Raw genomic sequence first — 72,089 nt, 5'->3', positions numbered from 1 at the left:
AATTTGTCATACATTTTTAAATGGTTTGATTGGTGTGAACGTTCGTCCGTCCTTTCGTTCGTTCGACCAGTCAAAATTTGTATCCGCAATTCGTACTGTGTTCAATTAAACTTTAACAAATCTGAAAATCTGATGGCATTGTTTTTCTCCTATTTTATTTCTTATCCGATAATGTTTTGGGTTTCGCTTATAAAAACAAGGACATATAATGACATTGTGCATTTATTATTCTATTTTGCTATCCAAATAATTATGAATGTTTTATGCTGCAAATAATGAACTTACCAGAACAAATGAGAAGCGGAGAAAAAATGTGAGTTCAGCCAAGGATTTGCATGTTTAGTCTTACTATACAAATCCTTGGTATGTGTTTTTTTAGTAAGCGGAAGGATGTTGATTATGTATTTAGAATAATCTCTTACCTTCTTAGGTCGTGTTTTTATTACCAGAGAACCAGATACGGTTTCATAATCCGGTTTTTCAAAAAACTTACAAATGAAATCAAACGCTAAAACTAAATACGGGTTTTGTTAAAGTAAACCGGTTCTTGTTTCAGTGTTTGATTCCATTTGGAGACCAAAGAATATGATATTACAAGTTATCTTGTGCTTGATATTCTTTTTGATGTTGATTTAAATTTTATACCAATGATTAATTTTATTGCTGCTGGAGGAACAAAGAGGGAAAACAATCCACGTATTGAAGGTTATGTTGAAAATGTGCTACCTTCCTATAATATAGATGACTTAAGATCTGTGTTCCGAGTAAGCAGATCACTGTTTGGAGAACTTGTGTGCATGATTGGTGACAATGTTGTAAAAAACACCGTCGTGGCGGAGGTAAAAAGCCTGTGTCCGCTGAAAAAAACATTCTTGTTAGATTGTATTATATGGGATGTCAGGAAACAATTAGACGGATTGCGGACAAATTTAATATTTCAGAATATTTAGTAGTAAAGAGCCGAAACAATTTCCTAAGTGCACTACATGATTAGTTACAGGACGTTATCAAGTGACCGAAGGTACGTTATCAAATTAATAAAACCGCTGCTTCATTCTGCACATTTTCTGTCGAATAATGTTATAAACAGCGAATACACACTAACAGCAACTGTCGGTAGTTTTTTTCCATAAATGAATATGCCCTCCATACTATAGGACAAGACAGGATTGAATTAAAAAATCAACAAAACCAAAGCCGTTCTGTATTGAAACAAATCTAACGAAACAATAATGTATCAAAACCGTACACACAAATATTACATTATATACTTTACTATAGTAACCACTAATAAAATAACCAGCACAAATAACCCCTCTTTCCAGCGGGTTACTGCGCGTAGGCAGAATAACTGTAAGGGAAAATGCACGTCGTAAAAATGACCCCTTATTTTCCTCGGGTGTAGGCAAAATAAAGACAAAATGCGAAAGAGCGCGTAAATAAAATAACTCCTTTGGCGGCAAATTGCATGCCTTTTCAAATAACAACTTGCCGTCTACTAAAGGCGCAGGTTCTAGGTCTGGTGAAAAAGTCGTGATATAACTAAGTTCAACGCTGTTGATGCAATTCACTTGTTCAACACCAAAATTGATATCGCTCTAGAAAAAAACGCGTTCGCTTCACGATCGCATTTAATATAACATGCTTAAAGGGGCTTTAGCTACGATATATAAAAAAAATAGAATATGATTTTTTTTTGTTCAATCATTAATGAAAGTGAAATAGTGAAATAATAATTCGCTTTTAGCAGCGAGTTTGGTTCAATTTTGTCAAAATAAGCTAAGAAACATCGCTGATGAATTATTCACTTGCAAGTGAATATTTTGACCTCATTGAATCAGTATTCATGTGACCGTCAATTTAACCTCTTAGCTAGAGATGGGTTACGCATGAATTAGGCGTGTTCATTTATTAAAAGGAAACGAATGTCAACATTGAAAATGAAACAAGTGTAAACCATTTGATTGACTGATTCGATCAACAAAAACTCATTTGTATACAGGTAAAAACTATGATTAACATATATTTTAACCTATAATATGAAATCAAACAGCCATAGAAAAATCCAATCGCACGAGTTCGCTATCTATTTATATGTATATTTACATTTATATCGGATTATATGACCGTTGGCAGTCTTAGGAGGTCACCTCGATGGTTAATTAGATGGCGTCTAGACTAAAATATACACGAAATGCTGATACATATTACCGAGCCCATGCATTGTAAATTGTTTATTTTAGACTTTTTATAATTAAGATATACGTTTTAGTATGTTATAAATCAAATATGAGAATTTGAGTCAAATCGGTGAACATGAATTTGACAGCTAATGCCCTTTTAACATATCTATATACAATCAGCCATATATAAATGCATCAAAATTCATCACACAAAAGTAGATATGAAATGAGAAAGTAACATATAAGATGGTTATATGGGGTCGGTAGGTAAGGAATAGTATACCAAACTAACTACTTTATTCTTACTATCTTGTAACGAACGTCGCATTGGTTAAGCGCGCCTTAAATTTTCTTTATATTACCCTATCTGATTTAAATATTGAAAACCGTTATGTAAAACATTGGACCGACAAAGAAATGTAATTATTTTCTCCCTCGTTTCACTCCTCCGAAAATAAAGTTTTTCTTAACTAGAAACCGGAACAGAGGACCATTAAAATGCGCCCGTATATGCAATAGAATTATGTAAAGTTCTTTTTAGGAATAACATATCTTTAAGAAAGACATTTATCCTGAATAAAATCAGTCTGTACTAACGATTCAGTTTCTTGGCTGGTGGAGGGAGAGTTCGTCGCCATCTTGAAGCCGATAAATCTTGTTTCAGGGCAGGTTTCACCGTTTCTTAAGTCCGAGAAATTATCCGAGTTTATCATTTGAAAGTACGAAATGATCCGCTTACATTTTCTCATAATTACTATTTATAACGATTCCGTCATGTATTGAGTATGTTTCAAGACACGGTCTTTGTCAGTGGAATAAATGGAGTTCCTGTTTCGTATGCATTTTGTTATTATTTCCCAATTAATTTATTTGCATGTCGTTTCGTATTTAATATCAGATTTCAAACGTAGTCTTACATCTTATAATTTCACGATCTTGCATGTAAATATTCCATAGCAATTCAGATACAATGTATATAAACCATAGTAATACAAAATTTAAATCACCATAGCAATTCCTGTTTAACAAATTTTTTGTTATCCATTTATCGGTAGACCTCATTAAAAATAATCACATTTTTAGGTTTATACCCCAATTGAGCGGCGGGAGACATTGGGCTACATCGGTGGTGGAATCTGTTTCCCTACTGATTTTATACTACATTTAGACAAATGTATCTGTCCTTTTCAATGATCCGGTAAAAGATGTGTACGTTATATGTGACATCATCAGGCATGGTCTCCTTTTCTCCTGACGTTACAATAGGAAATTCAGTGGAAAGCAAGAAAATATGATGTCATAATTTAATTTTGACCGATGAAGAAATGAGTTCAAAGGAACCACAAGTTGATTATAAAATAAAATTCAACCGGTCGAGAAAACTATCAAACGGGTAAAAAATAGAGAAATCAATTTTAATCATATATAAAGTAGCTGTTTCAAGTTATAGCACTCACCAAAAACGCCATCAAATGACAGGAATTCAACGATCTATAAAAACTACGGGAAGCAATATTATCGAAAGGACCTTAATGCATCAGTATAGAATAGAACTGTGATAGTAGTCTATTCAAAGCAGTGAATATGTATATTAGCCATTACTGCATAATAACCAAATGACGTGCATTTACTGACGAGTACACAATGTAAAAGTACCTTAATCTCTAAATAAATTTTCTTTCTTCTTTTCGAATTCATTTTATTTACATACGTATAGTCTTCTATTGTCATTGTGTTATCTGTTATACGACAGACTTTAAGAAGTGATGTGATTTTGTTTTGCGCTTTGACTACTGTATAAACTATTATTATGAACTGAAGCCATCCATTATTACATAAAAAGGATAACAAGAATGACAAACAAACACATTTGAGAGTACATACAATCTAAGACTATTTCATCTTGCAATAGTATTAAAACATTTGACTTTTCTACACTTTACACAAGTATTCCCCATTCCAAACTAAAAGACAAATTGAAAGAGTTGGTCCTGCTTTGTTTAATAAAAAAAATGGTCAATGTAGATACAAGTATCTTGTCTTAAGGTGGGATAAATCATACTTTGTAAAAAAAATCACTCTGATTCTAACAAAAAATTCTATGAAACTGACATCATCAAGATGCTTGATTTCTTGATTGACAACATATTTGTTACGTTTGGAGGACTTGTTTTTCAACAAACAATCGGCATTCCCATGGGAACAAACAGTTTTCCCTCTTCTTGCCGACTTGTTCCTTTATTCATATGAGGCTGACTTCATACAGGAACTTCTTAGGACGAAAGAAAAGAAATTAGCAGTATCATTTACATTTACTTTGCGCTATATAGACGATGTTCTCTCACTAAATAATTCAAAATTTTGGTGACTATGTTGAACGCATCTATCCCATCGAACTTGAGATAAAGGATACAACAGATACAGTTAAGTCTGCCTCATATTTTGACTTACATCTAGAAATTGACAATGAGGGTCGGTTGAAAACAAAACTTTACGACAAAAGAGATGATTTCAGCTTCCCAATTGTGAACTATATGTAGCAACATTCTAGCAGCGCCTGTATACGGAGTATATATCTCCCAGTTGATACGATATTCCAGGGCTTGTATTTCCTATCATGATTTCCTAGATAAAGGATTGCTGCCTACAAGGAAGCTATTAAACCAAGAGTTCCAAGTGGTGAAGTTGAAATCATCCCTTTGTAAGTTTTTACGGACGCCATCACGAGTTGGTTGACCGTTATGTAATATCCGTATCACAGATAATAGAGGATATGTCCCTATTATCGTAACTACAATCCCGTCCCCTTTTCCCGAATGTGACCTACCGAATTACACTTATGACTGGGTTTGCACAAACATGAGCAACACGACGGGTGCCACATGTGGAGCAGGATCAGCTTACCCTTTTGGAGCACCTGAGATCACCCCCAGTTGTTGGTGGGGTTCGTGTTCCCCAGTCTTTATTTTTCTATGTTGTGTTTTGTGTACTATTAATTGTCTGTTGGTCTTTTTCTTTTTTAGCTATAGCGTTAAGTTGTCAATTTATATTCGACTTATGAGTTTGAATGACACTCTGGTATCTTCCACCTCTATTTGACGGTACAGCAATCCTCACCAACCACCTTCAATCGACTACACCGAGAAAATAGACATACAAACAATAAAAAAAAAACAATATCACGTGATTCAGAAAGCCTGAATTGAAACAGGCATAAACTGAGTATGGGTTAAACCAGTTAAAAGTGCGTACAAACCCTCTCTGTGTCTATCTATAAAAATAAGAAGATGTGGCATGATTGCCAGCGAGACAAATCTCCAAAAGAGACCAAATGACACAGAAATTAACAACTATAGGTCACCGTACGTCCTTCAGCAATGAGTAAAACCCCTACCGCATAGTCAGCTATAAAAGGCCCCTAAATGACAAAATGTAAAACAATTCAAACGAATGAACTAACGGCCTGGTTTATGTACAAAATATTGAACGAAAAAACAAATATGATATACAGCAACAAACGACAAACACTGAATTACAGGCTCCTGACTTGGGACAGACACATACAGAATGTGGCGGGGTTAAACTTGTTTGAAGGCGCGCCAACCCTCCCTCTAACCTAGGACAGTGGTGCAACAGTACAACATAAGAACAAACGATAAAAATTAGTTGAAAAGGGCTTAACTCATCAGATCGATACAAAGCAGAAATACATCTAACAAAAACACAGAGTGGACTTGGCAGGGTACTTATACATCCCCACAACAAAAAGACCTGAGAGTACTCGCAGTTACTGACAGCTAGTTCAAAGCCAATAACAACTAATAAAAAACAAATCATGTATCTAAGACTAAAATATAAATCAGTACACATCCAACATCCAATGGACTAAGTGTAAAGACGACATTAACAATCAGAGAAAAACATGACTTTGTGCAAAGTCAAGACCATATGTCATAAAATTAAAAACACATAATCAAATAAATATGGACAGTCAAGCTAGCAACAGGATGACCACTAACTTGAACAAGGAAATAAAAGACGGCAAATAACTTCGACAGGATTTGGTAAACATGTACTCGCTACTACAAGACGCCAGCTAGGATAGTAACAGCTGTTACTTAAATACTGTCACTAAAAAACCACAACATTCCAACAGGTTTCATGAATTCTCCTCATAAAATTTAGTTGAAATCGTTTTTGGAAAGTCAGTATATAAATAATTTAAAATCGTCAGACCATCGGTGGAAATTAAAAAAATAAACAAAATAAGTAAGTATATCATGTCTTTAGCGCATGTCTTTAAAAGATGTAGGATGTAAACTTTACAGCCTTTTTTGGTGACTTTTTCTTGGATTGCTGTCTCAATTATAATGATGGACTTTTCTGATTTGCGGATATATTTATAAAGAGAATATCTGAATGAAAAACCTAAATATACTCCTAAAGTTAAGCAGAAAAACGTTCTTCTTATTAAAACTAATACTGAGACTAATCAATTATGCATACATGCCAACCGGACTTTGAGTTAACCTACCGCCTACCGATTAAGACTTTTTCTAACGAAATTAAATGCCAAAAACCTGTACAATCTAGTTTTTACTGGTCCATAAATATATCGCTGTTTGGTTTGGGAAGAGTTAAAGGAACGATCACTATAAAAGGAATATGATTTCATCACTCTATAGAACGTTGACTATCATTTTATTTTGTTCATGAATTCAAAGTTACATTAGCTAATCGGCAAATGCTTGAACTTATCAAAACTTATTTTCAATGATAAAAAAAAACGTTAACTTGTAACCATCTCTTGTTGAGATGTCTGCCAAAAAGGTCCGAAAACGCAACAGAACAGACTTTGCGTTCTTATAATGTTTTCAAGCAAGCATTAAAGTGCTGTTTATTATTGCTTTCTTATGTATATCATGTAAACCAGTATTGCTAACTAGTATTTTTAGGTTAAATACATACATGCATAATGGACAGAGATATTGCACACACAGTTGTTTATATTTAAAAAAAGATAACTACCAGATTTTTTCATGTTGTCTCTGTTTTGCTTCTGCATATCTGGATATTAATTTTATAACTAGTGCAATTGTTTTCACTATTAAAATAACAAAAGTGCCTTCATATATAAATATAAGTTGTACGCTGCACAACACTTTTGAATATTTTGCATTTTATCTGTATTGTATTGACATATGATAAATAAAATTTGCCATATTTACCATTAACTTCTATGTTATCAAACATTCAATGTGCTTCTAGAAATTATAAAGATATGTCTCTGATTCTCTGAATCTTTTATTATCATTAATAATTTTTAATATAGTAAATATTTCAATCAATACAGACTAACCAGACGTGCATTACCATAATTACTCTTAATGTACAATATATTGTGTTGATACATTGAAGATTAGATGACAATTTTACCGGGCTAATTGATCATCATAGATCTTGGAGGAAATATCCTGTCAAGAGATTTGACTTGTGAAATATTTCATTGACCGATAATTAGATAATAGTACGAAGAAGGACAGTTAACAACGATAGCCATTGAACAATGATGATGATTGATGACTGCTTAACGTCCAGCGGCAAATTAAATGCATATTCGGGACGAGAACATGTTTATGTAATATGAATATTAACTCTGCTTTGTACAAGCTGAACAGGATTTTAAACGTGATAGTTAACAAGGTAACATTCCTCTAGAAGACTAGTAACCCTACCCGTGACACATTATTCTGACTTCGAGCCGACCAGTATTTGCTCTTACTCCTTAATGCCGTGTGATAAGCGGAGAAACAGCAATTACCAATTTTTAAATCTTTGGTTTGACACGGCCGGGGTTTAAACCCACGACCTCTGGCATTCGAAACGAACACACTACCACGAGACAATCGACTAACCAGAAGTGTAATACCATATTTACTCTTGATGTACAGTTTATCGTGTTGATACATAATAATTGATGAGTTATATACAGTTGAACATTTTACCGGAAATATCATGTCAGGAGATTTGAATTGTTGATTATTTCATTGACCAATAATAAGATAATAATACAGTGAATGGCAGTTTATAGCCGTTAAAAATAAGGTCGACAATTCGGACGCATGCAATTTATAACGCGTTGTTTTCATTTTTTCCAGAAAGTATGTTTTAATTACAACAATGGTTTGTTACCTGCTAGGCTATACTTTTCATACGGTACTTGCATGCTTTAAATTTTTATCCTATAATGTTATAAGTGAACTTAATTTGCCCCAAGTAGAGCAGACGCTTGCAGGATTTAGCTGTTCTGTTTTGGTACTTTTATATTTTATATTTTATGTTGGTGCACTCAAATATGCTTTTTATTTTCGACTTTCAAAACTTTTGGTTTATATTCAAATTAATAAAAAATACTTGTCTTTTAACAATTATTTGGATAATTGATTGTCATATAAAGGATTATTCTAGTTTTAGTCATAAGCTAGGGTTCACCCTTATGTACCTCTTTTATCATGTTAGCCTCATTTTCAACTTAGTTTGGGATATACGTCATCTATTTTGCTGCTTTCAGATCAATAGCAGTGCACTTTTTGTCAGATATTTTCATTACGTTATTGATTGGATTTTCATACTTTTAAATGAATATAAATACACGAATAACAATATCATACGGGTATTTTGCAATATACTTTTTTCATGTTACCGGGTTTTAACTCCGAAGTACATTAATGTACGACAGATAACCTCCATGTCGTAGGACATTTTGTTACTTGGTTAAGTAAGAGTAACTAAAAAAAGTAAAATTAAGCTTACAGTCGGTGAAATTTGGGGTACAAAACAACTGTTTTCTGGTGATTTTGTTGAGTGTATACAACATATCAGTTAATTTTAATAGTTTAGTTTTATTCTTTTACAGATTCAAATAAAAGTCTTCCTTTTCTCGAAATTAAATGTTTATTAAAATTTTGAATTATCCGAAACACTAACATTTTATTACCCCCAAGGCAAAGATTACCTTATTCGTATTTATCACAAGTCAACTTTTCCGAACTTCCGGTTTTGAGGCTTTTTAATTTTGTAATTGATTCCTCTTCCAGCTGTTTAAATTCGAGCGCCACTTATGAGTCTTATGTAGATGATACGCGTTTCTGGCGTACCAAACTATAAAACCTGGTACTTTCGGTATTTTTTTTTTATGTAACACGCAATACCACATCCACATCAACTTCATATACAAATATAAAACTGATATAAACACTAGTTTAAATCTACTAATGATAATTGCTATGTCAATTTTAATTCTGCATATGAAAATATTATTGTGTCAAGTTTTTTCTGGATTGACTTTCATCAGGAACGCTCAGAGCCGAATATTTGAAAGCCAAGGATGTATAAGAACCGAAACATTTGAAGACCTATATGGCCAAACAGGACCCTGAAAATAATAGTCAAATCCATCTAAGGTCAACTTTGTGTGAGAGAGTTGAAACCTTAGTTTCTTAATAATTTCTAAATTTCTAAACGAACAATTTAAGAAAGGTTTGAAATAAATCATGTCAGTACCGCAGAACTGACTCCTGAGCTTATGATTATCCACCAGCTACGATATAGATCCAGTGCATTTTTTTTTAATTTCATGAATCCGAAACGCCTTTCTTGATTTACCTTTACCAGGAACGCCCAAAGCCAAATATCCGAAAGCCAATGATGTATAAGAACCGAAACAGTTGAAAAGCGAAGATGACCGTATTTCACTGATAATCGGGTCTACATTTTACAGTCACCATTACACGTTAACCCTGGCGGCAGCAATCGTAGGCGAGACACAGGGTTTCGCGGAATGCTTTACGATTTTTTTCTAAATAGGGTTTCTACTTGTCATTTTTAAGGTTTCATACAAATTCTGCGACACACCATTATACGATCAAAGTGATCGGTTTGGGCACACAAATCGATTGGCAATTGCAACTTATCAATCCTTAAAACTCAACAAACGTGTTGTAAATACTAAGATGGTCAGCAATTTTAAGATGTTTACTTGTATGTTTTTAGTATGATTAATTTAAATAGATGTAAAATATCTTGGATAGGTATAGCAGAACGTCACGCAGATTATTCTATAAAATGTTCTTGTTTACCTTGATTATTCAAAAAAAAAGTAGGTAGACAATGCCCTTAGCATTGATTTAGATCAACATTTTCTCAAACTGCCATACTGTAACCATGGAATTTTTATACTAGTAATATGTGTCCGCCCGGACATATTTTATCAGGACAAATTTATTTCTTACATCTACACTGTAAATTATTGTTGATTCTAAATTCTTTACAATTGTTTTACTCTTTATCAGTTATTCATCTGTGATGAATATGCCAGAGTTTACTAAACATAAAAATATGGTTTAAAGTTAGTCCATTATAATGACAATGCCATCATCAAATAACTGAAAACAACACAAAACATAGAAGACGGAAATGCACTAGCATTATTATGTCAGTCAACTAAGTAATTGGATACAGTCCAAACATTGGAGCCATTGGTGTTAAACCTGTATAAAATCATCGTATTTTTAATTTGTATTTGCAGCCTAGAGATTAGTATGTAATCACTCCTTAAAATAAAATTGTTTCATGTCTTTGTTATGAATTATACAAACTGCGACTATTCCGGAAGGGAAACAAAATGTACTAAACTCAAAGATGATTTCAAAATAAAAAAAATCCGAATCTGCAGAAAAACATTTGAAACATTGAAAATTACTTTTTAGCGTATAATTGATTTAATGCACATTTCGTACCTTCACTGAAACGCTCAAAGCCAATTTTTAATACAGTCAAAGAAAGAGAATTACAAAAAGAGCTCTATCAAAAACACACAAAAAAACCATAAGGTATAAGTTGTAAATTAAAACAAAATACACAATAAACCATAATTGGCGCCGACACGTTGACTACACGTGTGGTATACATTTACCTATAAACTTTTGTTTGGCTGTACAGGTTGGAGCTTTTTTGATTCTCTAGAAAGATTAACGTGTCCGTTTGGTATCCTCTAGAAAGATTTACGTGTCCGTTTGGTATCGACCATACTTGATGAAGAAGATACCAAAGGGAGAAACAAATCATAAGTCAAAGATAGACAGACAAAATCATAAGTCAAAGATAGACAGACAAAATCATAAGTCAAAGATAGACAGACAAAATCATGTCAAAGATAGACAGACAAAATCATGTCAAAAACTAACAATGACGAAAAAACAGTCTACACAAAACACTATATAATAATCAAAAGACTGAGCAACACGAACCCCACAAAAAACCTGGGGTGATATCAGGTGTTCCGCAATGGTAAGAATATCCTGCTTCCCATGTGGCACCGTCTTACGCGTGATGCTCATGGTAAGTACACGTTTGGTATTCAGTCTCTTTTGGTGATGTCATAATCGAGGAAATAGAGACATGAAATGTCTGTTATTATTGGAATATATCCTTGGACATTGGTCAAACAACGCATGATGGCTCATGTAAAACTTCCGAAGGGATGACATGACTTCAGCTTTATCACAATGGAAACAGAAACAATCATGTGCACTGAAATCTGTATTCTTGCACCACGTTCGAAAATCTTATCGAAACATACGAAGATCGTAACGCAAATAGTTTATAAATATGTGATTTGCAGAAAAATACTGGTTATCGTTTACAAATTTATTCCGGTTGTACTTCAGATTCAAGTTTAATAATGATTAAAACGTAAGCTCAATACCTGAATTTAGCGGATGAGTATTTCTACAAAGAAAGATTTATCGAACAATCCTTTATATACCCTTCCTATTTTAGCAAAATTGTGTGTTGTATAATGTTTAATTTATTTTTAAAGTGAATTCTATGAGATAGATACGTTTAATTGCCAAACAGCTATGATAATATTTAATGAAGTAAATTTTGTAAATGAATAACAGTTGAATGCAAATGTTTAGGTTGAGATATAAAATTATGCGACCATTTTCAAAACACAATTATATAAATAAATAATATACATACCACGAAATTCAAGTTAATGTTTATGGCAGTTATAACATGCAATGTTTCATTATGAAATCTCATAAAAATCCTTTTAATCTATCTCAAAAGATGTAAAATATTTATGCGTTAAATACATGACAACCAGAATGCCATAATGTGACATTTTCATCTGTTTCATACTTTTAAGAATTCATATAACTTACCCTTTTGACTAAAATATTATGCTATTTTAAAGTCTTTTACTATCCACAGTGACAAGAATACAACATAAAAATTAATAAACGAAACAAATTTACATGGAATAAGATATTAGTCAAACAACCAAAAGGTAATGTTAAGATATTATTTACATTCTGTTGTTCAATACCATATTTCAACATGGACAATGTTGCATTTACAAAGTAGCTTGTGTTAAAAACTATCGATCAATATATATTAAAAAAATAAATTATGAAAAAGTGTTCACTAAAAATGGCAAACTTTAAAATTAAATACTGATGCAAAATATACAAATAAGAAAGCACTTACCGTCTTAACTCATTGCTCCGAATCGAGAAGATACAAGATAAGAAGTTGCTTGTAAGACTAATGTAAATGTATGTTCAAATAAACCCCTTGTAGGTAGAACGCCTTTTTAGTCGATACCGAATGAAATTTCAAGTCTGTCAATGACAGAGCACGCCTGTTTTGCGTCTTACATATTATATTATTTCCATGAATAACATCTATTATTGACGGAAGGAATTCAGCAATCAAAGGTCATAAGAATCAGTGCAAAGTAACAAAAGTCTGTCAAGGATGGACAAAGAGTACATTAGTGTGAAGCGACATTGGAAAAAGCTATTAGTGGATTATGGACAGACTTTACACGATTCTTGATAACCGAAGAAATTAATTGATTGACCGCTACAATTACAATATAATTCGCGTGAGCAAACATTATGATTTTATCTTACATTTAGAATTATAAAATGTGACATTATTGAAAGATATTAACTATTATTAGTACAGAAAGTTATTTTCAGAAGATCAAATTTCAATCGAACTTAAGCATAGATTTTTTGTTTGCGGAAACGTCTTTTTTCCAAATCACAGTGTTCTAAAAACATTTCTAGGATGAAAATCTGCACTGTGCATGCTTGAGTCAAAGTAATAAAGATTTTGTATTCAGAACGTGTGTATCAATGAAATCCAATGCACGTAGAATACAAATATCTGTAGAAACGAAGATTAAAAGATAGGCGAAAGATACCAAAAAGGACATTCGAACTCATAAGTCGAAAATAAACTGACAACGCCATGGTTGAAAAATAAAAAGACAAACAGACAAACAACAAGTACACAAAACGAAACATACAAAACTAAAGACTGAGCAACACGAACCCCATCAAAAACTGGGGGGATCTCAGGTGCTCCTGATAGATAAGCAGATCATGCTCCACATGTGGCACCCGTCGTGTTGCTCATTGTTATGAACGTTTAATTATACTTTCATAGTTTCGTTTAGCCGAAAATATTGTTCCCGGCAAAATTGACAGTTTCCTATTTTGCGTTACGAAATTCCGCCAACATGTCGCATTCGAATAACATCTTTTGTTTTCCAGTTTGTTATTAATACTACATTTCCGTAGTAACTGCATTTTACCTGCTTTATATTCCCAAATCGGTGCAAAGTCGGATGAAATTTTCCATTCCTTCAATATAATCCAATGTTTACGTACTCGCTAACTTTAAGACACACAGTTAACCTTGACCGGTAGCGGCCTATTTTCTTACACGCAAGGATAAGGCGTGCTAAGTATTATAAAAAGGGGATTTCCGAATAGCAAAACGAATTTGAACTGATCTTTACAGAAACTTAATAGGTAAATACTTCACGCACGAAAATCACAGAAAACCGTTAAACATATTGTACTTTCATTCTTTGTAGTAATTTAAAGTTATAATAATAATTTCTATTTCTTGAAATAGTAGTTTAGTTGTTATTTTATTTAGAAAACCTGGCTAAGGTATTTCGAAAAGCTATTGAATAGAATAAATATCTAGAGACTAAAGGTATTGTAAGAAAGATTGAGAACAATCTTTACACTGGTGGCAGCGAATTTAGTTTTCTTTTTAAAGAAAATTTTAAGAATCTACGTGAATATTTTATTAGGCACGCAATTGATAAGTAAAAATATTTTAAATTGTTACTGTCCATGTTTGTTTACACTTAAAAAAAAACTGAACATAATAAAAAAGGACACTTCAACAAAAGGTGAAAGAAAAGAAAAGTACAGTTGGTGAGATTAATTAAGCTTATTGTATATATTTCAGTAGTTTTAAATTCAACAATGATAAATTCTAATCCAAGTTGAAGGAATTTATTGAGTTTAAATATATATCAACAAGGGTAAATATAAATCCAAGTTGAAAAGAAATAATATAGTTAATCAAAATCTATGTCAACAAGGATAAATTCTAATCCAAGTTGAAAAGGTTATAATTATTAAATTTGAATATATATATCAACAAGGATAAATATGAATCCAAGTTGAAATAAAATAGTTAAGGGGTATACATCAACAAAGATAAATTCTAATCTAAGTTGAATGTTAAAAGATAAAAATTTTAAGTCAAATTTCAACAAGGATAAAATAAAATCCAATTTGAGCTAGATTAATATTGAATACCATATTCAACAAGGATAAACTTTAATCCAAGTTGAGTTTTAAATTTAGGAGTCTATTTTTAACAAGAATAAAATCTGAATCCAAGTTGAATATTAGAACCATAATTTTTCAATAGGGTCCAGCTGTAAAATTTATAGTTTATTTTAAAGTTGTAAATTTAATAGTCCATTTCATAAGATTTTTTTTTTTTACAACAAGGATAAATATAAATCCAAGTTGTAGTTAATAATTTTTCGATAGAGTCAAAGTTAAAAAAAAATTATAGTCTATTTCAAAGTTGTAAATTAAATAGTACATTTCACAAAATAAGTTTTACAACAAGGATAAATATAAATCTAAGTTGTAGTTATATTTCATTAAGGTCAAAGTTAAACGTCTATAGTCTATTTCAAATTTGTAATGTATATAGTCTATTTCACTAAGTAAGGATAGATTCATAATCCAAATTGTGTTTTAAAAGTAAGGCATAGGATTTTTTTTTTTATCAATTTCAACAAGGATAAAAAGTCATCTAAGTTGAATAATTCTAAAAAAAAAAAGCATAAGATTAACAAGGATAAAATTTAATCCAAGTTGATTAGTAAATTGAAACTCTTGATTCCATTTAGCAGTCAAAAGTAAGATGTATAATTTGAGAAATAGACAACCTAGTATGTCTACGGGATCAATATCTTTAGGAAGGGGAAGAGGAAGGGGATCTGGAATAAACCCACCAAGTAGTTTAGCCATTCCCAACCATGCTATATCATCTGGGAAAATGGAGGCCCATTTTTCAGGGGAATCTAGAAACTCTCATGATTATTTTAATGCAAGGTTTAATATCCCTGAATTCAATAATGGGGAGACAATAAATAAGTATCCAAATATATTGCCTACTTCAATTAATGAAGGAGAAAGGGAGATAACTCATTTGACTGATGAAAGTCCTCGTACCATGGATCATTCTATCAACTTACCTGCTATAAGTAAAGAAATTGAGAATAACACTAATCCGTTCCTTGTTCCAACTCAAAGTCGAAGTGATAGCGCTTTAATTTCAAGATCAACCAATTCTGATAGTGATGAGCTCACACAATTAAGAAGACAATTAGATGCCTTAAAAAATGAAAATTTTGATTTAAAGAGAACAGCCCAACAAAACAGCCTTCAGATACCAAGTTCAAGTCAAGCAAACCCTAATCAAAATCTGGCCAACACAATTACCCAGTCAACAGAGTATATAGAGCCGAATGTATATGCTGGTACCCATACCCATGTAAACCAAGGTATTGCAAGTAGCAAAATTTCACAGAATCCAGTTATAAACAATAACATGAACCGATATACTCAGAGTCAATTTTTGAGCAACACATATCCTAACAATACAGTTCAAAGAGGTGACTACTCACAAAATCCAATTCCAAATAGCAATTTTATGCAGAGTCAAGACCCAAACAGCAATTTTCTACAATGTCCAGTTCGAAATAGAGATTTCCAACAGTATCAACCAATCACAAAGCCAAACTTGTTACCAATGCAGCATCCCAGTGGACCACAGTATATCAATACATTAGAAGTTCCAAGATTTAATGAAAATGGACGCAGAACAAGAGTGCCATTCTATAACGGGAAGGATCCATGGAATGCATATGTGATGCAATTTGAATTGATTGCAGAAATGAAGAATTGGAGTCCATCAACCAAAGCCATAGAACTGGTTACAGCCCTCAAAGATGAAGCAATGGTCTATGCCTCATTTCTTACACCAGAGACAAAAAGAACATATTCAGTACTTTGTGCAGCCATGTCCAACAGATTCGGAGACCATGGATACCCTGAAACTTACAGACAAGAGCTCCATACTTTGAGAAAGAACAATAGAGAGACAATACAAGAATATGCATCAAGGGTCGAGATGTTAGTCAGGAAGTCTTTCCCTACAATTGACACAGCAACCCACAGTACACTGAGCGTGGAGTATCTGTTAAGAGGCCTGCCAGATCAGAGTATAGCAATTGAACTGCTCACAAAAAGGATTACCAGCATTACAGAGGTAATTCACCAAGTTACTTTATATGAGACCTATAAGAGAGGATCAAGAGATAGAAACATCCGCCAGCTTGGTACAACAGATTGCAGTGACACTGATAATTGTGAATCTGAGGACATAGAGGTAAGAAAAGTAGGAGGGAAGAGATTTGTCACAGAGGAAAGATTGACACAGTTTGAAAGAGGCATGTCAGAGTCTTTGGAAAAGATTATTCAAAGAGAAATGGCAAAGTACAACAAAACACAGGAATCTGACAGTAGTTCAAGGCCAAATAAGCAGAAGTATAGTGACAAAAAGACCAGATTTAAGAATTCCAGATGTTTTGGTTGTAATGAAGAAGGCCATTACATAAAAGATCGCCCAAAAGGAAAGAGAAACCAGTATCATAAGGATAACAATAACAGAAATGGTTTGAAAATCAACTATGAACTGAATCAAAATCAAAACTTAGAGTCTTTAAACTAGTAAGGGCTGAAACTGTCGGCCAAGTGCCAGCCCCTATAGTTATAGAAAAAATTGAAGATAAAGATATATTAAATGAGAAAAAACCTTGTCAAAGAGAAACAGTGGGTACAACATCTATAAATAATTCATTTGAAGGAGATACATGTAGCCTAGTTACAAGGAACCTAGACTTAAACCTAGATTTGTTGTTTGAGGAGTCAAGGGAGATACAGAAGAACACACAGAAGAACACACCAAAGGAGGTAATGGGTAGTGCAGAACCAATCAAAGTGATAGAAGAAAACATTATCATTGATCGGGTGACAGCAGCTACCATTACAGTTCCAGTGGTCATTAACAAGATTGTGGCTAATGCAGTTATTGACACTGGAGCAGAGGTGACGGTTCTTAGTGACAAGCTGTATAAACAGATTCCTGAGGGTCAACGGCCAACATTAAGGAGAGCAACAAGGAATTTGGTGGTTGCCGAGGCTGGAAAGAACCTAACAACAAGAGGAATTACAGAGGTAGACTTTGGTCTAGGAAGCGAAACCTTCAAATGGCCTGTGTATGTAGCACCCATTGGTGACAATATGCTATTAGGTTGTGACCTAATAGATGATATGGACATCACAATTAATTCCAAGAGAGGCCTACAGATAAATGGTCAGTGGATTGAGTGTGAGACAAAAAGACAAACTGACGGAGTAGCCAGAGTCAGAGTAAAAGACACAATAACTATACCAGCTAACTCTGAGATAATAGTTGCTGGAAAAGATGAAAATAGCAAGTTTCTGTCAACAAGATATTCCATGGTAGAACCGGTAGTGGAGGATGGTAGAAAATTTATGGTTGCACGTACCTTGGTAAATCCTTTTGGGAATAGAATACCTGTCAGAGTAATTAACCTTGACGAACACCCTGTTAGATTGAAAAGAAACTATTTGCTAGGAGAACTTCACCCAGTAGTGGACATAACTGAGGTTAGTAACATGGAAGAACAACAATTACGTAGTGATGGCAAAATTTATGATAAGTGTAATACGTGTTACTACAATGGTCCAAATCCTAAAGATTTCATCTCATACCAAGAAAATGGAGATAAGGTGATTGTACGAGAGTCATGGGTTCAGAATACAGATCATGTAAGAAAGATTACTGGGGAAAATTGTCAGGATACACAGATGAACAAGGCCGATGTTCAGATGTTGACTGAATTTTTGCAGGATTTGTATGAAAGAAGTATTAAAGATCTTACAGAAGAACATAGAGAGAAATTGCGACAGCTTCTAATTACAAATAAAGATGCTTTTGCAGCAAACAAGACACATTTAGGAACCTGTTCTTATATCAAACATAGCATTGACACTGCAGTTGCAGCTCCTGTACGCCATCCTTTGAGACGTACACCTACCAGATTTGAAACAGAGGAAGAGAAGAATCTAAAAGACCAATTGGAACAGGGCGTCATTCGACCATCAACTTCACCGTGGGCTTCAAATGTTGTTTTGGTACGAAAGAAGGACCAAACAGTGCGCTGGTGTTGTGATTTTAGAAGGCTTAACGAATTAACTGTAAAATGCGCCTACCCCGTTCCGAGAATTGATATGTGCATCGATTGCCTTAGTTCTGCATCAATATTTTCCTGTATCGATTTACAAAGTGGATATTGGCAGCTCAAAGTTGAGGAAAAAGACATCCTTAAAACAGCTTTTATTACTAATTATGGGTTGTTTGAATACACTAAGATGCCATTTGGATTATGTAATGCCTCAGCCACATTCCAACGTTGTATGGAACTTATAATGCGTGGTTTACAATGGCAAACAGTATTAATATATCTTGACGACGTCATCATTTACAGTTCTAATATAGATGAACATTTCAAGCATCTTAATGAAGTTTTAACTCGATTAAAGAATGCAGGATTAAAGTTAAAACCATCCAAATGCGATCTGATTAAAGAAGAAATTTTGTATTTAGGGCATATTGTTTGTAAGGATGGAGTTAAACCTAATCCTAAGATTATAGAAAGAGTACAATCCTGGAAAACACCTAGCAACACCAAAGAAACCCAACAGTTCCTAGGACTCTGTAATTATTATAGGCAATTCATTAAAGGATTCAGTAATATTACAGCCCCATTGAGTCATCTGACTAGAAAAGATACCATATTTGAATGGACAGATGCAGTACAAAACAGTTTTGACCTTCTAAAGACAGCACTATGCACAACACCTGTACTTGCATATCCTAAGCCAGATGGGAAATTAATATTAGATACAGATGCTTCAAATATTGGTTTAGGAGGTGTCCTGCACCAGATACAAGATGGAAAAGAAAAGGTCATAGCTTATGCCTCTAAAAAGTTGGATAAAACCCAACAGAGATACAGTGTGACAAGAAGAGAGCTTTTGGCAATGGTGACTTCCATACACCATTTCAAACATTACTTGTTAGGCAACAAGTTTACCATCAGAACTGATCATGCTGCATTAAAATGGTTGTATTCCTTTAAAGACCCTCAAGGTCAATTAGCAAGGTGGATTGAGTCATTGGCACAGTATGATTTTGATATTGCTGTCCGTCCTGGCACCAAACATAACAACGCTGATGCAATGTCAAGATTAGATTACAATGATCAGCTATGTGAACACCAACAGAAGGAAGAATTTAATGAAGACTGTAAATGTTGCACAAGTCTAATGAATGACTGGCAGAAATTTAAGTCAGAAATTGACAATATAAAAGAGCTAAATAGCAAGATGGGTCATAGTAAAGATACAGAGAGCAAAATAAGGGTTACAACAAGACAACAACATAATCAAAGTACAAACAAAACCTGGTTAGCCAAATATACCAACCAAGAGATGGCTGTATTCCAAAAAGAAGATGAAACATAAAAGTTCTTCACCAATGGATAAATAGTGGATCTATACCTGATAGAGATAAGGCGGCAAGTCTGAACCCTGCTGTACGCCGTTATTGGTTAAATTGGCAGAATATAGTACGTTTGGAGGGAGTAATTTATCAAAAATGGATTTTAGACCAAAATGGTAGACACAATCTACAGCTTATAGTCCCGGCTGTTCTACAAAAGGAAATCCTGATAAATGGTCATGACACACCCTTTTCTGGACTTTTAGGTGTTGCCAAGACAAAAGAAAAAATGAGACAAAATTTCACTTGGTATGGAATGGGCAAAGATGTGACATCCCACATAAAAATGTGCCAGATATGCAATAGATGGAAAAACTCTTCAAGAAAACCAACTGCACCTTTGGTGGACTGCAGAGTAGGCCATCCAACGGACCGCATTGCTATTGATATAATGGGACCTTTGCCTCTTACAAAGAAAAAGAACAGATATCTCTTAGTCATAGGAGATTATTTTACTAGATGGATGGAGGTGTATCCAATTCCTCATCAAAATGCAGACATCATAGCAGAGAAATTGGTTCATGAATTTATAGCTAGATTTGGAGCACCACTGGAGATTCATACTGACCAGGGAAGGAATTTTGAGAGCCAGTTATTTGCAGAAGTTTGTAAACTGCTAGAAGTCTCCAAGACTAGGACCACAGCTTATCATCCAGCATCAAATGGAATGATAGAAAGATTTAATAGAACATTAGCTGGAATGATAAGAAGTTTCATAAATTCAAATGCAAATAATTGGGATTTATATATTAATCTTCTTTTAGCAGCTTATAGGAGTAGTCCACATCCTGCAACTGGACACACACCTAATTTTATGATGTTGGGAAGGGAAATCAACATTTCTAGTTCAATTTTGTTTCGATTTCCCAAGGAAAAAGCATATGACAATGAGGATCAATATATAACAAGATTACGAGCTAAGATGATGGAAGTTTACAGTATTGCGCGCGATCACTTGAAGTCATATGCAGAACGACAGAAGCGTGATCATGATACGAGGATTTTCCACAGTCAATATGAAGTTGGGTCCCTTGTCTATAAATTTGACAAAAACATTAATAAAAAATTTAAGTCACCTTGGGTTGGTCCATATAAGGTTACAAAAATTTTAAGTCCTGTTGTGTATGAAATATCTCATAAGAACAAAACTGAAATAGTTCATTTTGACAGACTTAAGCCTTGTACTTCTGATTGACAAGAGTTTCAGGAAATACTAATCAACTTGAACATGTAGTATAAGTTGATATAACCATTTAAGTAAAACTTTTGGTTAATCTTATGTATTTTCAGTAAAAATGGTTTTCTTTCAATGTTCCCTATGTAGATACCAAGGAAAAAGGAAAAATGCTGTTGATCATTATTTAAAGAGACATTTGCCTTAGAAAGAAGTTCCATATTTTTGTGTGTTATGCAAATTCAGAGCAGTTAATAAATCTAAATGGGAGAAACATTTGCATTCTTTTCCAAAGCATATTAATGCTATTAATTCTTGTCTGACTAAATTATCAGATAGTACATACTGCAAAGAATCTAACAAGAAATTTGAGCTTGACATAAGTCAAAATGGTCAGCTTATACCCATTGAAAATATAAATGCATGTGTTCAAACTGTCCAACAGAGCACTAATATATCGTTATTAAATAATATTGGTTGTGAAAACAATGATGAACCCGTTCCTGAATATTCTGAAGAAATAGTGATTGTTCCTATGACGGAGGAAGATCAAAATATTTTCAGTCTAGAAGAAGAAATACTTCAGTCGAAAGACACTTTATTAAAAGAAAGAAAACAATTTGAAGATTATTTAAAGAAGCTGGAGAAAACTAAAAGTACTTTAAAAACTGAACTAGATCAAACTAAATAATGAACTGGAAAAACAGAAAAATAAAGTAAACCAGAAGAGTGGAGAAAAGGGAAGAAAAGACAGAAAAAGGACTTTCCAGGAACCAAGAATTCAAAGTGTAGTTGTTGTGCCAAAGAGAAGACGGTGAATTGTTAATAAAAACATTTTTTAGTGACAGTATTAATAGAAACAAAACTATAACTTGTTGACATTATTTATTTGTATATATATTGTGTTTATTTTCATTGATATAATTTTTAGCATACTAGGTGTCGTGTCGTGATATCAGATTAATCGTGACATAGCCAGAAATATATATATACATATATATTTTATCCAAGATAATGGACAGAAATATTTTAATTTACTTTTATATTTATAAGCTCCTCGGCAGGTGCTTGTTAAAATCGTTTTATTGAATGTTCCAATTTGTTATATATATCACATTTAATTTTTGTAATTTCGAGACGAAATTTTGTTTGACGGAGGGCAGTGTTATGAACGTTTAATTATACTTTCATAGTTTGGTTTAGCCGAAAATATTGTTCCCGGCAAAATTGACAGTTTCCTATTTTGCGTTACGAAATTCCGCCAACATGTGGCATTCGAATAACATCTTTTGTTTTCCAGTTTGTTATTATTACTACATTTCCGTAGTAACTGCATTTTACCTGCTTTATATTCCAAAATCGGTGCAAAGTCGGATGAAATTGTCCATTCCTTCAATATAACCCAATGTTTACGTACTCGCTAACTTTAAGACACACAGTTAACCTTGACCGGTAGCGGCCTATTTTCTTACACGCAAGGATAAGGCGTGCTAAGTATTATAAAAAGGGGATTTCCGAATAGCAAAACGAATTTGAACTGATCTTTACAGAAACTAAATAGGTAAATACTTCACGCACGAAAATCACAGAAAACCGTTAAACATATTGTACTTTCATTCTTTGTAGTAATTTAAAGTTATAATAATAATTTCTATTTCTTGAAATAGTAGTTTAGTTGTTATTTTATTTAGAAAACCTGGCTAAGGTATTTCGAAAAGCTATTGAATAGAATAAATATCTAGAGACTAAAGGTATTGTAAGAAAGATTGAGAACAATCTTTACACTCATGTTAGTACAAACCCAGTGATAAGTCTAATTCGGTTGGTCACATTCGAGAAAAAAGGGGACGGGATTGTAGTTTCGACAACTGGGACATATCTTTTATCATCTGTGAAACGAATATTCCATAACGGTCAACCAACTCGTGATTGCGTCCGTAAAATTTACGAAGGGGATGATTTCAACTTCACCACTTCGAACTCTTGGTTTGATAGCTTTCTTGTGAGCACCAACTCTCTATCAAGGAAATCATGATAGGAAATACAAGCCCTGGAATATTGTATCAACTGGGATATATATATACTCCGTAAGCAGGCGCTGCTGGAATATTGCTATATAGAAACGGAAAGTTCACAATTGTGAAGCTGTAATCATCTCTTTTGTCGTAAATTTTTGTTTTCAACCGACCCTCATTGGCAATTTCTTGATGTAAGTCAAGATATGAGACAGACTTAACTGTATCTGTTGTATCCTTTATCTTAAGTTAGATGGGATAGATGCATTCAACATAGTCACCAAATTTTGAATTATTTAGTGTGAGAACATCATCTATGTAGCGGAAAGTTAAGTTAAAGGATACTGCTAACTTTTTTTCTTTATTCCGAAGAAGTTCCTGTATGAAGTCAGCCTAATACGAATAAAGGAACAAGTCGGCAAATAGAGGGGCACATTTGGTTTCCATGGGAATGGTGATTGTTTGTTGAAAAACACGTCCTTCAAACGTATCAAATATGTTGTCAATCAAGAAATCAAGCATCCTGATAATGTTAAGTTTCATAGAATTTTTTGTTAGAATCAGAGAGATTTTTTACAAAGTACGATTTGTCCCTCGCTAAGACAAGAGACTTGTATCTACGTTGGCCATTCTCTTTTATGAAACAAAGCCGGACAAACTCTTTAACTTAGAATGGGAAATACTTGTGTAAAGTGTAGAAAAGTAAAATGTTTTAATACTACAGCAAGTTGAAAGAACCTTAGATTGTATGTAGTCAAAAGATCTTTGGATTTCTTTTGTATCCACATCTGATTCACGCCGCCTCTAGAATAGGTAGTTTCATAATAACTTTGAAGCCCAACTTTGATTGCTAATAAAATTGATGTTAATAATTTAGAAAGAGGTTTCGTGGAGCACTTGGACGACCCAGCAATACAACGTTGTTTGTAAAGACACTTATGTAGTTTAGGTATTCAATACAGTGATGGAAGATCCAGTTCTTCATCTTTGAAATTCCAAAGGAACATAGAACAGACCTATGATTATCCAGGATTTCCTCCTTGGTACGTGTCGTTGGGGTATGTGTTGATTTTCCAAGTGAATTGTCAATACCTAATTCATTTATCAAGTAGTTTATTTAATGTGATTTACACACAAAAACGATGTTGTTTGGGGCTTTATCTGTGGGGACAACAACATATTTGTCATGGAGGTAGGCAAGGTATTTTGCAACGTTTGGGTCTTTAAATATTGATGTAGCATGGGTATTCATAGACCCATTTAGTTTTTTTTTAATTCTGATTTGTATCAACGACCTCACAGCCGTCATCCATTCGCAAAGAGTATCTACGTCTTCTGTCTCGCGTTTAACCAATAGTCTGGCATAATCCTCGACTGAATTCATTAGTATTTTGAAGTTGTGTTTCCTATTGATGGATTTAGGCTCACGATATTTCGGGCTTTTGAATAACACATTATCCAGAAAAGTGTTTTTGAAAATGTTTAGGTCACCAGTAATAACGTGGTCAGCACAGGTGCAAATGAGATAACTTTTTTTTTTATATGAAAATTAATGTTGAATACCGAAAGTTGTTTAATCTGATTAAGCGCCCCGTTGAGGTCAGTTTATTTTATAAACATATGATTTGTGTACCGGCACATGGAATTAAAGTCTACGAATGTGTTAAGTCGTCATTACCAAAACTGTGGACACATTTGATGCAAACATTTAAACCTGACTCCAGAGGACGGAGGAAAAAATACGTTTTGATATTAATCATTGTTTCATATTTAGATACAGTGCTATGACACTATTACCTGTTGACTAAACTTAAACTCATTCCAATAGCATTTTTAGCCTGTTCAAATTTGGAGAATGGTGACTACGTGTGGTCATTTCAATGAAAATTACAAACTTCTTCTCAAGCCATGTTACATATAAGTTTACGATTGATATTTGCATGCTGCTATTCCGGTGACCAAAACAAAACTACTTATGAGTTTGAATGTCCATTTGGTATCTTCGCCTCTCTTATAGAAACAACGCAGTACTGTACGTTCTTATGATCTAAACTAAATCCTTAACTAATCATAAATTTATCATTTGTTGAGTTATATAGGCAATCAGCAGTTTATCGATGTTTAAATCTCATAAATCGACGAAGAAGACAAATCAGCTGAAAACTTATAGAATCGCATGCATGAACTGCAAAAGAAGCTGGACCGGGTGCGTCAATAAAGTATGCGTCTCCTGATATGCATGCATCGCCAGCCATTCGAATCCACATCCAGTCGATCAACCAATTCGTGATGATGACCGAAAAGGTATGAAGTGTCGATTTCAGTTCTTGAGAAAAGAACTCTGGCTTAACGTTTCATTTATAAGAAATGTCGCTATATAATTGCGAATTGCATGCTGGTGAACTGAAACCAAGCACAGCAAAATGCTATCGATTATGACCTCTTTTTCAAAATATAATTTGCCACCCTGTCAAAAATTAATTTTAATGGAGTAAATTTTTGACAAAATATGAAATACCATAACTCAAGGTATTTGTCTTACTTTCATTTTAAACTTTTTAGTTTTCACTTTGTACTTTAAAAAAGTTGTATATTTGTGTGATTCAAATGTAGTATGTAGAATCTTGCTTCTCAAATGAACTATAATCAGAGAGATAGATAATATGGAAATAAAACTTTGTATCTTCTCAAATGTAACACAAAATCAACCATTCATATGTTCCAAATAAAAATACGCGTAAATTCTAGATCATGCATATATATAATCGAAATCGAAACTGCTTAGTTATCATAAATTCAATAGTTCCTTTGATCTGGTTCTCGTGCACTGTTATATGGTCACGGATTGGGCTATTTTGAATATTGAAACGAGTTATATTGAGGGGCCTACAAAGGGTACAAACTTAAAGTCCAAACAGCCTATTCAGTTCTACCAGTGACTTTTCTGGTTTGTGTACTGTATCCCATTGTTGATTTGGCTTTGGTTGCTTTCAGCCCAAAAAATTATTCCATGCAGGTACATATTGTTGTTTAATTTCATTTTTACCATAACTTTAAGGTGCTTTTATTAATTGTTTTTTTTTGTGTTATGTCTTTAAGGCCAATATTCGATATGATGAAATTCTGGCATTATTTTCTGACGATTTCAAGGGAATAATGGAGAACTTTTACTTCTAAAGAAAATTTATCATTATCATTAATATTGTGAGAAACAATAAATATAACTTTTGCAGACAAGCTTCAATAACCAAGAACCACAATTGCAAAGAACTAATAAAAATAATAATTATCTTCATAAGTATAATACTTATCTTCATTATAATACTATATTGTTAATTTAAAAAAGATAATAGTCATAAATGAAAAGGTAAATGAGTAACAAAATATATCAAATAAAGAATTATAAATTATTTTTATTTTACTTATACACAATTATAGGCTTATTTTATCCAAGTGTTTGGTACAGAGCTAACACAGACGTTTGAAGAAAATGTTATTTAGGCAAGAAAGTAGAAATGAACTTGTCGACAATGATTAATATCAGATTATGGAATATCTTTGGTGAAATGTGTCATTAAACACACTTTATTTTCAGTTGTTATAATCTCTCTTTACAGTTAGAGCCAGAAGTGTTTAAACGTTTGATTATCAGTGACTCGTGAATAATGATAAAACACTCTTCTGATGACAAGTAAAAATACCATTTTTTGTTTAGTATGGAAACCGTATCGTTCTATAAGCCGCATGATTTCTTCAATGTACAACTGTACCAATATCGAAATCTAGCGGAGGAATCGGCTAAAAGTGATGCTTAGGGATATGCTGAGCTTTTGTTCCGTGTTGAATGCCCCACTTCATGTGAATGAAATGGATGATTTTAATTGTTTCGTTGCTTTTGAGTTTGTTAATGAGTGATAGATTTTGTGTCATGGTTTAATACGCCATATCTCTTATCTTACATCCCATTGAAAGAGTTTGCATCTTGTGGTTGTTAAATATTTGCATATTTTCACTATTTTACCGTCAGTTTTAAATCACTATGACATAATTTATTCAATTCTTTGCTCTCTACAGTCTGTTGTGTAAATGATACAACACCGCAACTTAGGTTTCATTACACAATATTGTTATTGACATCTATTGATGATTTCTGTTCAATCGGGTTTCAGGTGTCGTCAAGAACATGCACTGAAGTGAGCCTTTGTTCAATATTGTTAGATTCACTTTGGCCTTTAGAAGAATAAAGCCAAAAAGCGCTGTTCCATTGTAAATGAAATGGCAAAAATTATCAAGGCTTTTTCAGCTTTTTACTATTTCAAACAATTGGTGGATTAGCTTTATAGAAAAAAGTAAGATGCTTTGTTTTCATTAGTATCCAATAAATGTACCCTTGTCGACATCAATTGATCTTAGATTAATTGATATTAGTTTAAGTGAAATTGTATTATTAATCACACATTATATTTTTAATTGGTCATAAAATCATGTACGCATAGAGTATAAAAGTTGAATAACTGGTACAACTTGGAAATAATTGAAAAGTAACACTTGTGATTAGTAAAAAAATCAATGTTAAGTTTCGTAACCATACCAATAATTGACATATTCCGCACTTGTGCCGTGTATCGGCTGGTGGATCTCAATTATTGTCATATTAACCTATTATCTCTGTTTGGTTTGCTTACTCAATTTTGTCAATATAACGGAACTATAAACAACTGTCATACAAGTGGGACGTTTAGCTAGCAGCTATAAAACCAGGTTAAACCCATCATTTTCTTCGGAAAATGCATGTAATAAGTCAGGAATATGACAGTTGTTTCCATTCGTTCTGTTGGTTGATAAAGTCTAACGTTTGATTTTGTTAAGTTTTATGGACTTATCTTGGAGTTCGGCATTTTTTTTTATAATTTTTTTGGTAAAAACGTAACCGATGTTTTGAATTTGAACTGAAGTGTCAGCTTTTGGTCCGTGGCCTCGCTGTGCGTTTAAGATTTATAAAAAGCAATAAAGCGTTCTTCTGTTGCTATGGGTGCGTGAAGAGACTTTTTCCACGATTAAGTGCAACATATCAATATTTTCCTTTACTGTTACAGATGTTGTCGTTTGTGTTGTGTGAAGGTCTTAGCAGCCAGGCTTTCCGTACTAATTGTATACACTTCTATATATATTTTTTAAATTGATTGAATTTCAATTCTTGAGATTACTTATCTTGTGTGCACTACTTCCACTTTTCTTTTATTGGTCTGTAAGGTTACTGAAGCTGTGACACAAATGTATACACAATAATGTAATTCTGTTATGCAAGTTATAAACATTTTTGCATTTTCATCAAACATTTCTGACATGCATTTTCTAATTTCTGATTGACTGAACACAGGAACACTTCTCCTGGAGATGAAACTAAACTTTACAGAAATGTTTTGTAAAGATCCCATATGAGTGAAGTATCCCTTGATTCCTCATTCACGAACAAAGTTACAACACTTGGTAAGTGCCATATAAGTTATATTATTGTACGATTTGTTTTTATTTCATTTTATCTGTTCTTGAAAAGAAATTTAAAGCAAAATTTATAGTCTTCCATACGGTTTCAATGTAAACTTTGACTTCCGCTGGCGGTCATTTTGAACTTATAATTAACACCAAAGCAACAACACTGAAAAGTTTTTTTGCATGACAGATTTACGCCATCAAGATTTGCTGAACATTAAATGATACCTATGTCACATTGCTTACAAGGAAGATTTTGAATCGAGTGTTTATAGTGGAAATGTTGAAATCATCCCTTCGAATGTTTTTGGGACACCGTCATAAGTTGGTCGACCCTTATGTAATAGTTTGTTTTTTTTCCTTGATTGTGACATTACCGAATTTGTACTTTACACGAGCAACATGCCTTACGCCAAATGAGGAGCAGAATCTGCTTACCAAAGCACACGAGACTGGTTTTTTGTTGCATTGCATATTCTTTAGTTTTCTTTGGAGTGTTTTGTAGACCGTTGTTTATTTTTTCTTCCATTTTTTGCAATGTGTTGCCGGTTTCTCTTCGAAATCTGACCCTCTCCTTTCCTTGTATCTTCCGCCTCTTTTTATTGATCTATTTATTAAATTTCCACTCACGGATTTGTTACCTTAACTTTGCAAACAACCTAAAAATTAGAATTTAGGAATAATTATTGCTTATATCTAATTAAAATCAACATCAACATCGGTCCAAAGTTCCCGATAGGGGATAAGAAACATGACAAAATGTTGAAACTTGAGCCTAATAATATTAGGAGTATGAATGTCAAGCTTTTGAACATTTTTTGTTGTTGTGCAATGACATAGAGTTCTGGTCGAATGTTTCTGATGCATGCTTTTGTACAGCATCATAGGACATTTCAAGACAATTCTTGTTAGCAGTATACATCTTGGTCATATTATTCGGCTAAGTATCTAAAATTTTGGGATATAAAACAATTTATATATAAGGACATATGAAAAATGAACCCCATCAAGAAAGGAATATTTTTTTCTGTTTCTTGCAACTCTAATTGAAACTCTATTATATCCTGTACCAAGTCAGGAATATGGCAGTTGTTATCAAATAGTTCGTTTCTATGTATGTTGGCGTTTGTTTTTGTTGCACTTCAGTGTTCCTCTTGTTCCTTTGTTTTCCTCTTATAGTTGATGTGTGTCCCTAGGTTTTAGTTTGTAACCCGGATTTGTTTCCTCTCAATCGATTTATGACTTTTGAACACCGGTATACTACTGTTTCCTTTATATATCCCTCAACAAAGTCAAGAACAAATGAATGTTTGCTCGATAGCATACAATTTGCATGTTTGTAGTTTTCGAAAGTTTCCGATTGTCGTGATTGTTCTGCTTTATATTCTGATCTGTATAAACTGATTTGATATTTGAACTGGGGTTACCATTGATTTCAATATATTTATACTCATTATATATTGTATATTGCACTGGTTATGATAAAAACATTGGTTTTGTAAATTTGTGCTGGTTAATTTTATGAAGAAAGTTTAAATCACCGCAAAGGTTTGCCTGATCGTATTATCAGAGTGTTAACTTCTTTGTCTTGCTTGTAGCTTTTTTAATTACGAAACGAAATATACAAGCGTACGAGAAAATATAGATCGATTGAAAATTATGATAATAAACTCATCATAGATACCAGGATTGAAATTTTGTATTTGCGCCAGACGCGCGTTTCGTCTACAAAAGACTCATCAGTGACGCTCGAATAAAAAAAAGTTAAAAAGGTCAAATAAAGTATGAAGTTGAAGAGCATTGAGGACCAAAATTACAGCTAAGGTAATCTATTCCTGAGGTAGAAAAGCCTAAGTATTTCAAAAATGTAAAGTTTTGTAAACAGTTAATTTATAATCATGACCATATCAATGATAATTCATGTCAACACAGAAGTGCTGACTACTGGGCTGGTGATACCCTTGGGGAATAAAAACTCCACCATAACCGTGACTTCGATATCCTGGCTTGAGGCGGCTGCTATTTCATCAGTTTGTCTCCTAGTGAATTAGAGGCAACAGTAATTTACCAAGGTTCAAATCTCATGAATCTATTAAGCAGATAAAAATCAGGCTAAAGGAATTGAATGAACATCAAAAGGAGTCAAATCGGTTGTGTCGACAGGGTAAGCTATACATGCTTTACCTGGCATGAAAATGTGCACTTAGTCAAAATGTCACACAAACTGAACTACAACGCAAATGATAAATTTACAGATTCGATCTGGTATTTATGTATCGTTAACCTCGAAAAGATGTTGTTGGTGAGTTGAAACACTGTAAAACTGAACGGTAACCCAGTTCATGATGGTGGTCGTAAAACGTATTTAGTGACCACTTTAGTATCCGGCTCTGTCTCGTTACTCTTTACCTATCATATAGTTTGTATTTATATGATCAACACACATGTGCAACATTAGAGATTACCCCCTGGTTTTTAGTAATGTTGACGTTGCTCAGTCTTTATTTTTCTATGTTATGTTTTGTAGAATGTTCATTGTCTTTTCTTCGATTTTCAATTGTTGCCATGGTGTTGTAAGTAATGAGTTTGAATATCCTTATGCTATCTTCCGCCTTTCCGATAGCGGTTTTTGTCGCATGTGCACACACGCCTGTTAATGACGACGCTAAAGTGTGAACATGCACGAGCGTGAGGTATTATTTGAGATAGGTACACGCCATACGATGAAGCAGAGGGTATGTTACTGTTGAAAAAATTGAGAGCAGACAATAGGAAAGTTGAATAATCATGTGACGTTTGCTATAGATTTAAGTTTGAAGTCGGCAAGCTGTGTCTTTATCAAAGAAAATGTCAAAATATGAAGCATGTAAAATAAAGTCCTGAATCTATAAGGACAAAAACGTATTCAGCTCAATCAGGAACTGTTTACAGCAATTTGCACTTTCATAATGTTTTTTTCCAAAGTGCTTTTCGGGTTAGTTTTACGCTTAATGAACAAAGGTTGAGGTTTGAATAAACAAAAAAGAAAAATATTTGTTCACAGTCTTTGAATAACAAGTAAATCGGCATGCCACTCATGGTCCACATTTTGAGTCAAATGTGCTAGCTAAACGTTTATATTCTTTTAAAACGCACCATATGACTTTTTGACGTCCAATTTGAAATTTATGTACACCAGTTTTCTAGGACTTTTATCCGTGCAAGATGAAGTAAAATTAAACTCTGTTAATAACATTCCGTCACTGCACAAGTAAGGATCATTAACATAAGACAAACACAGTATACTTCAAAGATAACGTTAATGTAAAGTTGAGCAATAACATAAAATATAAATAATATAAGTTCAGCACAAGTTTAGGATCATCGTAAAAGTGTAAACTGTACTAAAATAATAAATTTTATCATGATAGCAGAAATATTTGCTTATCACATAAAATCTTCATATAGTGAAATAAATGCTAGGTAATGGTCAACATTTAGCGTGTAAAATACACTAAAATAATAAACATTATAATTATTATAGAAATACTATCTACTACGGACGCATAAAATTCATAAAGTGTCATTTTCGTTTCTAATAACATAAAATCTCAGTACAATAAATAAATCCAAATAAGGTCAGCATTTAGGATATAAACTACTATAAAATTATAAACAATTTTAATATAGCAGAACGACTGTTTTCTCTTTAATTGAATGTTAAAATTGTAATCGTCCCTTGATTTTGTTTCGAATAAATTATAAAAAAACATAATTCAATCTTTATATTTGCAGATTTTCGAGCTTTTCAAGTAAATATTATTCCTTTAAAAGCTAAAATAACAAAATACCGTACGCCAAGGAAAATTCAAAACGGAAAGTCCCTTATCAATTGGCAAAATAAGGACACAGGCATTTCCTTATGTAGAAAACGACGGGTTGAACCTGATTTTATAGCAAGCTAAACCGCTCACTATGAACTAAGTATTTTGTATTCGATATTGGTACACATATGCCAAAATATGTTTCCATATAAGTGGTTCTTCAACAATATATATCTATGTAATGCCCGACATTAAAAATATATACAAGGATGTATGAACAGTTTGCTTTAACCTACAACTATCCATTGACTTTATGGAAAGTACTTCTGCACTATCAAGCTTATGGTTACCAGAACATGAAAATTCTTAATCTTTGATGACAAGTCTGGAACATAGGAATACTTCCAAGATTGTGACTTCGAAAGACTGAACTAAAACATGGTCAACTGTGACCAAATCTAGATGCTTCATTTGAATATTGAGTTCGATGATTTGTTGACATTTGAGATATTTGGTTCTCCACACACGCCACTGATCTCAATACGTGTGCTTTATAAATTTCCAGTTGTCCTTTCAGACGCGTCCTGTTGAATATCCGGGTTATCTATAACGAGTTCCATATCATCACATGGAATACTGTCCAATGTATTTAAATCATTTTTACAAAAATGATAAGTCACTGCAGTACAAAATGTATGACTGACGATATTACTTGTTGTTCTGATTCTGTCCCTGAAATAAAGTATTTTTATCAATAATCAAAGCAGTGTATTATCAATACAAAAAATAGGATGTTATGTAAGTGTTAAAAATACATACTCTCCCAAAATGATTATACCACACAACTGTTGTTTTCGTAATTCATAATTTTATAGATAATGTATTTTGTATACTGTTGTTTGTCTTTTATTCTATTTCTTTTTTTGCCATGGCGGTGTCAATTTATTATCGAGTTATGAGTTTGAATGTCTCTTAGGTATCTTTCGCCTCTCTTTTTTTTCGAATGCGTAATTCATACAAAACTATCTGTATAAAAAGTTAAATCACAAAAATACTGAACTCCGAGGAAATTTCAAAACGGAAAGTCCCTAATCAAATGGCAAGATCAAAAGCACAAACACATGAAACGAATGAACAACAACTGTCATATTCCTGACTTGGTACAGGCATTTTCATATGTAGAAAATGGTGGATTGAACCTGGTTCTATAGCGTTAGTCATTTATAAACCAAAACAAATCTTCATTCACAATCTCATTCACCTGGTTTTACACCGTTAGTCATTTATAAACCAAAACAAATCTTCATTCGCAATGACACAATATAAGAATAATGAGATGTGGTATGATTGCCAATGAGACAACTATCCACAAGTGTTCAAATGAAGTAGTTGTTAGCAATTTTAGGCCACCGTACAGCCGTCAACAATGAGAAAAGCCTATATCGTATAGTCGGTTATAAAAGCTCTACCATGAAAAATGTGAAACAATTCAAACGCGAAAACTAATCAATGTCTGGGCAACGGAAGGTATGAAGGATATTGGTAGCAAGACATGACAGGCCACCAAATTATCGACGCCTAAACTCTGTTGAATGTAAATACCGTTCTGTTAGTATTTTGGGAATATTTCAGTTACAAAAAATTAATTTAACAGGAAACAGACAACAATTTTTGTACTTTTATAATTTCGCATTTATTTATTTTCAGAAATTTCTATGAACGGTTAAACCGTTGACACAATTGTTAAATTGTACTTACAAATACCATTCAACAGCAAACAACAGAGAAATTTGACCAGCAGGTATATTCAGGGACGTAAGAACCATCACTAGAGTCACAATACTAGAACTTGGAATGGACGGCAAAGCTAAGGTTGCAAAACCAGTTAACATGCTGTAAATAAATATATGTGTTGAAAGAGGATGGAACTAAAAAGTTCTAAATACAATTTTTGGTCCTTTTTTGTTTGTTTCGACGCATCATGAACAACGATTGACTGTATTTGGGATTCTCATATATTTTTCCCTAGAGAATCCCTGAAGAGATACCATTGATGGCGGAATATGAAAAATCTAAATTTTGTACCGTTTAATGATATTTCACCTGCACATTGATATCAAAGAAAAAGAAGTTTCTTTCATTGTATAACTTTTTAACATTTATAGTAAGTAAGTACAAATGTAATGGATAAACAAAAAAGTAAAAAAAAAAAAGAAAATTATTGAAATGTACTTAAAATAAACCACCTTTCGGTACAATTACTTTTAAAATGCTTTCGTTAGTACGCATTTAACAGGCTGAAGTAACTTAACCTCAACTTGATAGCCGAAAATGCTTGTAATTTCTGGTATTCTCATCAGGAAAACGTCGCATCGTGTCTTTTAAATATCCCCCTTTTAACACCAGTCTATTTAATTACAAAAGATATCGGGGATTGTTATGGAGTCAAACCAAATCATAGACATATATATTTTGTAGTATTCCAATGGATTATAAGCTTTGACAGTTAGAGATAATTCGCTGATTGTCGCCATTCGGACATCATTATTTTTCTGTCCTTTCAAACAAAGTTGATATCATTAACGCTGTTTGATTTTGTTTTGTATATCCCAAAGCTTCAAATCTAAGTTTAACCGTCATCATTTGAATGCCAATATATTTGACTTGAAGCTTTTGAATTTCTTTATTCGTCTACTGAACTATTGAATTCGTTTTCTAATGATTTTTGTTTTCAATGAAGTTATGAATATCGTTGATTTATTTGATCAGATATAAAAAAAAATATGAAAAATTGATAAAATACACTCATGGGTCTACTACATTCAACTGTAAATTTAAGAAAAAACATAAATGGTTTTAAATATAAAAAAGAGTTATACTTTAACTATGGTCTCTTTCTCGTTTGAATTATTTTGCATTTTGTCAGTTCAGTGCTTTTTACCATTTACAATTATTTAGGGTTTAGACCATTGTTTAAGACCGTATAAATATATATAGTCTCTTACATCCAAGATAGTTAGTATCTGGTGAATATTTGCCTCATTGGTAATCATACCACATCTTTTTATTTTTATATTTACACATTCAGAGCAATCGATTACGAGGTGATTTTACAGTTCATTACTTGCAATTTGTTAAAGCCATTTGTTCTTCAATGTTTTTACTATCTAAATATTTTTTCTGTTCTATTTTTTTTAACTGACTTGCGTTTGATTTCCGTTTTAAACAAGCAAGGAAAAAATCTTTATCTGTTTTCTGTCTTTGTCTCTCAATATTCATGCTTACCATATAATGATATAATCTGCTGCTGACAATGACATTCCAGTAATGGTTGCAAGAAATACAGCGGCTGCTGATATAAACAATGCACTGCCATCGGCATTCAATGTCACACAAAATGGAATAACAAACCGACTCACACGTTTGTCTATTTTATTTTTCTCTTCACATGCATTTAGCATTTCTGGAATTGCTACTGCACTGGAATATAAAAATAGTGTTTTAACCACGGTGTACACCATATTAGTAAACAAAAATAGGTCAGCAGTGATACTTTGAATTTAATCGTTAATCTTTTTTTTCTAAATCATTTTCTCTGAAACCACTTGATATCTGTCATTCTTAGCGGTCTACTGTATACCAAAAATATACAAACATGACCGATATTACGAAAAACAGAACATGTGGTAAAATTAACAACAACAAAAACATTCAATAAACATTGCTATCGAACATCTAATCTTGGAAATAAGGTTTATGTATTAGTTGTTATTGGGTTTGAACTAGCTTTCCAGTAACTGCGAATAGCCTTCTCTTAGTTGGGTAAGTTTTGTCTTTTGTCATTTGTCTTTATGTCAGTTGTTTTTGTGCTTCGTGCAAATCTAATGTTTTTGTGCTTCGTGAAAATCTCATTAATCAAGTCATTTCCAATATTTTGCTATGTTATTTACACATCCAACAAAAGTTGCCATAAAAAAGTATTTTGGACATGATAGCTTCATAAAACTACATTATCTTCAATAAATGTGTACTATTAAATTGATCGAATAAAACGAATTAAAAGTAAAAGTAAAAAGTTAGTAAAACCTACGTGCTCGTAGTGGCTAGTCCTATCATCCAAGGTTTAACCAACGTAATTAGATATGAATATGGATTTCTACGAGTGAGAATAAACAAAACTAGTGGCATAAAAACAAGTTGATGTATGGCAATTCCTGTTGTCACAGTTAAGACAAACATGCCTAGCTGTGCAAATACAGTTGAAATATCTGTTATTCCTGCCATGGATACCGCTATTAAACTAGCAACTCCTACTGGTGTTGTCCTGTAAAATAAAAATTAAATGTTAAATTACACTGTTATTAATATGAATAAAAATAAATGGGATTAATTCTTCAGGTAAAAAATGGGAAATTCGTCAGAGCTGTCATGATTTGTTCAGTATATTTTGATAAAACATCACATTTTACAACTTTTATATAATGCCTGATTTGCAGACGAGCAAAGCCAATTTCCATGTATTATAAACGTTGATAATTCATGCCACTGCTGGTCGTTGTTTCCATTCGAGGGTATCACCAGCCCAGTAATCAGCACATCTGTGTTGACATGAAAAGTTTTTTTCTATGTATTTCACTGAACTATCTTATCTTTGGTCCTATTATTACCTGCAAAGTGAAGATATTGCAAATCGATTTGGTATCTGTTTTACTTTAATGTACTACACTTACCATAGTATCCACTTTAAAATCAGCAATATGATATCTACTCCAGCCTGGAAGAACTGAATAAAGACTTTAACTCTGTCTTTAAGTCTACTTGATGCAATACCAACAAGAGTACAAACAGTTATCAAACCTGTTAGTAATTAAAACAAAATGGACTTAGTGCAATGTTTTATAAGTATGTATGTTAACTTCTACGTCAGTTGTTCTCTGAGAGAGAGTTGCCTTATTGGTAATCATACCACATCTTCTTATTTTTGTATGTTAACTTCTACGTTATTTGTTCTCTGGTGGAGCGTTGTCTTATATGTAATCGTACCATATCTACATATTTTTGTATGTTAACTTCTACGTTATTTGGTCTCTGGTGGAGAGTTGTCTTATTTGTAATCATACCATGTCTTCTTATTTTTGTATGTGTTCCATGATTCACAACAACGTCAACTTTGGTACTAAGTATATCATTATAATCTGGTCATTTGAAAAAAAAAACCTTTGGCAGCAGATCTTTCACAGTTTTTATAAACAACTTTTTACTCCGAATACTATAGAGCTTGACATATACTACGGACACTCGTTCATTGTTATAGACGTCTATCTTTTCCTGTAGATGTCGTTTGGTTGTGTTTGTTGTTTGGTTATTGTCTCATTTGTGTAATCCTTGTTTCTACTGTAATACAAATTCAGTAATGTAGCATTCATTCATATAGAGTGATGTAAAAACGCTGTCACTACACAAACCAAATCTATATTTACAGAAATAGTATTATTAGTAAAAGTTGCCTTTCTTACAAGTAAAAACAATTTAGTGTGTTTATTGCTACCTACTTCATAATTTTGCAACGTTCCAAACTGCTATGGCCTGTGGTATAATCAACCTACTACATCACGTGTTACTTGATCATGAAAATCAATCTGTTATAGCTTAGGTCATTTGTGATTTAGTGATAAAAAAATATGTTAACAATGTATGACTTACCAAGCACATTTGTGCCTCCTGAATCCTTCATACTTTTACTTATAGTTTGTACAACTTCAGAAATAGTCCCATTGGTCGTGTTTCGTTCAATATTTAGAAAATTTACTTTATTTTCAGTCTGAGATTGAGAAAATGTGGCTTTTATCATGTTGTCTGGGAATAAATTCCTACAAAGATTGACAAAATGGTGTTCTATTATATTATTCATATTAGATTCTTATTGGTAAAATTGTAAATCAATGCAAATTGAATTAGCAATATTTGGGGTTTGTTTGTTACACTTGAAATGTCCAAATGAATTGCACATCTGAAAATTAAACTTTGAAGGAAACAGTAATCATCGCGATTTTGAATGGATGTTCAGTAAAACATAAACCAATAGTAAGTTATGAAACTTTAAAACTTTAATAATGTAGAATACCGAAATGAATCATTTGCAGTTATTTCAAACCTTTATGCTTATTTTGTCTTCAATATTTTGAATTATTTGGTAAATGAAAAAAGAAAATTACTGAGATAATTGAGCATTGATTAAACACATCTGAAATAACTACATGTGAACTATTTAAAGCCTCAATCAATGTACCATTTGACAATCATGGGACTTCTGAATAAAAACAAAGCATTTTACCACAAAGTTCGAATATATTTACCTGAGTAAATCAATAAATATGTCTTGTGTTTCAACAATAGCTGTCTCTTTAGTGTCTTTAGACATAAGAACGCCATCCCCTGAGAATATAAATATATGTTCTTTTGTCTACATTTTATACTAGTCTTTTTAATAAAAATTAATTTTAATTCAATCTTGGCATTTGATTTTCATTAAGACTGAAGTCGACATTTCATAATATAATGAGGCATAAAATAAAGACAGTGCTTAAATGATAAAGCGCCCGTATGACATTTTTAACTGATACTTGTTGTTTCTGATAACAGTAAAATGTAAGTACATGAATAAAATGCATATGTTGTGCAGCTTATAAATATTTTCGGTATGACGCAGTTCTGTCTTTCAAATAAATTGTGCTATTACAGTATATATATTTTCATATTTCAATGAAAATGCAAACCCATTATCAAATGACTGCAATAGGAATAAAGTATTGTTGGACAGTATATAAATAACACATTGCTTAGAGGGTGATAGAGCAGATTGATATCCCGAGAAAACATTGTCAACTGAGGCGAAGCCAAGATTGACAATGTCTTTTCGAAGGGTAACAATCTGCTCTATCACCCTCTCAGATATGTGTTATTTAATTTATTATACTGAATGTTCTTTTATTACTGTCTATTAAATTTCAAATTCAAAGTAATAAACTATCACGTCTTGTACATAACAACCATTCGTATTTAATAAAGCGCACACTTGATCAAGCGTCTCCGTGAAGGGTAATAGAGTATTTGCCATAGGATAGAGTAAATTGTCTCCCTCGTATCAACCAATCAAAATCTGGCATTTTGACAGGAGGTATAATAATGTAAATTGTATAATGACCTAACATTATGGATCTTTTAAATATCTTAAATAGCGCATACCTGGTTTGAAAATGATACACAATGTTACACCAACTACACAAGCTAATATGTTAGTTATGACAATGAAGAGGAATGAAACTGCACTGATTTTGCCGTTTGACTTTGGATCTAATGCAGCACTTCCTAAAAACGAAAAACAAACCCAAAATTTACAATAATACACATTTCAAGCAATTACTGATAAATATAAATATCAAAAGAAAATGTGTTTTTTATTGCAATAAAAACAATACACATGACATATAAGTTTGAAAAATTCGAGTCCATTTTACTTTACAAAATTAAATTGTAAACATTTCTAATCAAGTGTAGAATTGGTAATCTTATGCTATGTTTGCTTGTATCAAGTAAATGGCTTGATCTTTTTTTTAATAAAAACTGACTGTTTCACCAAGTGTTTTCTTAATTGACATGGTTGAATATTTCTGTTTTCGTGTATAATATATTTTCAAACATTTGTATTCGTTACAGACTAACACTTCAGTCTTGGTTTACTGTGTTTTGTGATGTTTGTCGAATATACCACATCTTATCTTCTTTTTTCTTATATGCAATAATTTGCACATAGGAAGTTTGTGTTTGCATGAAGTAAAGTTGTTTTGGACTTAAACCAAAAAAACAACTGAAAAAAAATCAAAGATACCAAGCTTATACTTCAACACCAGACGCTCGTTTAGTCGACATAAGACTCGAATCAAAAGGTTCTAGGCAAAATCAAATTCAAATTTGAATAGCATAAAAAATTAGAAAAAAGAAAAGTTGTACCAAATACGTTTAAGATTTTCTTCGTCTTGAGGAGATTTCACTATTGATTCTTTGGCGCTAAAATGTTTTTTTAATTAATTCCTGTCGTACAAAAGAAACAGAATCGCCAGCAATGTATATGGAATCCAGTCTCCAGTGACTTACATTATTGTCTATACTATAGTTTAAAATTAAAACTTTATGTGTAACGTAGTTATGCTCATACTATCTTACCTGAGATTACACTGCATACAATCAAAGGCAGGATCAACAACTTTAGAGTGCGTAAAAACAATTCTCCTGGCATTCCTGTTAAATTAAACATATTTGAAGCATTTTCTGGTATGGAATTGCATAGTACATGGCGATGAATGATAAACAGGAGATGCAATAAAACATTTGCGAAATGGAAATTGAATGACCAGATAGAATGTCTTATGTGTGTTGTCACATTGTACACTATATAATTTTTATGACTTTGATCACACGTAGGAGGGCTTCAGCTGGCCCATAAACAATAATGTATAATAGTTCTGCGAAAATGGACGTCACACTTAACTCCGAACCATGATTAAAAAAACACACAAGACTAACAAAGGCCAGAAGTTCCTGACTTGGGACAGGCGCAAAAATGTGGCGGAGTTAAACATGTTTTATGAGATCTCAACCCTCCCTCGATACATCTAGCCGATGTGGAATAAACAAAAACACAGCAATGTGCACAGTAAAACTCAGTTTAAAAGAAGTTCGAGTCCGATGTTAGAATAGGTAACAGAAGAAACTAAGCAAAATGACAATGATCAACAAATATTAACAAAGGACTACTAGCAGTTACAGACATGTCAGATTCAGACCTCAATTAAACTGATCGAAAAATTATGTCTTCATCAAATGAAAATCAAACACAATCCCTCCCGTCAGGGGTTTAGCATCATACCGTCATAAAATATACGAGAAGAACATAACCCGTATCATTGCAACAACTGGTTGTAGAATAAATGTGTTTATTTCCGATGCAAAGACCCTATGTGTGAATCAATATTAATTCCAAAAATGCCATCTTTAATGACCTGATAACAGTATCGTAACTATATCCCTTCTGAATAATTCTGTTTACAGGTTTGGTTAGCTTTTGAGGTGAATGACGACATTTTTGTGATCCGTACAGAATATTACCATAAACGATGGATGCGAAATACCAGAACGTTGATTTATATTTACGAATGATGTCCTTGTTCCGATGATAAAATTTAGTAAATGTTTTGACAAGTTTGTGATATCGAAAACCCTGGTGTAATAATTTTTCAGTAATACAGAGATTTCTTTAGTTTAAATCAAATACGTTGTTACATACACGAGCGAATCGAACAAGTTGAGATATATAAACAACATAAGTTGGTACCAAGGGAACGTCACCATCTAAAAATGAATAATTAACAACAGGAAAGGAAAAATCATCTCTTTTATCGCAAATTTTAGTATTAAGCTTTCCGTTAAAGATATAGTAGATATCAAGGTCCAAGAAAGGGCAGTGTTCATTGTTAGTATTAGCTTTATTAAAAGTCGGTTCAACAGGATAAATCTCTTTCGTGTACATACTGAAGTCGTCATTATTAAGAGTCAATATATCTTCCAAATATCTAAATGCGTTATCAAATTTTTGTATCAGATATTGTTTCGATGGGTCTTTACTGATTTTAGTCATAAACTGTAACTCGTAACAATACAGAGAAATCAAAACTTTGAACAGATTCGAATTCACCAATATGAGAATGCAATTTATCAAGTACTTCAAACGAATTTTTGACATTCCAAAATTAATTAATTTCACTTTTTTCAAAGGCCTTATTTGAACAATCTATTACGAAGTTTTTTATTGTACCAAATGTAGTAGTAAGTAGAATAGTTTAGTAGTGGAACAATGGCTTGAAGACGAAATAAATCTATATTTGTAAGATATTTTGTGCAGCTTCGGAAGCCAGTACATAGTTGGAACTTTTATGATATTCGATTCTGCTTGTAAAGAGGTAGCTAAAAGTTCATGTTTGTTAAAGATTTCATTTTTCGAAAATTGAGTCAGTTAGATTGTTGATGAATTCGTGATTTCCTTTTGCAGAACCTCAGTTAAAATTTTCTTCAAACAATAATGATATTATTGGCAACCTTATCAGCCGGGACAAACACAAATTCCTTGCCAAGTTCTTTTAGCTTATGTTTGATACAAGAAATAGGGCTATTATGGTTGTCGTTAGGAGTAAAATGTTCTGTAAAATGTTTAATACGAATATCAACTATGTTCATTACTGAATTAAAAAAGGAATCTAAGATTTTTTTGTCAGCTTTTTCTCGTTTTATCCATTTCATACAGTAAGTACGGAGTGAGTCGTGGATGATGTTACGACACTCATTCCAATTAATAGTTGACGGGGGACGATAATTAAGACCTTTACTAAGGAATGATTTCAACTCTCGGTCCTGGACGATGTTAAGGTCTCTTGTTATAACACGGAAACTGGGGCCATAAATGTATTTGGAATTACTGCAATTTCATGACGTATGTGTATTATCATATAAGAGAAATGAGAAGGGCAGACAATATCATAACAAAATGAAGGATACACGAACAGACGAACGACATTGATCAAATAGAACACTATACTTAAGATTAGATAGCATAAACAGAAGTAAAACCCGTTTGTAAGTTTATATGTCCGGAAGTACACACAGCTCATGCTCAAATATAAATGAGCAGATAAGTTGGATTTTAAGACGGCAAAATTGCGACTACAACAAATAAAACATATCATAATATACCTATCCATATCAAGGTGTCTTTCGATGGCTGTGCTGTTCTTACAGCAAATCCAATAGAAAATCCCAAAACAATGCCTGCAAAGGTTAGGATGAGCATAAGATTCTTCTTGACAAATTTTCTAATTTTATTGGCCAGACAACATACTCGTCTGCTGACTTCATGTTCAGTTATATTTACTGATGTTAATGACTCTCGTTCTTGCTTATAAAGATTCATGTCTGTATAGCCTGAAAGAATATTGTTGAAATTATATTGTGCTAGTATGTAATTTATAACTAGTAACCGAGAAGTATTTAATTATTAAAATTACGATTGCTGAAGTTAACATTCTCACACAGTGATATTTGTATATAATTTCTTTGTCTATTCATAGGTATTATCCCAGAGCCAGTGCTTAGCTACTAGTATCATGATAATCTAGATGAAACGATATGGTAATGATTATTAAGAAACTAAGGTTTCAACTACCTTAGGCAAAGTTGACCTTAGATGGATTTGGCTATTTTTTTTATGTCTTTTATGGTCATATAGCTCTTCAAATGCTTCTTCTACATCCTGGTCTTTCAAATATTCGGCTTTGAGCGTTCCTGATGAAGGTAAATCCAGAAAAGCGCTTCGGACTCATAAAATGTATGAAGTGTTTGTTCATGTTTTGTCAGTAAACAATGAAATGAATATATAGATAGAACATTTTTTTATTTTCTGTTTCGAAACAAGTTGCACAATTTTTTGTTAGCTCAAATAATGTTGTGGTGTCTTTTTTTTAAGCTAAGAGACCTTTGTCATTTTAGACTGTTTGTTAGTATGAGAGGGAAGATATTTTGTGATGAAAAGACATCATCTACCCACACATAGACTATTTTAAACATTCCACTCATATTCTATTTTAAACATCCCACTCATATTCTATTTCAAACATCCATTGCATTTTTGAAAACTTTTGTTTCAGAATTAATTTCCCATTTGAAGCTTAGAAGTCAAAATCTTAATATGGTCAACTCCATATAATAAGGTTTTTAAACAACCCATTAAATTTGTCCAATTCATTTTGTATTCATTTTCGTTTCAGTATAAAAAAAGTGCATGCATTTAAAGCTTAAAAGTATAAATCTTAGTATGCATTTCATTTATTTCCTGAAGAAAACAACAACATTAAAGAACAAAATACTGTTACCATAATCTGGTATTCCTGAAAATTTAATTTACTAAAGAAAAATACACAGGGAGCATATTTTTCAACTATGACAATACAGAATCAATATTTTTTTATCTGTTTTTTTTATAATTTCTATTAGAAAAAACTCTGGGATAATGATTATTTTTCGCGTATTTCATATGATTTTACCAGGTCATAAATTCTTAATATAGCTTAAAACGGCAAATAGATCTTGGAAAAATTTGGCAATTATCAAAAACTTGCCTTTTAGATACAAGTTAATATTTTTTTTAGACAATAGAGAATTGAACCCCCACCCCTTCCCCCCCTCCCCCAGAAAATAAGGATTTTGCGTGCATAAAGATTTGCATAGCCTCTTTCACACTTACATTCGATACCAGGAAAGGAAAATTTTTATGTATTTGAACAATGTAAATTAATGTTATTTATATTAACCATGCACGTAAAAATGTATCAAAAGAAAAATAATAACAGGAATTTCATGCGTGTACAAATAGTGAACACATTTCGGAATACACATTAGGGAGATTGAGGCAAAACGGGAGGGTGTAATTTACAACTACATATTGTTTTCTCTAATATTGTTGATTATACGAGATCTTTTAGTAAAATCAAAAAGGTCGTTAATATTTAGCTATTAACAAACAGAATATAGACGCGCGTCTGGCGTACAAAATTGTATGCCTGGTATCTATGATAAATAGATATAAGAAGATGTGGTATGAGTGTCAATGAGACAACTCTCCATCCAAGTCAAAATTTATAATAGTAAACCATTATAGGAAGTTTATTTATTGAATTTATTATTAAATGGTCATTTGGAAGACTATGCTTCCTTCCTTGATATATTCAAAAAGTACTTCCTATCACCTTTCGAATGTCTCTTTACAATAACATATGTATAGAAATTTTCTGCATCATTTTCATAATATCAATGAAGTGGAATAAAAGTCTTAAAGGAGTGTAAGTATGCCTTCTTTGATCACCTTTCATTTTGATGACTTGACGGTGTCAAGTGTATAAATAGTTTAGACAAACAATGATTATCCAGTTTTGGTAATGATAAGAATGTTTTCCGGGTTCAAAACACAGTTTTTAAAAGATTTTAAAAGCTTTTCGTGGTAACGTTGAGCATAAATTAAGGCATCAGTGGATTACCGATGTTTGGGTGTTTATTGTGGGTTTAGTTTAGTTTAGTTTTGTTCTTGTTCTTGTTTTTGTTGGGGAGGGATATTGCAAATATATATATATATATATATATATATATATATATGTTTGATAGTATCAAGTTGAGTGTTAAGTATAGCAGACTGAAATATATTCAATAAAAAACATTTCATGTTCATTTTTTTATTTAACTTTATGTTCGTTTTGGGCGTTCAATATATAAATGTTAAAATAAAACGATTAAAATTTCAATTGCACTAACCTATTATGTCTTATAAACTTAGCCTTCATAAGATCTTAAATAAAGTTGTTGCATTTTCAGAATGATATTTGTGTCACAAATAGAAACTGGGTGTATCTTGTGACTGGGTGATGTGTGTTGGCCTGCAACCACACACACACACAATAGACAATACTACGAGTCTGCACTGACTCTGACACTAACTTTTGTAACAATCAATGACGACTCTGGTTTCCGCGATATATAATTTAATAAGTTCAGCATGGAATACAATCGTACAGAGTTGGAACTGCTCAGTGTAATACTAAATCCAATCTGCCATTTATAGGTTAGGCAATACTTGGTCATGTTTTATGAAGATTTAAAGCCCAAGGCGTAGACGAGGGCTTTAAATCTTCATAAAACATGACCAAGTATTGTCTGACCAATTTAGAACATATTCACACTTTCGAGTGACCTTACAAAATTATCCTTACACATTGTAATATTTAAAACTAAATAAGAATTCACTTTTTATAATGAAGTGAGTATATAACATAGGTAATGACAATTACAATGGATGGAATGAAATAGAACTGACATAGTTTGTAAGGACAAAAAGTACAAATTGTTCAAACATTTGAGTTTTTCTTCTGCATCAGGTAAAAATTTGATATTTATATACCTTAAATTTTTTGATTTTAATTAGCACACAATGTTATATCAATCCGCTTTCTGAAATTTGAATATATTTTGATAAATTTAAAACTTACTCTATAAATATTTGAATTATGACCATCCAACATCATGCAGATGCTTACTTTTTATTGAAAAATGTACATGTATTGTGGGGTTTTTTCTTTTAAAAAATCCTTTGCTTTATATATATCAGCAGTCTGACATTATTTTCTTGAAAAAAATAATCGACTAGAATGTCTGGTATAAATATTGTATAAAAGATAATTTTACCTACATTTTTGCCCCCATTTTATTTTATTTTTTTGTTTGTTATATATATGTACCATTAATACAAAGATTTGCAATGTTCAAAATGTTTTTTTATAATTCTTTTCTCTTTCACCTTAATCAGTAGGCTGTTTTCCCAAGGAAAATGCCTCAGGGGATTGTACACTTCGTTAGTGAAATTATTAAGAATTCACTTTCATAATTAATCTACAATGAAAAGTCATTCATGTATAGCATTTTATTGTGCATGGAAAGCCATGTACTATGAAAATTAGAAGGGAAAAACCTGACTTTTCATTGGACGAGAAGGGGTGAGTATGTTCTAACTCTAAATAATAAAACAGTTTATATAACAAACCAAACATTACTTGAAAAGACATAACAAATATTTCTCTAAATGAGTGACAAATACAATTATCGGATTATAGAAAAATTAGCACATAGCTAATAATTAACAATAGACCATACAGACTTTTTTATCGAATTAAATAGATACAAAAATACAAGGTAAGATTGAAGTAAATGCCGCTAATTGAAAACAAATTGAAACATGAAATTAGATTAACTTAATCTTCCAAACTTGACTTAAACCTTTCACAATAAAAATAACAAAATCCCTTAGTGAAATATTACAAATATAAGAAAAACAGTGATTCTTCAAAATCTTTTACAAAAAGTCCGAAAAGTCTCAAAATCAAATTTTGCCCATTTTTCCACTGTGGCATTTGGATTTGATACACATCTTTTTCAAAAACGTTTTTGATTATCGGTATTGACTGCTCAACCTTAAAATATAAAAATAAGGAGATGTGGTATGATTGCCAATGAGACAACTATCCATCAAGTTCAAATGAAGTGGATGTAAGCAATTATAGGCAACCTTTCGACCTTCAATAATGAGAAACAATTCAATTGAGAAAACTATATGATCATTACTTCTTATATGTTCTAACTTCAATTATATTGACCTCGTATACATGATAGAAAGCTTACTATGTGAATACAGTACTGTGAATACAGTACTGTGAATACTTTTACGTGTTATAAAGATTAACTACAAAATGTTACCACAATAGGCAGTAGTTTACCGATGATCAAATCTCGTAAATCGAGAAGGCAAAACAAGGTAACAATCAAAACCTTAGGGAATCGCATCAACTCCAAAAGGAGCGAGACAGGGTATGTCGACAGGGTAAGCGTCTCATGCTATGCATTCATCAGCCGCCATACGAATTCACACTCAGTCAAAATTATAATTAGTAAATAAAATCATGGTGTTATTGATCACGGGGAATTTCAATCATCTGAATTATTTTAAAAACGAGAAAAAATGTAATCTCTATATGCAAATGATGTTAATTAAATAATCACTAGTAAAAGAAATCGAAGTAGTAGGTATAATATAATATATTACCTTCTTGTATCCTTTACTGTGAATATAATGACTTACTCTTAATAAAAAGCGATTTATATAGGACACACATTTCAAAATTAAATAGCACTTGTAATCATGACGTGAAGGTTTCGTTTATAACCGAGTTTATAACACCAATACAGTTCATAAAGTAAAAGTAAAATATAGGACAACAATCGATCGATCGATAGAATATTCTGGATTTCCCCTTAGCAAAAATACACAAAATCAGGATATTCAATTATTATAGTTATAAATAGGGCTAAAATAATTGGAAACGTTTGGCTTGCATAACTGTATTATGACATATTAAGCGATTAATCCCCAATTTACAAATAACCTGTAATCTGTATTAATATTATTCATATATTAATTAAAACGTTGTTTTCACAGTCGAAATACAGTATGGATGTTAATCGGTCCTTTGTCTTAATAAGTAGCTTAAACTAAAAGCCATTGGTCGACTGTCATCAGTTGAACACAAGTATATAAATGTATACTGAAGTGAACGGAATAAGCTTACTGTTACGGAGCACCTGATTCCAGTGCCTAGAAGATGATCAAAACAATATTTCTAGGTATCATTCGTAATATATTACTGCACTAGGATTATTATAGAGAATTCTCGATATTTTGCGTTTAAAATGTAAAACGTTTTGTGAAAATTGAAATCTTAGTCAAGACATATCCATGTGAATATTTTCTGTCGGGCGAAGAGGGTAGGAAGGAAGAAGAGATAACATGGTTTTTCTAACGTACTATATATATCCTTACATCCGTTTTTATGTAAAATGCAAAGTCTAATGTCAATTCCAACCTATTGTCGCTTGACTGTGGGTTCGTTTTCTCTCTATTAAGAGGAAGAACTTCATAAAGTATGTTTAAAAGTAAAGGATTTAGTTTTTTTATTATTCATTTTTTGATTCATAGAATTTTTAAACATGTTAAGATATCTGTTAAAGGAGAAGTTGGGTATGTCAATGAGACAGCAGTTAAATGCTCTAGACGGGTACACGAAACGGTCGGCTAAAAGTGTTTCGGTCTTATTGGCGTGCAACTCGTGCCTCCTTTTAGTCATGGTAACCATTAATATAAAAAAAATAAGAAAATATGGTATGGCTGTCCATGAGACAACTTTCTACAGGAAACCAAATGACGAAAAAGTTAGCAACTATAGGTCATCGTACGGCCTTCAACAATGAGCAAAATCCATACCACTATAAAAAAAAATGTCCCGACGTGACAAATGCGAATCAATTTAAACGAGAAAACTTACGGCCTGATTTGTGTACAAAAAACAATAAAAGAAAAACACATATGATATTCAGCAACAAAACGACAACCACTGAAGTTCAGGCTCCTGAATTTGGAAAGGCAGATACAGAAGGTTAAGGCAGATGTCTGAATAGAGCACAGTCAGTCGTTTGCACTGCTGTGAGTTAACTAATTATTCAGGTGAAGACTGTGGGCAATCATTCGGGAAAAATTGAACAAAATTTTAAAAACGTTAAAATAAAAAAAAAAACAAACATTAAAAACGAAAACAGACATCAATTTTAAAAAAAAATTCAATAACGAAAACAGACATACAAATAAAAAACAGACGCTAACAGATGTTAAAATCAAAAACAGACATCAAAAACGAAAACAGTCAAACAATTGAAAAAAACCAGACAACAGAGGTCTTATACGAAAACAGTAAATGAGCTCTAATTGTTACTTTATTTTTTTAAGTTATCGCCTACATCGTATTAGTCTCTTAATAAGTAAAGTCGAAATCCTTTTATACCTTTTTCATGTACCCGGGATACCGATTCTGTTACCACTATAAGATAGTTTTATCAGAAACCGTACAGTTTTAGTTAATACTAGATATATGTCGTCTTATGCCGAGCTGATTTTAACCTCTATATGAACTGTAAAGAAACATTCTAAGTTTTTATCATATGAAGGTTTTATCCGTCCTTATGTAAGTCGTTTAAATTACCTCTTGAATAATCTATTTAGTGCCACAATACTTCTTTGTAAAGGACAGTAGTCTTCGTAAGTGCATATTAGATTCTAAGTGATAGTAACTTTTAATAAACTGCATAATGAATACAGTAATTGAACAGCGGGGGATTGGCAGGAAAGTGACTTTTAACATCTGATAACTTATTCTAACCGAACGCAAAATGTACAGTGTATAGTGTGGAAATAACCTGTGAAGCTAAATATTAATTCCCAGTGTAAAAAGTGTATTGTTTTTTGTTATTGGTGGTGGAACTGTTCTACATACATCATGTGATTGTATGGCTATCCTATAAAGGGTGTAATAATCCACAGAAGACTGTTTTCGTTTTTGATGTCTGCTTGCGTTGTTGATTCTGTTTTTGTTTTCAACCTCTGTTTCTAATTTTACGTCTGTTTTTCGTTTTTGATGTCTGTTTTTTATTATAACGTCTGTTTTTTATTATATTTTTGTTTTCGTTTTTGAAGTATGTCTTATTGGTTTTAACGTCTTTTTTTTAAAATTTTGTTCAATTTTGCCCGAATGGCTGCCCATAGAAGACCCTAGTTAATTAAGAGACACGTTGTCAAGTAAAAAATCGTCTTTACATTCGCTGTATATACAAAATTAAACGTGGCACTGCACATACCGTGTCTTCCTGTACTGTATATTTATGGCGTTGTTTTATGAAATCTACTCCGAAGTACAGTCATCGGTATACGCGTAACAGATAAAGTACTTTCGGTAATCATTATTTTTAAGTGCTTTCTCTGTTTTGATTTTTATTCACATACTTGTATGTACCTTATGTGATTCCATGGGTTGAGTTAAAAAGGGGAACCTCCGATTTAGAAAAAAACGGTTTAATCAATGCATATATGAAAATAAGAAGATGTGGTAAAATTGCCAATGAGACAACTCTCCACCACAGACAAAATGACATAGAAGTTAACAACTATAGGTCACCGTACGGCCTTCAACAATGAGCAAAACACATACCGCATAGTCAGCTATAAAAGGCCCTGAATATCAAATGTAAAACAATTCAAACGAGAGAACTGACGGCCTGATTTATGTACAAAGCAATGGACGAAAAACAAATATGATATACAGCAACAAAACGACAACCACTGAATTACAGGCTCCTGGCTTGGGACAGGCACATACAGAACGTGGCGGGGTAAAACTAGAGTTTGAACATTCCCCCTCCCCTCCTTCTAACCTGAGACAGTGGTGAAACAGTACAACATACGAACAAATTATAAAAATAAGTTGAAAGGGCTTAACTCCTCAGATCGATACAAAGCAGAAATACATCTAACAAAAACAATGGTCGGACGTGGCAGGGAACTTATACATCTCTACAACAAAATAGACACTAAATACAGATCTGAGAGTACTCGCAGTTACTGACAGCTAGGTCAAAGCCAATAACAACTAATAAAAAAATCATGCATCTAAGACTAAAATATCAATCAGTACACATCCAACATCCAATGGATTAACTTCAAGTGTAAAGACGTCATTAACGTCAGAGAAAAACGTGACAATGCCAAGATACAGGTATCGACAGATTGTAGAGCCATGGATGTGCATATGGTCTCATGTATTTGATTGGTCTTTGCTACATCTTCATGATTTTGTTATTTACGAATTTTGTATTTGATAGCAGATTTTGATAACCTCTCTTGGACTTTCGTTGCGTCTTTTCTTGCCATGTCGTAATTGCATAATAAGACGTTACAGGATGCGGTTGATCACTAGAATTTTGCAAGTTTTTCTTTATATTCTCATTGTCGTTGGCTTCAAATTAGACAATTAATCTATAACTGAAAGATTGCAACCCAACGACACAAAAACCAAAAGATGTCTAAAGGTTAATATAGGATTTTGAATATTTGCCTTGGAATGATTTCCATTTGATCCCACCTAGTGACGGAATAAACAAAATACATAGGGGTAAAAGGGGGGGGGGGGAGGGTGTTCAAATGGAAGTCTTGTCGTATGAAGACATGCAATAGCTAATTAAGGAAATATTATTACGTGACGTTTTAGACAAAATTGATTTTTGTGCGTGAACACCCTGAGGGGTTCACGCTTATATATTGGCGAGTGTTTGATGTGTCTGTGGGCCACTCGATATCTCTCGGCCGGAAGTCGGAATAAAATTCACGGAACGTCTCGAAAGTTTTCGATCATTTATACAGGTAGTTATCTGTACGTCTTTGATACGGCCCCTATATGGCTTGGCTACCACGTGACATTACACAATCAAAGTAAATTTGAAAGTAAACAATAAGGCTAGGTTGCAGCAAGGATTTGTATAGTATCACTATACAAATCCTTGGTTGCAGTCAATAAATCGTTTAAATATAAGAACCTTTTTGCCTTTTCACAAAACATATGTGTTTTGAATAATGTGAATGTTTATAAGCGCTTTGATGTGAAAGTTTCTAAACAAGTATTATGACAACGCAATTATATTTGTTTTAAAACGACCCCTGTACACTGTGTATATCTAGGTCAATTATAACGTAGTATTGTGCATTGTCATGATAACCTGTAAACTAATTATGTCTGAAGATTTAACCACGTGTGTATTTTCATCATAGACTAAGGAGAGAACATTCTGGTTTAAATGTGTATATTATATCGGAAAACAGAAAGATAATATTATTATCAAAAGTATTCAATTTAATTAATTCAATAGAAATCAAAGAATATATACAAAATATATACTGTATGTATGTTTCTGTAGAAACTAAATATTAAATTGAAGTCAGAATATTTTCAGAGTTGCAATTAAGAAATAAGTATTTATATGACAAGATACTCTGCTTTGGTATTTTTAAATATTCATTTTAAAATGAAACATGCATAATAATTAAATCTGAATAAATCCTTGCATCATACAAAAAAAATGTCGATAAACAATAATAATTATATTTCTACGTTAATTATTTCCTACCGTTTTAGTAAGGTTTATAAGTAATTGTTATTTATTTTTTTGTATTGTAATATATCCATAAAACGGAAAGTAAGATACATTAATCAAATATTTAAATTTCAAACGGTCGTGAATAAAAATACTTGTGTGTTTTCAATTCACAAAGATTTTAAATCCTTACAGCTCACAAAAAAACGTAATAATAATTTACAATAAGCATAACAAAATTTAATTAAGTACTATCATAATGTTAATATTTTTGTACTGTTTTAGTATGGATTTATACGTCTTTGCTTATATTTTGTATAGTAATCTATTCATATAGTGGAATGGTAGAATTTAAAAATAGATTCATTTGATAAATAAAATGTCCGTCCGTAAATACTTGACGTTTGTGTTTATTGTTACTACATGTATATATATTAAAAAAATTCGGAAAAAAATTACTAACAGGAACGTATGTTTATTATAAAATTTCAATTCTATTTTTGTTTGTTTGTTTTAATAGTTTAACCTTATAACATCTACATATTTGTACTATGGTACGGTTTTGAAAATTGTTTTCACTGTGTTGCCCAACTATCCTACACGTCTTGATTCATTCACATTACAGATCACATTTCAAACGCACACTATCGGTTTGCGTTCTCAAAAATTCCAATAATACTAATTTCACTCGTGAATGCGCACTTTCGTTTTTCTTATCTAAATTTAGGACACGGCTGTAAGCGATTGACATGTGACGTTCATGCACGGTCATCATTACTTACGGTATTCTGACCTCTAGCTGTTTCTCTTTTGTTTCTTTTTTGAGTCACTGTCCTATAATAAACTTTGATCTTTTCGAAAAGCTAAGGATTGTCTACTCAAGGAATAGATTCCTTAACTTTGTAATTTATTTGGCCTTTTAACTTTTTTCATTCGAGTGTCACTGATGCTTTTTAGTAGACTGGCGTCTGGCGAACATCATTTTAATTCTGGTATCTTTTTATATCTACATACCTTTTTATATAAATTGGTTATTTTGAGGGTATGTACAGGTATTCATAAAATTTCTGAATTAAGATATTCTTCGGCAAAACCAAGTTTCCCTGTAGAATATTTGAATTGATTTAAGTAAAATCAGGAAATCCTTAAAATTTGAGATGTTTTATTAGACCAAAAAAAGTCTCTTTATAAGATGTCCCAATCAGTTGCATGCCACAGGTTCATTGCACATGGAAATTGGACTTTAGATTTTATCAATACAATTAATATCTACCATGAGTACAGACAGCTTCAATAACGAGCTGAGAACATGAAGGTCCATGAAGGAAGCAAAATATAAAGATATGATAGATAAAATAAATGCATGCAGAATTCCAGATTATAAAGCAAACTGAGTGTATAAATTTATATTGCGATTGGTTTGTGCAATTTGCATAAGTCATCCGGTTTGTAGAAATTGGGATTTGCAAAAGGGTTATCATCGGGAAAATTATGTACATTCCCAAGTACTAAATAAAATAGTCTAGCTTTAAAATGTATATTCAAATAGTAGATGTAAATATATACACTTTCAACTGACTTCTTCAGAATCTAATCACAGTCAATTATTTCAATTCAAAAGCAAACACAAATTCATCAACAATCTTTTGGTGACCCGGCAGTCAGCGGTCTTAGGTTCACGTATTGCTTTTCTTTCTTTTTTTAAAGAAAGCAACTTGTTTTATTTTCAGAAAATGTAACTTTTCGTAATATATATAGTTTAAAGTTACATATCGAATATTTTGTCACATACTAACAACCTTCTAATTGTTTGGTCATGAATGCAGTTAATATAATAATGGTATGGTTGATAAATAACATCTCTACGGAAGCCGATAAGGGCCATTCAAAAAAAAAAATTATGTCGTAATTACGACATAGCATGTCGTAATTTCGACATAACATGTCGTTATAACGACATCGCTATATCGTAATTTCGACATAACATGTCGTTATAACGACATCGCTATGTCGTAATTTCGACATAACATGTCGTTATTACGACATCACTATGTCGTAATAACGACATAGCTATGTCGTAATAACGACATAGCTATGTCGTAATAACGACATCGCTATATATATATAAAAGAATATGTATTATGATTGCCAAGAGACTTAATGACACAGAAATTAACAACTATAGGTCATCATAATGGCCTCAATAATGAGAAAAGCCCCCGCATAGTCAGCTATAAAAGAGGGACGAAAGATACCAGAGAGAGAGTCCCCGACATGACAGCTGTTTAATAATTTAATTCAAACGAATGAAAATAACGGTTTTAATAATGTACAAACAAAGACCGAAAAACGAATATGTAACACAGCAAACAAATGACAACCACTGAATTACAGACTCCTGACCGCTATGTGATAATAACGGCAACCTTATAGTATAACTTTTCACTTTTTGATACGATAGGCATTTCAAAATGGTTGTCAGTAAAGGCAAAGTTTGAAGCGGAAACAAATTCATCTTTTTTTTTTAGAATAATGAACACTATATGCAATCAAGCTTACTAGTAATTAAAGTTATTCACTTGCACCTCAGACTTGCACATACTAGAACTTTATTTATAATCAAGTCAAATGAGACCCAGTTGAATAGGGGAGCAATTCAAGCTCCTTGGAGCCTCTAATTATGTTTGGCATGTACAGATTTGTGTAAATTATGAAGTCCTGCATTTCCATTGCAGGTTCTGAATAAGATGAATTTTAAGCTTTTCCCAATAAAGACTATGTTAAACTTTGGACTCATAGTGCTCAGACCCACGGATCTCTGTACCTTCATTTGTACACACTTGAATCTTAATGTACAGTAACTACTGAGGCTTGATGCAAATTATTACTGCATTGCTATTGTTGGTTCTTAATGAGATTCTTCAAGCGTCCTCCCCATTGAAGCCCTATTAAAACTTTGTACCCCAAGTTCTTTTAACCACTGTTCCCCAGGGCAACTATTCCTACAAACTTAAGGGGAGGGTTAGGATTCCGCTAACATGTTTAACCCCGCCACATTCTTTATGTATGTGTATGTCTCAAGTCTTTAATTTACATATTTGTTTTTCGTTTATTTTTGTACATAAAATAGGCCGCTAGTTTTTCTCGTTTGAATTGTATTACATTTGTCATTTCGGGGCCTTTTATGGCTGACTATGCGGTATGGGCTGTGATCATTGTTGAAGGCCGTACGGTGACTTTAATTGTAAATTTCTGTGTCATTTGGTTTCTTGTTGAGAGTTGCGTTTTTGAACAAACCAGCGTATCCCAAGGCCTTGATAACCTCTGTAGGCCCCAAATAAGACGAAAAAAAACATCAAAATTGGAGAGAAAACTGAAAAAAATTGTTTCTAACCTCAGGGATATTAACCCTTGGCTATCTTAGATTTAATGCAATCAGTGTGCATCAGCATCAGGGTACAGCTCATTTGCATATCATTTGCATATTTTTACAAATACTCGAAATTTAGACAATTTCTGAAAACAATTCAGCATGCCAAGGGTTAATATCCCTGAGGTTAGAAACCATTTATTTTCTGTTTTCTCTCCAATTTTGATGTTTTTTCGTCTTATTTGGGGCCTACAGAGGTTATCAAGGCTTTGGGATACGCTGGTTTGTTCAAAAACGTAACTCTCAACAAGAAACCAAATGACACAGAAATTAACAATTATAGGTCACCGTACGGCCTTCAACAATGATCACAGCCCATACCGCATAGTCAGCTATAAAAGGCCCCGAAATGACAAATGTAATACAATTCAAACGAGAAAAACTAGCGGCCTATTCTATGTACAAAAATAAACGAAAAACAAATATGTAAATTAAAGACTTGGGACAGACACATACATTAAGAATGTGGCGGGGTAAAACATGTTAGCGGGATCCCAAACCTCCCTCTAAGTTTGTAGGAATAGTTGTCCTGGGGAACAGTGGTTAAAAGAACTTGGGGTACAAAGTTTTAATAGGGCTTCAATGGGGAGGACGCTTGAAGAATCTCATTAAGAACCAACAATAGCAATACAGTTATAATTTGCTTCAAGCCTCAGTAGTTCATTAAGATTCAAGTGTGTACAAATGAAGGTACAGAGATCCGTGGGTCTGAGCACTATGAGTCCAAAGTTTAACATAGTCTTTATTTGGAAAAGCTTAAAATTCATCTTATTCAGAACCTGCAATGCCAAACATAGTTAGAGGATCCAGGGAGCTTGAATTGCTCCCCTATTCAACTGGGTCTCATTTGACTTGATTATAAATAAAGTTCTAGTATGTGCAAATCTGAGGTGCTAGTGAATAACTTTAATTAAGCTTGATTGCATAAAGTGTTCAATATTCTAAAAAAAAAAAAAGATGAATTTGTTTACGATACAAACTTTGCCTTTACTGGCGACCATTTTGAAATTCCTATCGCTTCAAAAAGTGAAAAGTTAAACTATAAGGTTGTCGTTATTATCAGATAGCGGTCAGGAGTCTGTAATTCAGTGGTTGTCATTTGTTGCTGTGTTACATATTCGTGTTTCGATCTTTGTTTGTACATTATTAAAACCGTTATTTTCACTCGTTTGAATTAAATTGTTAAACAGCTATCATTTCGGGGACTCTCCCTCTGGTATCTTTCGTCCCTCTTTCATAGCTGACTATGCGGGGGCTTTTCTCATTATTGAGGGCATTATGATGACCTATAGTTGCTTATTTCTGTGTCATTTAGTCTCTTGGCAATCATAATACATATTCTTTTATATATATAGCGATGTCGTTTTTACGACATAGCTATGTCGTAATTACGACATAGCTATAGTGATGTCGTAATTACGACTTGTTATGTCGAAATTACGACATAGCGATGTCGTTATAACGACATGTTATGTCGAAATTACGACATAGGGATGTCGTTTGAACGACATGTTATGTCGTTTTAACGACATGTTATGTCGAAATTACGACATAGTGATGTCGTTATTACGACATGTTATGTCGTAATTACGACATAAAATTTTTTTTTTGAATGGCCCTTATCGGCTTCCGTACATCTCCTTTTCATCATTTTATTTATTTTCTGTACATATTTTCTACATATAGACGTATATAGATGTACGAATTGTGTTACATGCAAACTTTAAAATTGTTTAATCATGTATGCAGTTAATATAATAAGGATTTATTGTATATAGTTAAATTTATGGTCATAGTTCAAGGATAAAACTAGGATTATAGGAATTTTACTGAAAGGAGATAATTGCAAATTTTGCTTATTCATACACACATGCCTTTTACTTTATGTACCACTGAATTTATTTAATATGTTCTAATTAGGAGATAACTATTTCAAAGCAGACTGAAAAGAGGCCATAATAATGACCCTCAAGAAACTAAAACCTATCACACCTCCACCTGAATTATCTACAGAAATAATTAGAAATTTAGGTAAAAGGTATGTTTATAGAAGAAAACTAGCCTTAAAACTTTTTTAGGCTAATGACAGATTAGTAACTGCTGGCATTATGGATTCGTAAATTGTAATCTTTTACATAAAAGAGTTGTATTACAGTAAGAATAACAACTTACACATGTACCTTAACACCAAGTTACACATGTACATAAACACCAAGTTACGCATGAATCTAAACACCAAGTAACACATGTACCTAAACACCAAGCTTACATCGACTGAATTCACTAAGAGTTATTTTATAGAATGCTTGCAATACCTCCTACTATCTCCAAATGTTACTAAAGACATAAATAATGCACAACAAATGTTACTTGGGGTCATGGGGCTCTGACTTTAATTGTCATACTTCAATCGAAATCTCGACATTAATATAGACTTTATTAGTATTTGTTGTTTTCAGATGAGATTCTCCGAACCATCCCCCCCCCCCCAAAAAAAACCTCCTGCTACGGGTATGGGTAGAGGAAATTCAGACAATATAATGGTAAAAAAAAACACCGACGAAAAATATGAATATTAATCTACACAACACTTCACAGAATACCAAAACCGAGCAACATCATGAATGCAACTAAAGTCTGGGGTGGTCATGATATCAGGTGCCTCGAACGGTTAAACAGATCCTAATAGCTGTCGTGTTGTTCATAGCAAGTAAAAATTTGAGGATAAGTCGCATTTAGTGATGTCGAGGATAATAGACGGGGTGAGTCTACGACCATCGGGCAATATCTGTAGACATCTGTGACACATATATTCCATTACAGTCATTTAAATCATGATGGCGTCAATAAAACTACTTGTTGAAGGGTCACTTCGACTTAACCATTAGGAACCAAATAAAGGTCACATGAATCGTATCTTGATTACAGGCTCTACAATCAAGAGGATGTGATATTCCGTTTGTAATAAGTTTTCTATTGGTACGACCAAACTTCCAAACCAAACCTTTGTATCAGTGTAACGAAATCAATGACTTAAAGCAGATCGGTTCCAAAATTAGGAAAATATTAATAGAAAACGAAAAATCGTCGTAGTTTTGTGTATCTAGTTTCCCGTGTGAAACTGAAATATCTAAATCTAGGAAAAGGACCGTTACTGCTGTTCATATTAGATTAATTTAAACTTGCAGTAAGTTTCCTTGGATAAATTTCCGCAGTATATTTAGAGAATTCTTCAGTATTGACGGTTAGTATGTTAGATTTATTAATTGAATTGAATTTAGACAACTCATTGCTGAGTTTTTCCATAAACTGTGATTCATAACAATACAGGAACGAGACTGCATTAAATGGCGCGATTGGTACCAATAGGAATAACTACAACCTATCGATCAACTTTATTGCCGAAAATACATAGATTTATATATATGTTTTGGTCCAAATTCCATTGGGGAACATACAGTATCTAATGTTTGTGTCATGCTAAAAAAGGTGAACAATCCATTATTGATAAGTTTTGAAGAATATATTTTACATTGCACCATGAAGCACCCATTAAGAAGGGAAGGGTTAGCGTGTGAGATTAGAGTTGTTAGAACAAAATCACGAGTCCAAATATACTTTGAAAACTTGATAATGAACTGGGGTATATAACAGTCATTTATTTCCACTACTATTACTAAATGAAAAATTTACAAAGAAAATGATGCAATAAATAATGATGTGTAATTTATTTTCATTTACTACATTTTAATTATTTCCATTAGTTACTTAGTTACTTAGTTATTCCTTCTGATAAACCTATACTTTTATGTCGTATGTAGTTATTCACTTAAAACTCAAATTACTCACTATGAAAAAAATAGTGAAGTTGACCTGTATATGGGAATTGTCTAAAAGAGATAACAAAAAAATTGAAAAATATTTTACCTTGTGAAATAAAATAAAAAACAATATGATCCAAAAAAGAATTACATGTATAAATTATAGATGTTCTTACCTTTAAAGATATTAATCTTATGAACTAAATGAACTGTATATTGTATCCAATATTACATAAATGTTTCGTTCAGTATCTTTTGCTTTGTAATATCGTCTGAAACTTTTTAAAACTACCTGTATATTTATTGACATGAACTAAACTTATTGCTTTTCGGTGGACTGTTTAAAAAACCATCCATAAAGCCCATTCATACGGTGACAAGAAGGGTACATTTAAAATGTTAATGGACCGACATACCTCACGGCTGATTTTGTTATTATATTTTGAAGATAAATATAATATCCTTGATTAAAGCCTGTCGTAGAGAAAACATTTTGAAAACTGTGATCAAAAGGCAGATATGGCCCTTTCAAAAATCACATTTTCTTTTACATTTTGGACAATTTTTCGGAAATCCCTCATGATAACTAATAAAATAAATCAATAGAGTATATATTGTATTTCTTAATCAGTTCATCAAATTTCACATTTTTTAACGGTCAAAAGCCAGCTAGTTTTATGAATGTCAAATTAATAATATTTAAATTTGAATAACTATTATCATTATAAGTATTTCAAGGTTTTTAACAACGTTCTATATAAAAATAAGGAGATGTTGTATGATTGACAATGAGACAACTATCCACCAAAGTTCAAATGAATTGGATGTAAGCAATTATAGGGAACCGTACGGCCATCAACAATGAGAAAAACCCATACCGTATAGTCGGCTATAAAAGGTCCCGGCATGACAAATGTGAAACAGTTCAATTGAGAAAACTAATGGGCTAACTTACTTAGTACAGGCACATAAAGAATGCAGCGGAGTTAAAAGTGTTTGCTGGCGCCAAACCCACCCCGAACCTGGGACAGTGGTGTAACAGTATAACATAAGAACAAACTATAAAAATCGTTGAAAAGAGCTTACTCATCAGATCGATACAAAACAGAAAATCAACTAGCAAATACAGATCAGACATGGCAGGGAATTTATACATCCCCCACAACAACAACAACAAAAATACAAAGTACAGACCTGAGGGTTCTCAAAGCCAATAGACGTGTTATGAAATGGTATATACTCGACGCTGAAGTTGTCAAATTAGACTTTTAATTTGGGTATCGTATCAAAACACAAAAGTGATTTGAAGATTTAAATTACATGTACCTATAAATGAATTGAATTTTGTTTTTAAACTGTTTAGTACTGATGTCAAAGTATGTGTTCCTCATAACAGATGTCCGTTTGGAAACATTATTATAAACAATTTCATATACTACTATATATCCATTATGGAATTCGAATATTAATTCATAGCATGTATTTCGTGAGGAATAAATATAAAAAATTCCATAATATTTCTTCCTTTTGGAACACTGATAAAGTGGTAGAGGAGATTGCAAAAAAGGAAAACAATTATGAAGGAAGGAGATTAGGGAAGAGGAGAGAAAGGAGTCGAGGATGAGAGAAACATATACCTTTTCCACTCTTATAAATAAAAGCTATATATCAATGGTATTTTTTTTGTTTTTGTGTTTTCAATATCAATAGCGATTTGACATTTTGCATTGTTCTATCAGAGAGGACTTAGAATGTCTGTTCCAGTTTTTACGTGTTTCTCATTTGTCTGTTGTTTCAGTATGGATTTGTCCATAATTGTTTTTTATCCTCGGGTTTGCATTTGTTTCTTCGTCTTGGCCTATTATGTCTGTTTGGGTTGATCACAAAATGTTTTTGGTTGCTCACCCAATTTTGTCAATATAACGGAACCATAAACAACTGTCATAAAACTGGAAGGTCAAGCTTGCTATAAAACCAGGTTTAACCCACAATTTTCTTCGGGAAATGCCTGTAATAGTCAGGAATGACATTTGTTTTCCATTCGTTCCGTTGGTTGATATGTAAAGTCCAAAGTTTGATTTTGTCAGTTCGATTTTAGACGTTCTAAGTTAATACAATTCATATGAACAAAGACGTGTGCAGGATAGATAGCTAGTCAATAACACACATATGATTTAATGTGTGCCGGAGCACCTGAGATCACCCCCAGTTTTTGGTGGGGTTCAACATCGAAAATAATGGATTTAGTGTAAACAGGGAAGTGGATCGTAACCCTTGGCTAGCGAAGATGGTTCAACATCGAAAATAATGGATTTAGTGTAAAGACGTCATTAACAGACAGAGAAAAAACATGACCTTGTGCAATACCAAAATATAGGTATCGACAGATTGTAGAACTGTGAATATGCATAACACCGTAAGACGGTACCGAGGGAACATCGCCGTCCAAAAAAATAAGATTAACAATAGGGAAAGAAAAATTGACCCTGAAGTTTTTGTGTAGGGTTTCTGGTGTAAAACATTCATATCTAAATCTAGGGAAGGACAGTTATTGCTGTTAATTTTGGATTTATTTAAAGTTAGTTCCTTAGGGTAAATTTTATTTAGAGAATTCTCGATTATCTAACGAAAAAATATCATCAAACAACAGTAGTTGTTGTTGAATTTATCAATTAAATGGAATTTAGATGGTCTGTACTGAGTTTGGACATAAACTGTGATCAAAATAGTTCAGGAACAAGTCTGCTATTAAAGGGGCACAATTGGTGCTCATAGGAATACCTACACACTGTCGATAAACTTTATTGCCGAAACGTACATACATGTTGTCAAGGGGAAAATTTACTGCTTCAATCTTTCATCACACCTCTAGTAAATATATCTAGCATATTTACCTTTCCCATTAGAGAAAAGGGCTTTACGGTAATGTTGTTTACCGAGCCCAGAAATTTATATACGATCCGGGTAAACTTATCAATCCTCAATCCTATAAACTTATTCTAAAAGGTTACCGATTCAACACTGTAATTAGATCTTTGAATATTGTTTTTATTGGTATAAATATTGATTTTGTTATCAGTAAATTAAAATCATACTAATAGTTTTGTTATACACATATGCACTTTAACGGTACAACAATCTGTCGATCGTTTGGCATTTTGACATTGCACAAGGTCATGTTTTTCTCTGACTGTTAATGACGTCTTTACACTAAATCCATCGGATGTTGGATGTGTACTGATTGATATTTTAGTCTTAGATACATGAAATTTTTATTAGTTGTTATTGGCTTTGAACTAGCTGTCAGTAACTGCAAGTACTCTCAGATCTGTACTTATTGTCCTTTTTGTTGTTAGGGATGAGGGATGGATAAATACCCTGCCACGTCCGGTCTGTGGTTATGTTTGATGTTTTTCTGCTATGTATCGATCTGATGAGTTAATCCTTTTTCAACTGATTTTTACAGTTTGTTCTTATGTTGTGTTGTTACACTACTGTCCCATGTTAGGGGGAGGGATGAGCACTCACAAGCATGTTTAACCCCGCCACAAAATGGAAAAGTTAAAACTGTCAAGCGAATCAAAAGGACCATCAAAAGCATGTAATTTATCTAAAAGATCCAAAGAATGTTTTACACTCTAAAAATAGTTAATTCCACTTTTTTCATATGTTTTATTACAAAAGTTAATAATAAGTTCTTTGATAGTAGTTAATGAACTAGTTAAAGAGCACTGAAAGATTAGTAGTAGAAAACTTATTAGGGGCCGAGATGAAACGATATTTTATGGGGTTTTGTGTAGTTTAGGTAACCAATACATAGTGGGGACCGTCAAATGTTCAAAGGAGGCCTTACGTTGAGCTGTGGTAGTGACATGATTATTTACTATTTGACTCACTGTGGAGAGCACGGTCTTGAATGTAGTTGAATGTATAATTTCATTCTTAAGGACTTCCGTGTATTATGTTATATAGATACAATGGATAAGCGTGGATTCTTGAAAAAGAAACCATGAGCCCGGAGGGCGAATGGTTTGTTTTTCATGAATCTACGCTTATCCATTGTATCTATAACTTAAACTATTGGGTATTGTAAGTGAGTTTAAATAACCATGTTATCGTGTCCAACGATGCATTGATAAATCTCAGATCACAATTAATTGGTTAACAAAATACAAATATAACACTTCTACCTTTAAAGATCTTTATATTATCAGGCATCTGAATATTATCTGTTTTTACAAAATAAGACATATTCGAACTTATTTCTAATAAAATTGAGAATGGAAATGGGGAATGTGTCAAAGAGACAACAACCCGACCAAAGAGCATATACTAAGTATATATAATAAGTATGTTACCGAAATTTCTAGCACTCTAGGCACATCACGATTTTCTCGCAAAGGAAATTGTGAACAAACATTTGTAAAATTATGTAGTAAAACAGATGAAATCATACTATATTTATACAACAAAAATTGACAAATAGAATGTAATCATTTTTGTTTCAAACATGTGAAATAGCTAATAATAATCCAAAAAATAAACGTAAAACTCGCTATTATTACAAAAATATCCACTATAACATGCAAAATTAGAAAAAAAAACAGAATTGGGACAACAGAGATAATACAGGGATTCGAACCTAAACCGACAAATCCCTATCTTTTTACTCGTTGATTTTAAGCATGCTAACCTCGCTGCTACCAACTTATACTATACGACTGCCCATTGTGTATATATAAAGGTACAACCCCTGTGTGTCCGATGTTCCCGACCGTGCAAGGGCTGTATAGCCAGTCAAGGTCGTTAAAAACTTCCATTTGTTGTCCGATGTTCATTTATATATATAAAATAGACATCTAAGTTGTAACCCATTGGTAGCCGAGAGGTTTCGTCGATGTGTTGATGTCAGTCATTCATAACAGATTTCAAGGAAGGGTTCGATTCCCAGTGAAGGCATATACAAATTACAAAAATTAAAGGTAAGTTTTTAAATTAATTCCATTGGTGAACAGAAATCAGTAAATTAGCCAATTTAAACTTAATGAAATTAGACACACAAAGGAAACAATTGAATATAGTTTGGTGAGTCCATTTCAGCGGCAGATTTAGGAAGTGTTGATTCTAGAAAAAGAATCCACGGTAAATGAAAAGGCTGACGTCACCACAATGGTTTAATTACGTCATACCACCACCACATTGTCGGCCGGTTCGAACACAAAATGCTTTGCGAGAACTTGAATTTAGTTTTTAATCCTAGAAATGGCTTATTACTTACTTTTGTATTCATTTCTAAATAAACTTCTACTGGGTTTTATTTTTACGTAAAACAAATTATAGGGGGCTCTATGTTATTAAAATTAGGAGGTATAACATTTTAAAAGGTAGAGTCTTTAACAAATCATAATTATATAATATTTTATTGTGGAAAACAAAGGTGGAAATATAAATAAGCTATTCTTTCTCATATATAAAATAAGGAGATGTGACATGGTTGCCAATAAAAAAACGTTCCACCAGAGTCAAAATGACGTGGATATAGGGCAACATGATTTTAGGATACGGGCTGCATGGAAGGTGGAAACTTTTTATATTTAGAGAAAAAAATGAAACTTTATTTCAATATTTTCATGAATTTGTCATATGTTTGTCAAAACACAATAAAACCTTTGCTGTGTTACAAACTATTCGATCTTCAGCATTCGACCGAATATCCCTATTACATTAATTGCGGAGATACTAGTTGGAAATAAATCAGTTGTCATATATTTAAGCTAAATTTGAGGGACACTCCTCCTTTCCTCTTATCCCTTGAATCCGCCCCTGTCATTTACTTTTCTTTTGATATTTTTGATAGAAAATAAATAGTTTAAAACTCCTTACCTTGTTAAAATATTTGATGTATTTATACATAGTTTAGACAATATTACAAATATAAATCTACATACCGAATACCTTTAACCTTTCAGTTATTGCATCAGCTTATTCAGTATGTATCCGTTTCAAATAAATGTATGAAAAAATATGTGACTTACATTACAACTCAACTGTTTTTTTATTGTTTTATCCAATAAGGACAAGCAGGAGTTTTTGTTGTGTTCCTGGTAATTTTACAATCGTTTGTCTGCTTTGTATAATTTATTATTGATAATTGGATTTACATGCGGTTGTTACAGTAGTGATAACTCAAACTGATACGTAAATTATTTCGTACAGGATGTAATGTAAACGTCACAAAATTCACAAATATATTCGTGATGCACTTTATCTTACACATACTACTAGTTAACTGAACCATGGTTGTTCAATTTAAAGGTAAAGAGTGCGAATGAAGTTCACCCCAACCCTTGCAAAGTCCATGCTTTTGGCAAGGGAAATCCCTAAAAATTGATATCAAAAACAAAATATGAGGTGCACAAAAGCAGTATATAGAGATGATTTTGAGAAAATTCAAGCATATTTCGATTAGGGGTTTAGGAAGAGATGGGGGTATAAAAGTGTTCACGTGATTTGCTAACGGAAACTACAAAAAAAAGAGATGCACAAAAGCATATCTATGATTAAGATTGAGAGAAAGTTTCAATGAATTGAAATTGTAATTTAAGAGAAGTTTTGGAAACAAAGCTGGTATCACCCTTCCACCCCCACACCTCCCCCAAATGAAATGCCATAGACCATGCATTTCTAAACTGAAGTGTTAAATACATCATCCTTTTCATTTACAGATTAAATTAACATAATTTTGAAAGGACTGAATAATTTGACTTTTTGCAATGTCATGGCCTGTTAACTCTTCCTTTCAAAATATTGCATCAGCTTATGTCGGTGATGTATATTGATCAACGATTTCACATCTGTTACTTACACATATAATTTATAAGATGTTCGTTAAATTATCAAACGTACATTTACATATAACTGTCAGGCATTTATCAGAGAGATTTTCATTTGTTTGTAGTTTCTGAAAATATCATAATTCATAATTGATAAAATTGATAAACAATTGAAATTGTAATGTCGTAAATTTGCCAAGTCCAATTCTTTCTCAGTACTAGTCATCCCATTAATTATTATTGTGTCGTCATGCTTCCTTTATTTTAATCTTCTTTTCTTAAGCTTATTATAAGTCACATAGATTCAAACTCCAAACCAAAATTCGAATTTGAAAGTGCCCTTTTGTGTGTCACTTTGATTATTATTGATTTAAGTGGTCCTCTGGCTCTATACCAAGTTATGACACGAATAGCGCACGCGCCATGTATGCCCTTGTGATATGTTTTATTATTTTAAATCGTCTTACCTAAAGTATGATAACAAATATTTCTATACTTTCCATCCTTCATAGTATAGCTAGTAAGTCTGTCCCAATAATGGAAAATGTGTCACATTTATACTAAACTATAATCAGTATATATAAGATATTGATATTGTGTATAAACAATATTACACAATGAATTTAATGTATTTTTACCGTTCACTTTTTACCAAATTCATTGTATTTTTGCAAATGATATGATTAAAACAAAAAACAGAATATGTGATCATTATTCTTCCCAAATGATTATATAGAATAAAATTATAAGATAAGATAAGATATTTTTATTCCAACTAAAGGACCCATGAAGAGCAAAGTAATTTATTACAATGATTTTAATCATTGACTCAATAATTATCAGAACTACAAAATAATAGGTAATTCCCATTCGTTTAAACTGGAAATCCATTAGAATGAATTTCACATATTTTTGGTGTTTGCATCGTATATAGGATAGGGAGACATAAGGTTTCCCCACTTTCAGTTTTCTATTTTATATAGTAGTCTCCAGTAAGCACGACAGCATCTCTCTGAACAGTTGCAAATTTTCTCGGTAATATACATCTCATGAAAAGTGTAAACTTTATATCAAATATAGCATCGGCGTTGTCATGCGACTATCCGCTTTATATAGTCTGATATTTGTTAGCCTCTCATTATATCTTTACAGGACGCTGTTTTTATTTATGTATTTTAGAAACAGCGAGTGTCAGTTTTGATGTTGATTGGCTTTTTGGTTATTTTGTGCATTTGACATGTATGCTTATATTCTCATATTTTGAAGAAGTCCATGAGACACTCACATTTCATATCTTTATCATTCTATTGTAGAAGGTACGCAATCTCATCGGCTGAGAACTTAACTTTACGAACATTCCGTTCTCTTTTCCTTATGAAATCACCGAATGTATCTTATCATTGGATTTTCATGTGCAATGAGCAAAGTAGGAGCTATATTAAACTTTCGGAGCACAAGAGTTAACCCCTGACTTTTGGCGGGGTTCGTGTTGATCAATCTTCAGTTTTCTGTGTAGTGTTTTAGGAACTGTATGTTCGTCTATTTTCTTTATGGTCGTGTTGTTTGTCTTTCTTCGACCAATGGTTTCTTACTGCCTCTTTGGTATCGCCTGCTTTTGTTGTTTATGAACTAAACGAGGAAACACAATCATATGAACAGAAAAAATACTTACTGAAATGTGTTGTTAATCTGTTTTTTTGGTGGGTTTTTTTCCTCGGTTCGCCAGCCTAAGTTATAATTCGAAGCATAACTTTTTTCTTTTACTTTTGGTGCATTGAAATTCTATGCCAATTTATTATAACATTGTACAACATGTCATCTATTGATGTTTATGACATTGTTGTATGTAATCCGCTCTGAATCACCCCAAGGTGTGATCAATGGATTTCTGCCGTCCGGCAGTAAAACCTTTGATGCTATAGTTTGACCTTTTGGCTGTGCGGGATGTATAAATTCACAAACACGTCCGGTTGGAAAGGGGACGTTGAATCAGATTGCATATATGCAGGGTGAGTGCTATGCTCTCTAAACGATCAAGAACCCTTGCAACAACTCTTTGAGTAGTCCGTAGGTTACCTGTTACAAGGGTTAATTTCTTCCCCATAATACCCTAATTTCGTAATGACACTCCAAATTTTCAGCTCTTCGGCCCGGTCAAACCACCTTACAGAACCTACCCATAAACTGTTACTTTTTTCGTCTTGAGTGTGCATGAAATAACTGCCACTGAACGATAAGCAATCAATCAACCGACCAATCCACTCTGATGTACAGTCACCGATATTAGATTTAATGATTTCATATCAGCCGGTTAGTATTTCAAGCTTGCTTTCAGCCCGGAAGAACAATTTCTTTAGCACAACATGGTCTATTATTGCATTTATTTTACTTAAAAACTTGTTTTTTTTCCGATTTTGTTTTTGTGATTATCTATTACATATTTACCATTAATATAAAGTTAACCAATTTTGAATCTTCTGTTCTAGATTAAAAGGGGGGTTGAGATATCAAAATACTTGTAAGACCCGCCACATATTGGTGCTCCTGCCAATGTAAGGAACTTTTTTTATCTCAAGGTTTTTCATTTAGAATTATTATTATTGACAGACCTTTGATAGCCTCTGTTAAATTCTTCTTTTTTTTTGCCACACATGTTGTAAAGGCAACTGTCTATACACGAAGACCGTATGTTGATTTCTATATGTCTAAAATTGGTTTGTATGTCGTTGGATTACTACCTCATTGTTGTTAACTCTACATCTCCTTTAATTGATACATCTTTCAATCCTTATATTTACACAGGAACAATATTTAAAAAAAATTATATTGAAAGTTCCAGTCCGAAGCAGTTGATCGGTGTGCTGAAAGACTTAGTTGATAAAAAAAAGTGGTAGATATCAGGAAATAGTATCATGCTTATCTCTCAGAAACATAAATGTAGGGAAAGAACTTATGATTATCTGTATGAATTGCCTTTCTTTAATTGTATATGTATAAAATTTAGGCAAAAACAAAATATTTGTGACAATCTTTTTATCTATTTTCCTGTTAAATATTGTTTCTGAAGAAAATAACCCTGGTATGTATACCCGTATTTCAATTTACAGTTTAAAGATTACTAAACATAATATTATGGTGTTATATATCTCAACTTGTTCGATTCGCTCGTGTATGTAACAACGTATTTGATTTTAACGAAAGAAATCTCTGTATTACTGAAAAATTATTACACCAGGGTTTTCGATATCACAAACTTGTAAAAACATTTACTAAATTTCATCATCATTCGCAAATATAAATCAACGTGTAGACATCTTATACGTTCAGGTATTTCACATCCAATCTTTTATGATTTTATACAAGGCACAGAAATGTTGTCATTCACCTCAAAAGCTAACCAAACCTTTAACAGACTTATTTAGAAGGGATATAGTTACGATACTGTTGTCATGTAGTTAAAGATGGCATTTGTTGGAATTAATATTGATTCACTCATGAGTCTTTGCATCGGAAAGAAACACATTTATTCTAAAACTAGTTGTTGGCATGATACGGGTTATGTTCTTCTCATATATTTTATGATGGTATGATACTAAACCCCTAACGGGAGGGATTGTTATGGAACGCCACAGCTGTCTTATGTGGAACTCTGATATCACTTTATGTTGTTTTATTATTACTTGATGATATTTTGTCTTTACTTAATATGGTTTTGACATTACGTAATGATGTTTTGATATAACTCAATATGAAATAGTCATTACTTAATGATATTTCGATATTACACGATATGGTTTCGTATTGACTTGATATAGTTTTGTCATTACTCAATATGGTTTTGTCATTACTCGATGTGGTTTCACCATTATTTAATGTGGCTGTGTCATTAGTCAATGTGGTTTTAACATTACTTGATGTGAATGTGCCTTAACGTTATGTAGTTGTTTCATTACATGATGTGGTTTTGTTATTTTGTAATGATGATTTGCCTATTCTTTATATGGTTTTAACATTACGCAATGATGTTTCAAAATTTGACGATTTTACACTACATGATGTGTTTGTTTCATTATTTGATGTGGTCCTGTCATTCTTTGATGTGGTTATCCCATTACTTGATGAGGTAAAACCACGTGACCAATTCGGAAAAAAATATGTTCTATTTTTAAACAGATTTCAATATATCGTTTGTTTAATGTGCTTTGGATGTGTATCGCTATCCATTGAGTTAAAGTTCAAATTAAAGTTCCAGTGGTTGTTCAGAGTTATTTGGCATGAAAAAGGGGAACGGCAGACAATAATAAGAAAAGAAAGTATTAAAAGGTTTACAGTATTTCGGACATAATTGGGATATCCCCAAACCACTTGGTCCTGTAGTTTTTATCCTAGTAAGTTCTCAAACGGAAGCAGTATTTTTGTAATAAATTTGTAAAATATTCCATGGAACCCTGTGTCTCGCCTGATATTGCTGCTGTAAGTGTAAAAGCGTCATGTTGATCGGCTGTACATTTATCTATACATTTATCGGTAAAAAAAAAAATTTAAAAAAAAAT

At 32.6% G+C, this 72,089-nt stretch overlaps 1 protein-coding gene across 4 annotated transcripts; it reads right to left on the bottom strand.

Annotated features, from left to right (window-relative positions):
- Window positions 1-32,258: 32,258 nt before the first annotated feature.
- On the bottom strand, window positions 32,259-68,102 carry LOC127737826 (excitatory amino acid transporter-like). Of its 4 annotated transcripts, none has more exons than XM_052248763.1 (11): window positions 68,004-68,102; window positions 43,583-43,810; window positions 41,003-41,077; window positions 40,025-40,147; window positions 39,136-39,214; window positions 38,483-38,649; window positions 37,510-37,636; window positions 36,870-37,103; window positions 36,065-36,259; window positions 34,538-34,672; window positions 32,259-33,511 (listed from the first exon to the last, which is right to left on the bottom strand). In XM_052248763.1, the coding sequence occupies exons 1-11, from the start codon at window positions 68,044-68,046 to the stop codon at window positions 33,331-33,333; spliced, it is 1,587 nt and encodes a 528-aa protein (XP_052104723.1). In that variant the 5' UTR covers window positions 68,047-68,102; the 3' UTR covers window positions 32,259-33,330. The 4 variants fall into 4 exon arrangements, with proteins under 4 accessions (XP_052104723.1, XP_052104727.1, XP_052104726.1 ...); XM_052248767.1 differs by lacking the exon at window positions 68,004-68,102 and adding an exon at window positions 66,587-66,635; XM_052248766.1 differs by lacking the exon at window positions 68,004-68,102 and adding an exon at window positions 60,880-61,011.
- Window positions 68,103-72,089: the final 3,987 nt, after the last annotated feature.

The sequence above is a fragment of the Mytilus californianus genome, unplaced genomic scaffold (genome assembly GCF_021869535.1).
Source record: "Mytilus californianus isolate M0D057914Y unplaced genomic scaffold, xbMytCali1.0.p SCAF_4, whole genome shotgun sequence".
Classification (NCBI taxonomy): Eukaryota; Metazoa; Mollusca; class Bivalvia; order Mytilida; family Mytilidae; genus Mytilus; species Mytilus californianus.
The sequence above is the reverse complement of the archived record's forward strand: the minus strand, read 5'-3'. Positions and strand labels throughout refer to the sequence as shown.

Coding starts and splice junctions, on each gene's coding strand:
- LOC127737826 (XM_052248763.1), bottom strand. CDS start 68,046: ATGAAGGATGGAAAGTATAGAAATATTTGTTATCATACTTTAG. Junction 37,637..38,482: donor AGGAGGCACAAATGTGCTTG/GTAAGTCATACA, acceptor AATTACTAACAG/GTTTGATAACTGTTTGTACT. Junction 37,104..37,509: donor ATTTTAAAGTGGATACTATG/GTAAGTGTAGTA, acceptor TTTATTTTACAG/GACAACACCAGTAGGAGTTG.